This window comes from Macadamia integrifolia, chromosome 1, assembly GCF_013358625.1.
Source record: "Macadamia integrifolia cultivar HAES 741 chromosome 1, SCU_Mint_v3, whole genome shotgun sequence".
NCBI lineage: Eukaryota > Viridiplantae > Streptophyta > Magnoliopsida > Proteales > Proteaceae > Macadamia > Macadamia integrifolia.
Window position 1 is genome coordinate 33014848 of NC_056557.1, and position 55946 is coordinate 33070793.

The 55946-nt window shown below is 39.7% G+C and overlaps 1 protein-coding gene across 5 annotated transcripts; it reads left to right on the plus strand.

Moving 5' to 3' along the window:
• The first annotated feature begins 5188 nt into the window (after window positions 1-5188).
• LOC122084429 (B3 domain-containing transcription repressor VAL2-like) lies at window positions 5189-47163 on the plus strand. Of its 5 annotated transcripts, none has more exons than XM_042652680.1 (12): window positions 5189-5571; window positions 5698-5834; window positions 21226-21275; window positions 21422-21523; window positions 22483-22763; window positions 22894-22990; window positions 23427-23601; window positions 40659-40735; window positions 40991-41158; window positions 42364-42413; window positions 42884-42997; window positions 43101-47163. In XM_042652680.1, exons 2-12 carry the CDS (start codon window positions 5744-5746, stop codon window positions 43240-43242), a joined length of 1347 nt encoding a protein of 448 aa, XP_042508614.1. In that variant the 5' UTR covers window positions 5189-5571; window positions 5698-5743; the 3' UTR covers window positions 43243-47163. The 5 variants fall into 5 exon arrangements, with proteins under 5 accessions (XP_042508614.1, XP_042508609.1, XP_042508601.1 ...); XM_042652675.1 differs by having other exon boundaries at window positions 5190-5571; window positions 5689-5834; XM_042652667.1 differs by having other exon boundaries at window positions 5191-5571; window positions 21194-21275.
• The last annotated feature ends 8783 nt before the right edge of the window (window positions 47164-55946 follow it).

The following is a 55946-nucleotide window of genomic DNA, read 5'->3' on the forward strand; positions in this document are numbered from 1 at the left end:
AAAAAAAAAAAAAAAAAATTGAGTTTGATCATCATTGTCATCTTTATTTTGCAATTTCTTAGGTCCTTAGTTTTGTTGAATTTCCATATTGTTAGTTTTAATTTCATTGTATTTGAGTTGCCTTAGGGATAATTTTTGCAACCTCGAGTACACTTTGCCTAGATTAAGATTAAATTTTAATCACGGTCGACCTCCTCGTGTTCGACCTGCATCTACACATTACCCATGCGCTTGTGGTATTATTTTAACTCAAAGACCAATTTTTATGGAATGGTGACTGTTGATCCTCATTGTACAATTGGTGGTCTCCTGTTGTGGAAAGAACAAATTAACCTTACGACTTTATCTTCGAACTTCAGAATGATTGATGTAGAGATTGATACGACTGGATGTCCATCTTTCTACCTAACTTGTGTATATAGAGATCCTTTGAAACACAGGAAGCAGGCGTGGGATCGTATATTTAGTATTGGCCTCACTCGATAAGGTAAACAGGTTATGCTTTGAAGACTTCAACTCAATCTGTCATGGTATGAAAAGACTAGTGGATCTTGACAATGTTCAAAAGACGTTAATGACTAGAGATTTTTTTTTTAACTTTTTTGTAATTTTTGTAATTTGGGATTCCATGGTCTTTGTTACACCTGGAATAACAAACAAAGTAGCTCCTCAAATATTAGGATTCTGCTTGACCGTCCCTTAAGCAACCCAGATTGGCAGCATGCTTGTGAGAATGCTACAATTTTTGTCCCTGTCACTTCTGGTCATATACCAGTTGATCTGAATTGCTACAACACAAACTAGGCCACAACCATACTTCTATCAAGGCCCAAATTGATAGGTAACAATGATATGAAATATTATAGCAAAAGTGGCGAGTCCGGAGACAGCTGAGCAGTTTTCACCCCATCAGCTTATGTAATGTTGTTTTCTAAACATTACCAAAATGGTTACTGATTGATCACATAGAGCACTAGATGATATTATTGCATCCACACAACAATCAGCTTTTATTCCCAATCAGCTTATATCTGATAATGTTATGGTGGCACATGAATTGTTTCATTATATAAAGAAGCACTAGAAGGGTAAAGATAAATTCCTTGCCTTGAAATTGGATATGTGCTAGGCATATGATAGGTTAGAATAGAATTTCATAAAATGGATGTTATTGAAGTTGGGTTTTAGCCAATATTGGGTTGCAAGAGTTGTGGCTTTTTTTTTTTTTTTTTCTGACGGATATCCAGGCCTTCGGCCTGACTAGTCCTGTAGGCCCATACTGACCCCACAACCGCATGGATTGGATCATATTGGGGTTGAATGAGAACCATTCAACTTTCACTGAAAGTAGTGAAGAATACCAAATACCCCCGTGTGAGTGACCCAAGGTGTGCCTAGTGGAAGTCGAACTTAGGACGTCCGAGTTTACGGCTCGTATCAACCGTGCTAGAGTTGATGAGTTGTGGCTTGCATTTGGTCTGTCTCCTACAATCTTCTTGTAAATGAATGTGTGAAGGGAGATACTACATCCACTCATGGTATTGGACAAGGGGACCCCTGCAATATTTATTTTATGTTCTCAAACATTAATATCTATTATTAGAGGGAAGAGAACTCTGGTGCTCTACAGGGAATCAAGGTTCAGCATAGGGGTGTTCCTATTACTCACCTTATGTTCCCTGATGATTGTCTATTGTATTCAAAATTTAAATTGCAAGAAATCTTAACTTTGAAGAACTGTCTTGATATTTACTGTAAGGCTATAGGTCAGGTCATTAATCTACAGAAAGTCAAGTTTCACTTTCAGCCCAAATACTCATATGAAGTTCAAGAGGTGATTCTCAAGAGTGCTAAAAGTATCATATGGAGATGGTCCAATAAACTACCTAGGGCTGCCTACAGACTTTGTCATTTCAAAGAAAATTATGTTCCAGGCGGTAAAGGAGAAGGCTTTGCATAAGTTACAAGGATGGAAAATTCTGTTCCAGGAGAAGACTTTGCATAAGTTACAAGGTCAGGAGTCTTTTACTTTCACATGCAGGTCTATGAAGGCATTGGTTGCTCCTATGGCGAACTAGACAAGTTCATACTTCCAAGTTCCCAGCCTCTTTTCATGATGACATCAGAAATATTTCCACAATTTCTATTGGGGTGCATCAAAATCGGGATTCAAAATGCATTGGATCTCAAGGTTGTAGAATAAAGCTTTACAGGCTAAGGCTGCATGGAGGCTATGGTCTTCACTAGATTCCCACTGTTCACGTTTCATAAAATCTATTTATTTCCCAAATGAAGATTTTATAAATGTTAGGCTTGGAAACAAGCACTCGGGGGGTTGGAAAAATATATATTGGAAAGAAGAAATACCCTACAAGCTTGTCTACATTGGTAGGTGGGGGATGACACCCAAATTAATAAACATACGGGCTGATCGTTGGGTCCCCTCCTTACCCACTCCATGATTTAACAACCACGACCAAAGGGTTGTCACTTAGAGATGGTTTCAGACCTTATTGACCTTGTTAACCGAAAATGGAGAGGAGATCTTGTACAACATTTTTCCAGCCAATAGGAAGAAGAGCAATTACAAAGATTGTTCTCAGCCTCTATGTATGTGACGACAAGCAGGTTTGTTGTCCGAGAGAGGATCAGCTTCACGTATGAAAATGTTCTCATCCGTGGATTTGGAATCTATTAAATGAAAATGGAGAAAGTGGATTCTATATCCACGGACCAGGAGTGTTAGAGAACATTCCCGTACATGAACCTGATCTGTTCTCTTGAGGGACAACAAGGAATGGACTCTTTATTGTTAACTCAGCATACCAATTGCTATTGACCTTGATTGATGAGAATATTGCTACATCATGAATACATCAATGGGATAATAACCCAACTTCTCTTTGGAAGCGAATATGGTCTATAAATACTCTCCCAAAGATTAAAGCTTTTCTATGGAGGGTATGTAATGAAGGTATTGCTATCAGCGAGGCCCTTACCTCTCGTAATGTTCCTGTTAGTCCAACCTGTAATAGATGTGGAGCAGCGAAGGAAATTGCCAATCACTTACTTCTTGAATGCCCGTTTACATGGGCTATGTGGTTTGGCAGTACTTGGTTTCATATTCCACCCACAAACCAATGCCTGAAAATATCAGATTGGTTGGGAAGCTGGGACTTGTTATGGATCTGATTGCAATGAGATCATTGACTATACCTTTGACCCGAACAACACTCCATCACTCGATATAGCAGCAATCCAGAGATGAGGTAATGAAATTCCATACTTGGGAAGAACTCCAAGCTGTAATAGATCAGTCTACCGCTGGCACCCTTGACCCTGAAATATCCACCAAACTATATCTTACGACCCGATTAGCTGGTTTCTTACTTTCTCTAGTGATCATCTCAGATGTGAAGAGATTGGTTTCCTCTTTTGGATCAATTTCATTTTTATGTATTCCATGGGCACTGAATGCTATTGCAGATGCCTTGGCTAGGGTGTGTGTGTGATAAAATGGCCCCCTTACATTCCATGGCTTCATGATCTCTGTTTATCCGAAGCCATAGGATGTACACATACTTGAAGAAAAGCAAAAGGATAAAGACCAAAATAATAGGAGATACAAAAGAGAGTTGTTGAAATTGGTTGGAATCAGAATCGTGCTCGACCAATATCAATTCAAATCTGTTGTCCACTCAATTCAATTCAATTCAATTCCAGTTACTTAAACCATGCTGATTCTGATTCAAACTAGACTGTCCAGATCAAATTCCAATCCCTGAAAACAATGGTAGCATGTGAGTGTTGCCACACACTCGAAAGAAGGGGTGTAAGTTTGGCCTTGACGGCCAAAGTTCGCTCTGGCCTGCCCTGAGCCCGAACATGGACTGGGCTAAGGATTTTGACCCTGAGAGTGGGATAGGGTTGAAAAACACTGACCCTAGGTTAGGGTTGGCTTGGGTTGAGGCCTAGGCCTGGCCCGACCTTGATTTTAACCCTTATTTATATAATTTAATTTAAGAGTGTCATCCTTTCCTTTTATTCAGAATAATGAAATATGTGTATTTGATTTGTATGGTCAGGTGTCTTAAACATCCATTGTTGTATTGCACTTCATAATTTTAATAATATATTGATCATTTTTTTATTATTTATTTAATGCATATAACATAAATGGTAAAAACATGTTCATATTATTGTTAGCCCGACCTTGGCAAAAATTAGGGCCAACTCAGCGTAATTAGGGTCAATTAGGGTCGGATTGGGTTAGCATGAGTCCGATAGGGCTAGGTTGGGCCTGGGTTGAGTTTTGGGGACCTAAGGGTTGGGGCTTTAAGAAACCAGAATTTGTTTCACTCGACGCAATTAGGGTCAATTAGGGTCGGATGGGGTTGGCATGAGTCCGATAGGGCTAGGTTGGGCCTGGGTTGAGTTTTGGGGACGTAGGGTTGGGTTGGGGTTTTAAGAAACCTGACCCCGTTTCACTTCTACTCGAAAAGCGCCACTCATGATGTTGTCTTCAGTCTTCATATCGTATTTGTTTGTTTGTTTGGTTATTTATTATTTATCTATTTTTTCGTATATATTATATGGGAAAAAGAACTATTATCGGTCCTCTTTCGTATGCCCCTTATTAGCATAGGCATTAGCGCGGTAGCCACACGACTAATTACTGTTCTCTTGCCATATTATATTAGGAGAGGATTTTCTAAAAGGTTGTGTGAGCTAGTACCAACACTAGAGCCAATGTGAGTGCATGCGGGATCACCACCTTTTATGATGGTAGGCCGTCATTTCGCCCTCTATGTTTGGGCATGGCGATTAGAAGCAAATAGCATTCTTTCTCCCCCATATTATATTATCAGGAGAGGGTTCCCTAAAAGGTGGCATGACCCTTGCACCAACACGGGATCAATGGAAACATATAAAACCATCAATAGTGGTGGGATTTTTGTTTTTCATGAGTGGAGTAGTCATTTCCCCTCTTCATGTGTCCGATTGTAGAGGCCACGCTACTTTCTTGCCTACTTTTTCCCTATATTATATTGAGAGATAAATCAAAACGTGGGGTAGGAGGGGCCACCCTCATCTTGAAGTGTTCATGCATGCATTATGTGCATCTCCATATTAGAAAAAATTTCACTGCTGCCTGGGTTGCAACAAGTCTATGGTACCAGCCAAGGGAATGGAATCCCAGGGGCAATACCAACCTTGAGTGAATTTTTCCACCTCTACCCCTGAGATTCCATTCCCTGGCTGGAACCAGGGGTTAGCTACTTAGGCAGCAGCCAAGTTTCGTTCCTCTATATTCCTCTGAATTCTTTGCATGCATACGCTTCCTTCTCTAGATTCGATTGCTGGCGACGGTTTTTCGCCGCCGGCAACTGAAAGTCGCCTACTCAACTAACTTCGGTTGCCGGGTTCCGGTCAAAATTTAGTCCAAAACAACAGAAAAGCTCCAAGGGTGCGAAGAGTACGGAGGAGAAGACGACTTGGAAGTCCTTGTAGCCCTTGGAAGTGAAATAGGAGACCAATTTAGGGTTTTTCTTTGAGTTTAGAGGCGGAAAGGTTAGTTGCTTTACTTATCTTCTTCTTCTCTGTATTGGATTTTTTTTTTTTTCAATTTTGTTCTTTATTCTTCCTGTGTTATTGATCATAGGTTGTTGTTGTTTCTTATTTCTTTAGCTTTTTAAGGTTTGTGAGGGATTGATTATGTGAATGGCGTCAAAAATTTGCATGAATGGAGCATGTGGGGCGACATCTTCGTTCGAGTGGAGGAAAGGGTGGCGTCTACGATCTGGTGGATTTGCGAATCTCTGCGATAATTGCGGGTAATCTTTGCTCATGGCTCTGCATTATGGATTTTCGATTCATTTACGTTTTTCTTTCTTTATAATTCATTGTGTTTGGTTTAATTTGGTTGTTGTTTGGACAATTTGGGGTTGTGGTGCTCTGTTATGTGTCCATGTGTTTTTTTTTTTTTTTTCTGAGAGTGGGGTGGTTTGTGGGGATTCGTTTGAGATGATGTTTTTGTGATGGATTTATATTTTTGTTTCTGTCTTCTTTTCTTGTATAAGTAGGATTTTCTCGGCAAAACGGTTCCTTTTTTCCCTGACATTTTTGTGAATTTTCCTATTATGCTGTGTTTGGATACCAAAAATAAAAAGAAGAAAGTAGTACCAAATATATATATATATAAAGACAAAAATCATAATTTATATATATATATATATATATAAAGACAAAAATCATAATAGCACAAATTCAAAAAGTTTTGAATTTGAGTTTTTTATTTTCTTTCCTTGACATCCAGACTTAGCCTTAGTGGAGTCATCAGTGTTTTGGACCTTTTGGTTTTTTCCATCACCATCTGTTTCACTTTTTTTTTTTTCTTCAATGCCAGAAGATCAACAACAACAACAACTATTAAGCCTTATCCCAACTAAATAAGATCGGCTACATGGATTCAATAAAAGGTGGGAGAACAAAATAGTTATTATAAACAGAGAATAATACTATGTGAATAATTATTGTCTATTTATTTAGTTTGTTAAGTATAATAGTTACTACTATTATTTATTTATTACATTTTGGAATACTTTCTTTTAAATATATTATGGGAAAAAGTAGCTGCAAGGCAGAGTGGCCCCTGAGCCCAAAAAACAAAGGGGGTGAAATGACATCTCCGCCCTGTTAATGCTTCCACGTGTGCTCCCGTTGGGGCTACACTGTCATTCAGGGAACCTTCTTCTATATATATATATATATATTCTAAATTGATACAATGGCTAGGTTTATTGTACATTTTCGACTTTCAAACACTCGTCCAATTTCTGTTCCTTTTTTGGGACAGAAACGAAGGAGGGGGATCTCCTAGCAGCTGCTTGGGGTGTAATATCCTAAGTGAAATGAATTGTGGCCATGGTACATGTGGTTCATGCAACGGAAGAGCGAGAGGATGGGGGAGAATATGTGGGGAAAAATAAGAAAAAGATTGTGAGGGTGCTTCATAAACGATTAATCTTAATTTACTTTTTAATTTGGCTCCATTTTGTTGTACATAAAGTGTTGTAAATCAGAGTAAAATATTTTAAGGAAAAACAAATAGCAGAACCGAAATATAACTTAGTGGTTTAAAAATGAGGTTAAATATTTCCTTTACCATTGTTTTGTAATGAAAAGTTATATGCTATATTTTTAAGTTTTGAGTTCGTTATATAATGGTTGTTATTAACTTGGTATTTATTAGAAATTTCTCTTTGCTTTTATTTTAACTTTGTATAATACAACACTTCACATCCAACCAGATGGAACTCTGATGATGTCTATGAGAAAGGAAAAAATAAATAAGAAGGAGAAGAAACTTCATGCATTACTGACATCACCAGTCAAGCCTCACCTAAACATATGGGGAAGCCCTTCAGGAAATCAGGGTAAGTGTACAAAGTACCCTACATGACTAAAACATGAGCCAAATACTCAAAAGAGGTGAAAAAGTAGTACTATATCGTGCAAAAGGTAAGGTATATCATGTTCAGGCAATGTTTAAAACCTGGAAGTGGACATGCGATCATCCTCCATCGATTCTGATTCAAATGGGATCAAAATTGGTTGGAATCGGTTAGAACCTTAGAAAGTAGAATTGAGAAGAAGCAAATATTTCCACAGTTTGGAATTTTTGATTCAAAAGGCTTATAGATTTTGTTACAAGAAGTAAGTTTCATTGATTGTATGCAATTTTTCTGACCAAAAGAATGGAGCAAAATGACCAAAAATAAAGATCAGAGAGCATTCATGTCCCATTCCAAAACAGGTTGCGGGAATCGGTATTAAATGGAATTGGGATCAGAAGAATCCAATTCGAAATCAACCAATTCTGCTGATTACGATTCGATTCTTGAAACAATGCTGAAGAGGATGAAGAATATATATAGCTTTGTGGCTTCACTTTGGACTTGTTTGGGCTATGAACCTCTATCCATCGTTTCTTTGATGGTTGCTTGCTTGAAAGGGATCCCTCAAGCCGCAAGAGAGCATCCTTGATTCTTGCAAATTATAGCCATGGTTTAAAGTATCTCTGGGCTCTGATACCGATTCGATACCCTTTGATACATATCTTAAATTTAGCCAACCGATACGGTGACCTATACCGATACTTTAATCCTTGATCTTTAGCATATCTTGGTATATCTCCGATACGATTCGATACCCTCTGATATATATCTTAAATTTAGTCGACCGATACTTTAATCCTCGATTATAACTCCAATAATTGAGTTCCTATGATTTTGTTTGAAGGCGGCATTGATGTTGACTTTCCGGATGATTGAAGGAGGGTTGGACTCTTGGGTGGAATAGGCATATTTGGGGTCTATTAGAGTATATGCGAGCATGTGTTGGACCACTGTCGGTTGGAGGGCTATGGGTGACCATAGACCTCCATACAGTGGAATTATATTTGATATATCTTTGTTAGTGTCCTATTGGGTTTAGGATAGTTGTTAGCTAAGTTAGAGTTAGTTTCCTATTTTGATTATGCATTCCACTTTCCTATTTGGGTAATGACTATGTAATAGGTAGTCTATATATTGAATGAAAGGGGAAGAACCAACCACACGGTTGTGACTCCCAAGGTACACCGATCTTTTTGTCTCTCTCTTATTTCTTCTTCTTTGATTCTGGTTCTCAAATCTTTACATGGTGTCAGAGCAGGTTGCTAGTACCTGATTGTCTTATTGATCTGCCGTTTTGAGAGTTGATCTGGGTTTCCAGTTTGAGGAAGGAAACCCTGACCATTGAAGAAGAACTAGGGCTTCGTATGGGTTTTTGAAGAATATTTAATTTGCAAATCTTATCTGGTGTCGTTTACTGCTATGCTGTTCTTACGTGACCTTTTTCTTTCTCTCTTGAGTTCCTCAAGCTTGACTTACTCATCGATGGACAAGGTTATACTTATTTTCTGCTGGACTAGATCGTTGAAGACAGGTAGTCGAATGCTTTGATTGCTGCTTGGTTTCTTGCTGCTATGCTGATTTAGTTCCTGGTTTTATGATTTCCATCAAATAGGATGGGGTTGAATCAGATCTTTGTTGATTTATTTTCCTGTAAGGTTCCGATGCGGTTGCAAGCAGTGGGTTATCTCCGTGGTTGCTATTTCTGTTGTGGATGATTGAAGAAGACCGTCTTCTCTCTTCCTTCCTTCCTTCCCTCCTATTGTCATGTTACTGTAATATGTTCCCTGTTCTGGGAGATGGTTGCAGTCCATGGATACTTGGTTGATCTCCTTCATAACTGATCTATTTGACGTAATATTTTGGACAGAAGTTCCTCCTTCCTAAGCGACTGAAGTCCCAAGGTCCTACTCCCAGAAATCAACCTATCGTGAGGTTGAAATCTGATAAATATTTTTTCTGCATATTTGTGGGTCTGATTTCAAATCTGATTTCTGCTCTTCCACGGTCTTGTCTGCTATTTAGTGTCTTGTTCCGGTGAACTAGAGTTTCTGGTTCCTTGTTTATCACCCTTCTATCGATTGCTTGCTTCTGCTCTCGCTGCTTGGTGCTGATGATGGATATGTTGATTCTCCATCGTTGATTAGTTGCTGATATAATGATTCTTCGATGGTTGGTTCCACCTATTGGTCAAAGGTTGACGACAAGGCTTTGGTTCCTGGAGTTTTCCCCCCTTTGTTGTTGCTGGCTCCTTCTTCCATCGTGAGGAAGAAGATGGTGTTCCATTTATGTCATAAGAGAATATGTTTCTTTATATTTTTTTTCCCAAATATACCCATTCCTTTAATTTTCTATTCCTCACTATCCCTTGTCTTATGCTCCATTCCAAGATTATTCTTTGCTCAAACACATGACCCTCCATTCCTTCATCTCTTTCTTTTAAGTTGAAGTTGATATTTGGTTATCCCATATTTGGATGGGCCCATAATTGTGGTCAGTAATGAGTTTTAAACCCATGATTGATGGATTAATTATAAAATTTCCATCAACTTTGGATTAATTGGATTCTCTATTGTTTGAAGTGGGTCTATACCGAACCCAATTTGGTATTTTGACCCGGGGATCCGCATTAATTTGGGATTATATGAAGCAATTATAGAATTGTCATTGGGCATATATTTGCTACTGTCAGGGGGAGATTGGAGATTATTTTATTATGGTGCTCTTAGTTATGAGATTCTTTATGGTGGTGGTTGTTTGAAAATACTTGTCTTTACGTACTGTTACACACGTGAATGGGAGATTCAAATTATCTACTCGATTTGATTGATTGTCTATCCAAGATTATGTCTACTCAAGATTATTTCTTTTGAAGACGTTATGCTCGTGTGTGTCCTCAGCAACTATTTTATCTTTTGAAATTGGTATATTTAGCGGCCTCATGTTGTTTGGTATATTCAGTGACCTAATGCTGTTTGGTATATTCAACGACCTGATGCTGTTTGATGTATTCAACAATCTGATGCTGTTTGGTCCCTAGCGACCTGATGCTGCCATTCTATATGTGGAATTTTCTGGGAGATCTCTGTTTGAGGTTAGTGAATACTTTTATTGTAGCTATTGGGAGTTACCATTTCTGCTGGAGCGCCTTCTTTGAGAAGGGCTTTGGTGCTGCTGTTGTTCGTTGCTATTGGAGTGCCTTCTTTGGAAGGGCTTTCGTTGCTTTTGGAGTTGTTGATGGCTTTATGATGGTTGATTGGAGTTCTTTTTGTGCTTGTTGGAGTTCTTGTTGATCCAAGCTAGAGCTTTCTGTTGCTATGTGTATACTCCAGCTCGAGGGGAAGTGTTAGAGTATATGAGAGCATGTGTCGGTTGGAGGGCTATGGGTGACCATAGACTTCCATACCGTGGAATTATATTTGATATATCTTTGTTAGTGTCTTTTTGGGTTTAGGATAGTTGTTAGCTAAGTTAGAGTTAGTTTCCTATTTTGATTATGCATTCTACTTTCTTATTTGGGTAATGACTATGTAATAGGTACTCTATATATTGAATGAAAGGGGAAGAACCAACCACACGGTTGTGACTCCCAAGTTACGTCAATCTCTTTGTCTCTCTCTTATTTCTTCTTCTTTGATTCTGGTTCTCAAATCTTTACAGGGTCCATGCAATTGCATAGTCAATTGTGATAGTTGAATGTTGGTTGCAGACATTACACATTGGATAATGTTTTGCAGTTCATAATTAGTACGCAAAAAGTTTGGAAAGTTACCTCTCGCTCTAACACTCTAACAGACCTCTCGCTCTAACGGCTCTCTGAAACTCTCTGGCACGCCACTCCCTCCCCATCTCAAGCGGCGGCGACCTAGGGCTATTCTAACCAGGTAGGTATACCCCTGACCCCTTTCTCCTTCCTCTCTCGCTCTCTCCCTCTCTCTCTTTTTCTCTCGCCATCTTTCTCATGCCCCTCTCTCTCTCTCTCTCTCTCTCTCTCTCTCTCTCTCTCTCTTGCCCCGGCGCACTCCCTTACAATCTCCGATTTTTGCTAATCCTTTTTCCCCTCGTCTTACCTCGTTTCTGCCTTCTTTCAAGACCCATCAATGGGTTTACTGATGAACAGGTTGAGATGAGTGATAATTATGAAGATATGCAAGATGATTCGCTATCAGGCTCCTAGAGATTATTAGTATTATTTTGTAGTAGATATTCTAGTATTAAATAGTCCAATATGGTGTAACCAATCACCCGGTTTTTAAGATGGATTGGCCCAATTGGTATTTGCTTCTTTGAGTTGATATCCATTGGGGGGCTTATTTGCCTCAGCCACACCATTCGTATTTGTGGTGGTGGAGGTTGTTGGAATAGGGACTGTGTATGTGTTTGTGTTTGTGTCACTAACATGGTTGTCAATGGCGTGTAGTTTTGATGTGTAAGAAAGAAGGTCCCATCTAAAGTGATGAGATGACTTTAGTGCCTCATACAGTAGGGGATTCTTTTGTAATATGAGTGTTTAGATAAGTCCTATCTCACTTTTTTCTTTTTAACCTATTAAGAGAATGCATTGTATAATAATAATATACCAATCAATCTTGGTGTACCTATGCATGTAGGATTAAATGGAGTATTCATATCATTCAAAGAATAATCAGTTATAGAGGAAACCACCATAAGCAAAACAAAGTTAAAGTCAAAGGTCATTGTAAGGAAACTCAATAACAGAGGAAGAAGAGAATGTCGAGAGAAATTATAGTGTTATTAAATCATTTATTTTTGTTAGTTCTGCTTGGACATCCCTATCATTTGAGGTATTTCAACATATGTCCATCTCTACACTTATTGCAGTCTCTTGACTGAACGTGTAATGCCAATGTGATCAAAACGCCTTTCATGAATAAAGTCATCAAAGCTGGTTACATGCATTGATCAATCACATTGAAGAAGGAAATTAGGAAAAAAAGTATCCACAACCAAGGCCACAAATAAAGGCTACGTTTGGTTGTAAGGGGAATTAAAGGAGGGAGTAAAATTTTTTAAACCTAAAGGAAGGAACTTTTGTAATCGCTAACCCATGTGATTGTATAAACTACTTAGATTTCTACTATATATAATAATTATAAATTTCGCATGTAATTTTTATTTTACATTTTCAATCAAAGTTTTTTTTTTCTTCTTTTTATTTATTTTTTATTTTTTAATGAACTAAAGGGTTTTGGATACAAAGTAAAATAAAAATTTATGACCAAATATGGATTGATTTGGAGTTAGTGATATAGTTACATAAGATAATGATTACAAAAGTTATTTTTTAATTTTGAAAATTTCACTTCCAAATTCTTTCCATACACTTTATTTTTTCTCCTTGGTTCTTGCTACTGATTTCGGCCATTTTTTCCACCGGGACCCCGTCATTCCTCTACGATTTCCTCCCCTTGCAAAAAAAAAAAAAAAAAAAAAAAAAAAGAACCCAACTGATTCTCACGCCCCCTCCTCCCTATATTTCCTCTCCTGTTGCAGTGAAATACCAGGACTTATTTCCTTACAACACGCCCTATTTTTTTGCCCAATCCTTGCAACTGAATTTGCCCCTACCTTAAACCATCGAGACCCCTGCAACCTTCTCATACAATTTCCTCGATCCTTTAAAAAAAGAAAAAAAAAAAAAAAAGAAACAACCACCGCTTCCTTTTGATTTCTTTTATTTTCTTTGCCCCTTCAACCCACGTGACCCTTGGTGCACCTCAAACTTTGGGCTGCCCGCAGCCCCTTTCACATCTTAATTCATACACTACAGCTGATCCCTCCTCACAATTTAATTGACTCTACAATCGACCCCCCTCCATAGCCACTCAATCACCCCTGCTCTAGTGACACTAATCCTGCTCCCATTCCCATTAGCGACCTTACCTGCCTAATGTTGTGCTGAGCCCCAACGCCGCATCACCGCTTCTGAGACACTACCCCTGGTGCATCCCACTACTCTGGGCTTTCAATGGAGTCTTTATCTGGTCGACCGCGTCACAGGCTCTGAGTTACTCGAGTCGCAAGGGATACCCCTCACTCTTTTTACATTGACATTGTATGTTCATATATACTTTCAGTTCACTAGCAGTCGTCTTTTTTATGCTTAGTACATGAACATCTGTCTACTTATATATCTTTCATGTTGCATCATCTTGCTTTTTAATCGGCTGTGTTTGACTACAATATAGTGTTTGCCTTGTTTGCTAGCTCTTTAGGGTCCGTTTGATAACGTTTCTGCCGTTTCTTAAACAGAAACGGCAGAAACATAAATTTTTGTTTCTAAAAACAGAAACGGAATTGAAGGTGTTTGATAAGTCATGTTTTTAGAAGTCGATGGTAACCAGTGAAAGAATTGCCATAAGTCGTTTCCAGAAACGACGAAACAAGTTGAACTTGTTACGCCTGGGTCGTTTCTTGAACCATAAATAAGTAAAAATTTCTATTTCTATTTCTAAAAATAAGTGAAACGAAGGAGTTTTATCAAAAGCTTTTTTGCTCCGTTTCTGCTATTTCTGGAAACAGAAACGGCAGAAACGTGTTTCTTGAAAATGTGAACCTTGTGCTCCCTTTACGTATAATTGATAACGAGATTTATTTGCAAAAAAAAAAAAAAGATATCGAGACTTATTGTCTTTCATACAGTACTAGTGGATTTGGTATGTTAGAATCTTGCGGTTTCGTACACTGTATATTGGTCGGGTGCCATGTGCTTTTCTTTTATATTCGAAGAATCCTTGTTTATTGTGCTAGGTTCCATCCTTACCTGTATCCTTTTGTTTTCTTTTTTACTATATTTATATAGCTTTATTTTGGTGTGTCAGGTAGGTAGTCGACACCATATTATCTCTAGCCAATCCACCCTTTGCATGGATCCCTATATTTTTTTATCACATTTTACCCCTTTCTGTGTCCTGTCTTTTTTCCCTGTTGTCAGGGACGCAAACGACACATGGTATCAATCTACTTTGCAATATGTTCAAGAGTGTGTTCAGAATGTTGATAATAAAAGGAGGATTCAATGTATTTCCTGGAACATTGGTTCACTAACTGGCAAGAGTTTGGAATTAATAGATGTCATGAGGAGGAGAAGGATTAACATTGCATGTATCCAAGAGACAAGATGGAAAGGGATGAAAGATAAGATGTTGGACGACTTAAAACTTTGGTATTTGGGAGACCAAAGTGGTATTTGGGAGACCAAAGTGGAAGAGGTGGAGTTGGCATAGTGGTGGATAAAGACTTGAAGAACAATGTGGTAGATGTTAAAAGAGTTGGGGACAGGATCATATACTTAAAGCTCTGCAAGCAGGATTAGAAGAGAGTTGCAAGCTACAATTTTGGGAACACATAGATGAATTGATGCATAGTGTTAGATCGGATGAAAAAATTATTATGGGAGGAGATCTGAACGGACACATTTGGAAGGATAGGAGAGGTTATGTAGAGGTGCACGGAGGTTTTGGAGTTGGGGAGAGAAATGAGGAGGGAACCTCAGTTTTGGACTTTGCAACCGCCTATGATCTATCTATTGCTAACACTCTTTTCATTAAAAGGGAAGAACACTTAATTACTTACAAAAGTGGACCGCATTCTAGTCAAATAGACTAAATCCTCATTAGAAGGCATGACAGATGGATGTGTAAGGATTGTAAGGTCTTACCTGGGGAGAGTTTAACCTCTCAACATAGACTGTTGATCTTGGACATGTGCTTCTGTTTACTATAGAAGAAAACAAGGAACCAATTGTGCCCTAAGGTTAGGTGGTGGAGATTGAAAGGAGAGTCAGTTGGGTTCTTTACAGATAAGGTGGTGAAGCATGGAAAGTGGGATTGTGAAGGGGATGCCAACACGATGTGGAATGAAATGACAGATTGCATTAAGAAAGTTGCTAAGGAGGTTCTAGGGGTGGCTAGGGGTACTAAGTTGGCCCCTAGGCATGGTTTAAAGTATCTCCGATACCGATACCGATACGATACCCTCTGATTGGTATCTTAAATTTAGTCGACCGATACGATATACACCGATACGATACATGGAACTTTTAAAATCCTTTCGTATCGATATATATCCTACGATACATACCGATATGCATCAATACACCACCGAGACACATCGATACGGTACAATATGCATCGATATGACTTTATGGAAAATATAAAATCGAGGTGAAATGTACGTTTCGGTATGTGTCGGTACGTATCGACGAGTATTGATGTGTATCGATCTGTACGTATCGGTGAGTATCGGTATATATCAATACAATGTGCTTCGGTCATATAATGGCCAAGAGATTTTTTGTTCCAAAGTTGCTACCAATCATATTTCTCTCTAACTAAAGTGAAAATCAAGGTTGGGAACAAGGATTTTACATTTATGGGACAACTACAAACCTTGAATTCTTAGTGCGATATCCTCAATTTAGTGTTTATGCATAATACATGTTATTAATACTTTTTTTAACAAATTCTTTATGCAAAAGTGTTTGAAAAATTTTTTGATGCAGATTCTTCACCAAACTAGGCTTGTTTTATTAGGAATAAGCTTAGGGTTGGGTTGTATACGTGTTGGGCCTTCGGTCCATGTGGTTTGGAGTGTATTGGGATACTTTGATGGGTCTAAACTAGGGGTTTTAAGGTTGCATACGGGATTTAGTGATTTGTTTCCTTTTTCTTTAGTTTCCTTTTTAGATGGGGTTATTTAGTTTCTAATTTCAGTACCTAGTTAGTTTCTAATTTTCAGTCATAAGTTAGTTTCTATTTCCAGTTTTAGTAACTAAAGGACTTTCTATTTTGTAAGTTTCTAATTTTAGGTTTAGTAACTAGGTGAGTTTCTAATTTTTGTTTCCTATTTCAGTTTTTGGAAACTAAAGTTAGTTTCTAGTTTCTTGTAACCCCATCATCATTATAAATAAAGGATATGGCTCTTTTATGAGCCACGATTTGAATTTAAAAGAAAACTCTCTTGTTGCTACCGCTGGGTATCAATGGTGGTTCCTTGTGTTTGATCAAGGCCTAGGGATTGGTATTTGATCCAATCGACACTCTGCGGTGAGAAGTCCGAGTGGGTTGTTATTATTTCTGGTCTTATTTATTGTTTCTCTTCTTCACGGTACAGGTAAGTAATCTGAATTTTTCTGCAGAAATTTCTGGGTTAAGCTCTCTGTTTCCTATTCTGTCGACCTAGTCTATTTTGGAGTTCTAGCCACCCGATTGCTTTGAGATTTTGGTCGATTGTTAGGACCATTAAGAAGGGGACTCGATCCAGTTTTAAGACAGATCAGACCTCTGGTTCAGTTGCTGTGTAGTGATCTACAGTCCTGGCCTATAATGGATTCTGCCCAGAAATTCGTCTGATTTCTGATTCCTGTCGAGGTTGGTTGTTGCTTATGTTTTCTCAAGGGATTAGACCTTCTAATCAGTATTTAGACTTGCTACTTGTTCCTTGAACATCTACTGCTGAAGTTTCTGAAGTATTAGAATCGATGGTCAGGTTTCAGACCCTGCTGTCCAGAATTGAGTCTTGATTTGATTTGTCTATTCTAGTGATGTTTTGGCTTTGATCATATTTTATTTATACTCTATTTCTATTACTGGATATCCTATTTGTTAGTGCAACTCTACTCTCAAAATTCCAGATTCTGAGTTTGATAATTCTGGGTTTTAAGGACTGTTGGCTGACTAGTATTGGACTGTTGTGTTGACTACTGTTGGGTGAATTTTGGTTGTTCTTTGGTTTACAAGATCCTGTTGTTTGGGTCTAGTTTGGCTTGTCAAACCTATTCCTACATTATTTTTCTTATCCATTTATGTGTGTATCTTTAGCATATCTTAGCGTATCTCCGATATGATACGATACCCTCCGATACGTATCTTAATTTTGGCCGACCGATACGACGATCGATACCGATACTTTAATCCTTGCCCCTGGAGACTTGGTGGTGGGATGTAGAGGTCCAGGCTGCCATCAAAACTAAGAAAGATAATTTTAAAATTTGACAAAGGACTAGGGAAGTTGAAGACAAAGAGAGATATAGGGCCGCCAGGAACGAGGCAAGAAAGATTGTGAGGATAGCAAGGGCGAGAAAATACGATGATTTTTATGACAATTTAAATACTAAGGAAGGGGAAATGACTGTTTATAAGATAGCTAAAATTTGAGAAAGGAAGAGCAGGGATCTCGACCAAGTTCGATGTATTAAAAGTGAGGATGGTAGAGTGCTTGTGAAGGATTAAGACATAAAGAGGAGATGGGATGAGTATTCTTGTAACCTGCTTAATGGTGACAACCCTAATAGGAGTGGTTCGAGTAGCCTGCCCCACAACATGAATCATAGGTATATACGCAAGATAGGAGTGACAGGTTAAAGAAGCCTTAAGGAAGATGAAAGTAGGGAAGACACCAGGTCCGAATGAGGTCCCAATTGAACTGTGGAACAGTTTGGGACCACATGAAGTCGTTTGGTTAACCAAGTTATTTAACAAGATTATGAATACGAAAGAGATGCCTGATGAATGGAGGAGAAGTATTATTGTTCCAATTTACAAAAATAAAGGAGATATCCAGAGCTGCAACAACTATGGAAGCATAAAACTTATGAGTCGTACTATGAAACTATGGGAGAAGGTAATAGAAGTTCACTTAAGAAGAGAAACTAATATCTCAAGGAACCAATTCGGTTTCATACATGGGAGAGCCACTACAGAAGCGGTCTACCTACTTAAGAGGCTTATGGAAAAAGCCAGAACCTACAAGAGGGATCTTTGTATGGTCTTCATCAACCTGGAAAAGGCCTACGACAGGGTTCCCAAAGATTTAATCTGGCAGGTTTTAGAGAAAAAAGAAGTGTCAAGTAAATACTTGGATATTATTAAAGACATGTATGGAGATGTGGTGACGAGTGTGAGATCTGTGGGAGGCCAAGGTGTTGAGTTCCCAATTAATATCGGGTTACATCAAGGATCCGCATTGAGCCCCTACCTATTTACACTTGTCATGGATGATTTAACCTAGAATATTCAAGGAGAGGTCCCCTGGTTTATGCTTTTTGTAGATGATATTGTTCTAGTCGGTGAAATAGTGACAAAGCTTAATGATAAGTTGGAACTATGGAGATATACTTTGGAATCGAGAGGTCTCAAGATAAGTAGAACGAAGACGGAATATATGAGGGGTAACTTCAGTCGATCGAGGATTGATAGCTAGGAAGTGAAAATTGAGGGGAGAGAGATCCGACAAAGTGACTGTTTCAGATATCTGGGCTCTACGTTAAACAAAGAAGGTGAGATTGATGATGATGTTTCCACAGAATTAAAGTAGGACGGATGAAATGGAGAGGGGTGTCTGGTGTGTTATGTGATCGATGTATTCCTCTAAAGCTTAGAGGAAAATTCTACAGGACAACCATATGACCAGCTATGATGTATGGTGCAGAATATTGGGCAGTCAAGAAGTGTAACATAGATAAGTTGAGTGTGGCTGAGATGAGGATGTTGAGATGGATGTGCAACAAAACCCTGAGAGATAGAATAAGAAATGACCAGGTTAGATCAGATTTAGGAGTTGCCCCAATTCAGGATAAGCTCAGAGAATGTCGGTTACGATGGTTTGGACATGTCTAAAGGAGGCCCTTGGATGCCCTAGTATGGATGAGTGACCAGATGCAGATGAATGGAGCTAAAATGGCTAGGGGCAGGCCAAAATTGACCATTGATGAGTTAATTAGTAGAGACATGCAAAAGTTACGTCTTCACCCAAGTATGACATCTAACAGAGCTACTTGGAGGGCTAGGATTTGAGTTGTAGATGGTTTGTGAGTGGGATGTCCCAAACTTTTTTTTTTTTTTCAAATACTTGCGGATCCATGTAGCCAACCCCATTTAGTTGGGATAAAGCTAAGCTTTGTTGTTGTTGTTGTTGTTGTTGTTGTAATACGTGATTTATTTATTTATTTATTTATTTTTCTGGTTGAAACTAGAGATCCGTATGTCCCTCCTTTATGTGTGGGCTATAAGAGCCAATAATTGTGTTAAATTGATTGAACAACCCTAATCCAAGTGATTGTAGGTACTTGACCCAAAGTTTAAAGTATCAGTATCGGGTATTATATTGGCAGGGTAATTTAAGAGATGTATCGTATCAAGAAATCTTAGGATACATGAAAAATATAGTTTTGAAGCATAAAATACTATAGATAAGTAATATGTAAAATATATCATGTATAAAAAGGACAAAATGTATTATAGTAGTTAAAAACTTACAATTTTTTGTTTTTACCTGTATTCTTTGGTGCTCGTCAGTTGCATTTAAGAAGGGTTTGAGGTGAGAATCAAGTCCAATTTTTTTAACTTAATCTGAGTTCAGATGAAAGAGTTCCCTCCATCTTAACAGGTACTGTGCTTCCACCTCTCCATTCTGTTGAGAGGTTGAAGACAGCCTTCCTTTGGTAATTGCATCTAGAGCATTTCTTTCCTTGATTGGTCAAACTGTCCTATCTTATCCCCAGGCCACACTAAATTCCCTATCAATTCTTTTCTATTAAGGTTAATTTCTATTTAGCCCCTACTCTTATTTTCTTTCCAAATAGGGCCCTCAATTTGTTATGAATTTATGAAATTGCCATTATCTTCTTATACTTGGACATTGTTGATTGGTGGGCCCTTAAGAGATCTGAAACAAGGTTATTTCAAATCCAGGAATGGGTCAATATAGCATCAAAATAGCAGATTCTTATAATTTGATGCAAAATCTAATTCATGCTTTGTAGACTCTTATAATTTACATTAATATTGAATAATGTTGTTAAATTATTTTGATTCCTAGAGACTTAATTTTCAACGGTAGTTAATGAACCATAACTAACTTATGCTGTTCAACCTTCTAATGCTTTATGTTTCCAATTTCCATCTTCCTGCTTTTCCCAGAAGCATTCCCTTCTTGCTTATTGTGTGATGACCTCTTATAATTTCTTTAAAATGTGATGGACATAAAGTGACAGTTTTTCTATGACTCACATCAAATTAACCTTTTGATCAGCGTATTTTCAATCTTTATTCCCTTCACTGATCTAGAATACAACTCAAGCAACTCAGCCTTTTCCCAACTAAATGAGGTTGGCTACATGAATTTTTTTTCTCCATTCAATTCTATTCAAAGTCATACTTGTTACTAGTCCTGAGCTATGCATGTCTTTCGTAACCATTCTCCTGGGGTCATTATAGGCTTGCCCTTGCTCTTTTAGCCCCGTCAATCTGAATCAAATCACCCCTCCATACTGTAGCATTCAAAGGTCTCCATTTCACATGTCCATGCCACCTTAAACGACTTTTTTGCTACTTATCATGTATCGGGGCTACTCCTAAATTAGCTCTAATTTATTCATTCCTTATTAATCTTTTCCAGTTTTACCACTTGTCTATCTCACCGTCCTCATTTCAGCTACACTAAGTTTGTTTATATGTTGTTTCTTCAGTCCCAACACTTAGCTCCATACAGCACTGCTGGCTGTATAACTGTCCTATACAATTAACAAGTAAAACAATTCATTTGTTTTTCTTCTTTTTGTCATACACAGATCATTTTGATCACAAACTTTCAGTCCATTCCGTTAATGACCAGGATGCAATAAATTTTTTAATTTATTTATGTATTTACTTAAAGGATCTAAACTTAAACATCTTTCCTTTTAGTTAAATCCTTAATTTGGCATTCTTTGACTTCAGGTGTGCCTACGAGAAATTAGTTTTCTGTGAAGCTTTCCACTCAAAAGAATCTGGTTGGAGGGAGTGCAATTCATGTGGCAAGGTAAGCTGGTGTGCATGTGTCTGTGTGTTTATGTGTGTGGAAGGAAAGATATCGTTGTGGCATGTAAGCTGATAGACTGATAATGTTTAATTTTCTCTTTCTTCTTTCTATCTCTCCCATAAATCTAATGAGTTTAGTAATGGCAGCGTCTCCATTGTGGATGTGTTGCTTCAAAGGATGCGCTTGTGATACTAGATAATGGCGGTGTAGAGTGTCTTCACTGTGCGAGAACTTCAGGACTTTCCTTTGTGAGTCGGATATGCATTGAACTCTTGAATAATTGGTTGTATGTTTTGGTCTAAATATGTAGATGCTTTTTTCTATTATCATGGATGCAAAGAAACTGTATATCGTCTTTTGATTTATTGTTTCAAACTTTTGGTTGATGGTGTTGGGTTATCTATGCTATCCTTGAGTACGCTAGCTAACATGGTCAAGTTTTTGAATGCTGCTGCAGCAGACTTGGGTAAAAAAGGCGTACCCATTGCACGAGGCTCCCGCCACTGCGGGGTCTGGGGAAGGTCATAATGCTGCAGACTTGGGTCCAAACCCATATTTACCTTGCACAATTTTTAGGACCGGATCACTGATCGAACACAAATACCTTGGTTCCAAGGGTTTTTTTTTTTTTTTTAAGGAGAAAACTGGAAAAACTGTGAACGGAAAATGGGTGGCTCCCTCTTTTTTTTTTTTTTTTCTGGTTTGACTGCCAGTTTGGTCCAATTCGAAAACTATGATTGACAACCTTCTAACCTCTGACCTGCTTGCCTAACCTCCCACTCTGCCACCAAGAGGGGAAGAAAGGAAAGAGGTTTTGGATTCTTGTCACCAATCTATTTACACTTCTTAACAGAAGCATGTATAAGTAGAGGACTCAAATGGGCATTATGGTGCTTGTGGCTTCTTCATATACCCCAGTAATGGTGATGCATAAATGCATAGATTGGGGAAACGTGAAGTATACCTTATGGAACATGACCTTATTTGAAAAAAATGCAGCCTTGGTTTGTCAATTTGCTCATAATTTAGGGGATGACTTTTATTCTGGTACTTTTAACTGTCATTTGTATTCTTTTCCTGCATACATTCTTTTACATGGCCAGTTCGAATGCTTTTTGAATATACATTGGACTGTTGCTGATAGGATATTTGGTTTTTCGGTTCATAAATCCTATACATTCCTGATACTTCCTAAAACTTCATGCAGATCCCACGTGATGAAAGGCCGTATAAATTTGGTACATCCGCAGCAGATAATGTTGGTGAACTGCCATCCATTTCTGTGGACAATACAGTGGATGGTGATGGCTGCCATATTTTGCCCAAGCCACTGAAGATGGGTAGCAGCACAGGGTTGGAGGGAAACAAAGACATACTCCCTCACATACGTGTTGCAAGGCCACCTGCCGAGGGACGAGTGCGGAGCCAATTGCTTCCACGTTATTGGCCAAAAATAACGGACCAAGAACTGCAGCAAATATCTGGAGAGTATCCATGATTGTCTTTATTTTTCTTTTGAGATTTTAGAAATACTTGATATCTGAATTGCAACCGCTGTTATAACTTGCTGCATGCTGGTGTTACAACTGTGATTTCCTTGACTCTTTTGGTCTTCAAGTTCAAATTCTACAATTGTGCCATTGTTTGAGAAAGTCCTGAGTGCTAGTGATGCAGGTCGGATTGGTCGTTTAGTGCTCCCAAAAGCATGTGCTGAGGTAAGAAAGTTTCAAAAACTATGTGAACAGGTCTTGAAAACAAATGCTGATATCCAACATGGCAACCTTAGGAGCTTGACACACGGACATGTTCATATATGTGCAGAGTAATTATGATCGCATATAATTTATGTTCTTTTTTAATTATGTTTTCTCATCATTACATAACATATACTTTCTGTGTGCAAGCCTCCCTACCTCACTCATTATTTATTTAATTTATTTATTTTTTCCAACTGGAAAAGAAAAATGAAGTGTCGGTTGATATTGACATATGTGTTGATACCTGCCATGTTTGGATATGGCTAGAAAATGACAGTGTCATTTTTATATAGTCCGAAAGTGTACTCTTTTCTAGCTTTGTACAAGGCAATAGGAAATTCTTTTGTTGGCTTTCTCAGACTATTTATAGTTTGACATGAAACCATATATGCAGGCTTATTTTCCTCCTATCTCTCAACCAGAAGGCCTTCAATTGAAGATTCAAGATGTGAAGGGCAAAGATTGGGTATTTCAGTTCAGATTTTGGCCTAATAACAACAGCAGGATGTATGTGTTAGAGGGTGTAACCCCATGCATACAGTCTATGCAATTACAAGCTGGTGATACTGGTATTTTTCATGTCTTTATATCTGACTACTGACAAAAGCACCTGAAGTTGATCTTGTCAATGGACCTCTCATTTCATAGCATTCCAGTGCAGATATGTGTCAGATTATGTCATCATTCTTCTGTGGAAAATTTTATTGGAGCTTGGAGTGTTTCACAACTCATGTTTAGGCTTTTCTTTTAAAATTTGATTTGAAGATGTTAGAAAAAGGGTATTTTGGGAATATGTTTTCTCACCCAAGGGGGAATACTTTTGTAAGTAGAGTTATAACATGTTTTTCAATCTTAAATCCGTAATATACAGGCTGAAGTGAAAATGATAACTCACTGCTCCTCTGTTCTTCTTTTCTTCTTTCTTTCTGCCTATACTTTCTTTACTATTTTTATAACTTGATATCAAGCCTGATTCACAATGCTGGTTTGAGAGTCAATTGGAGCACCCTGTTCCTTCTTTAAGCTTTGTAACCCAAGAAGAGCAGAGGGGATCCAAAAGCAGCAATAAATGAGCAAGGTATGTATGGATTTCACTTGCTTGCGGATGCTCTGTGTCTACCTTTTCTGAAACATGCAACTTGTAATAATTCTATTGTTGCTACTCAGTTAGCCTTGAAACTGCAACCACCAACCCTGTTCATCCATCCCTTATAGATCTATCCATAAACCGTCATTCTAACCACAATCACATACCCATGTTGCTACTGTGACCTGTTTTCTGCAATCCAGCTTTAGCTCCCATCACTAATGTGGATACAGGTTCCAAAAGTCGGAATTGGATCGCTTAGGGGCCCACCCAATCACCAAATAACTCAACCCAAGAATAGAATGGCAGAATTGTAAATAAATGGAACTTTATAAGGGAGTGGCAGACTTGTAATTAAAAAAGGGATCTTAAAGTGTAAATGGAGGTTCAAGTAAATGATGGGATATGGAGGGAAATAGGAATTATTGTGAAGGGGTAAATTAAGAAGCAAAACTAAGGCAAAGGTTGGAGGTAAAAAAGTGGAAAAGTAGGGGTATTTTGGAAACACAAAGGACAAAAGAGAATAATAGCCAAAAGAAAAAAGTACCTTTTAGAAATAGGCAAGCCACGATTCTGGTTTAGGTTGTCTTCAACCTTCAGCCAAGAAGAACAGGGCAGAAGCTAGCAGAAGAATGACAAGAATCTCATCTTTGGCCTGCTGGACTTGACCTTTCAGGCATTGGTTCGTAGCACCAAGGGCTCCTAGAAGCATGCATTGGCAGCTCTGAGATTTGGGTATTATGCTGCCAGTCAGTATCTGCAACCAATCTGAGTGATATCTTAAACCAACCTGATTTGCAGGTTTGATTCCTCATAGCAAGGATGGTTTACGGCACATGAAGCTCTAAGGGTCTGGTCACCCAGGGAGGGGATATCTTCGTTTAAAGTCTCAGGTCAAAAGACCAGTCACAAAAAAGAACAACCCATCTATTTTGTGATCTGCAGCTTTCAGCCAGAACAGAGTATAACAAGAAAAGCCAGAAAATAAAAAAAAGGATGAAGAAGAAATAAAGTGAAAGATCAGAAAAGAGAAAAGAAGATGAGGGAAAACCAGAAGAGAGAGATGGAGAGAAATAGAGATTGCACAGGGGGTGAGAAAAGGTCACACGACCATAGCAATTGCTATAGTACCTACCAGTCACAATAACCATTCATTCAATTCATTCTTCAAAAAACATTCCCTTTCACAAGTTGGGTTACATGCCTTTTTATACCAAACTGAAATTAAAACTAAACTGAAATAGAAGTAAAATCTCTTAATGTCTCCTGAAAGTTAGACTAATAAAATTAGAAACTGAACAAAATTGGAATCGGTAACTCCCTACTTGTATAACAACTACCAAAATAAAAGATTGCAAAAATATCCTCCAAAATAAAATAACTAAATCTTTCCCAAATAAAATAAATCCTTAACTCCCTACTTGTATAACAACTATCAAAATAAAAGATTGCAAAAATATCCTCCAAAATAAAATAACTAAATCTTTCCCAAATAAAATAAATCCTAAAAGATTCTACTAAACTCAAAAATCTAACCGGACCCGGTTCATCTCGGTCAAGATTTCCAAAAGGGTCAACTCGGTTTAGCCTCGATTCTAGATCAATCACACCCTGTAACTGACTTTGGTTTGGCTAGAGACTTTGACCACTAATAGCACCTTCCTAGTTTAATACTCTAATGGAGTTTCAAGCCCCAATAAAGCCCTAGTTTGTGAAATCAGTTCATAGTTGTCAAGGCACCTAGGCGACCCAAGGCATTGGAGGGCCACCTAAGCACTTAGGCAATGAGGCGTCGTCTAGGTGCCGTTGTTTTTTTTTTTTTTTTTAATGCAGTAATTATATCTGTATAATTATGCTTACAACATTACAACAATGATATAGATTGACTATGCACTAATTTGCCACTTTATCTAGCAACATCATTACTACAACATTATGTTAGAAACAACATTATTTAGAGGGGGGGGGGAATGTAAGTAAACAAGAGAAGTGAACTAGTGAAGTTTGATTTCTTTTTTAATTACATATTTATATTTATTTTTTGGTACTAAATGATCCCATGCCGACCCCATTAAGTTGGGAGAAGGTTTTGGATGTTGTTGTTTGCTAGGCGATGCCTTAACAATTGTGGATCAGTTATCTCCAACCGAGCCCTAGCCCTGTCCTGTTCCTGTGGTGTTTTACTACTGTGTGTGGACTGTTAGGACCCTATTACTGCTTCTGGTTAGTCCTATCATCTAGTATATTATCTGACATCACAATCCCTAATTTCTGGGTTTGGAAATTCTGATTTACGAGGCACTGTTTATTCCTTTATTCTGGTGTGTTGTTTGTTGCCTATCTGTGGGTGATTATTGGTTGTTCTTTGACTAAAAGTTCCTGCAGTTTGAGACTTAGTTAGACCCCTATCCTAGTCTAATTACAGATACTTCTGTTAGAAGCTTAGGAGTTGGATAGCTGTTCTTGGTTGATGCATAGTGCTGTTTGAAAGTGTATGATTGCTCTGGTTGGGAACTTGGGATTACTCCATGTCTGTGATTTTATCTTGATATTTGAGATTAAGTGTTTCCACCATCGGGAAGAAGTGTGGGTAGATTGTGGAGTCTCCATTTGGTTAGGGTATCCAACCAATTTCCCTAGTATATTTCAGAATGATGTCTGAGGTCAGTGGACTAGTGGACTCCCTAGCTGGTGGCACAAGTAGCGGTTCCAGCCTTTTTACTCTGGAGTCTGGAAAGTACCAATGTCTAGATTTCTATTGTTGAGATGGATAATTCCAACTATTTGGACTAGGCATATTCCCTGTGATTCTTGAGGAGTCGTGGGAAACTAAGCATAACTGAATATATCAAGGTCCCAAGTCCTACTGATTCCACATTCCAGAAATGGGAGACAGAAAACTCCATTGGAATGACATGGCTGCTTTCTATATGAAACCTAAAATTGGCATAATACTAGGTTTCAGTTTCGAGGCTAAAATGTTTCGACCGAAACCGAAATTTTGGCTGGTTTCGAGGCCAAATTAGGTCATGAAACTTCTATGACACCCTATTTAATACCCTTCTAAACATAGTGGAACATTTAGATTTTAAAAAATCACACCCAAAATGGTAGTTTGATTTATTTTGTATACATTCTCTAGTATGGCCATTACCCATAATGTTTAACACTAGGACCTAGATAATTCATCAATTTTAAAGAAATTTCAAACCCGAACAGAGATTTTTCCCTATGTTTCGATTTTTCTGTAATTTTTAAAATAATTTAAAAAAAAAATCAGAAATTAAAATAATTAATTTTCAGACAAAATAACCTGGTTCTGTGTGGCTGTAAATCAGCCAATGGTGTCCAACATATATAAAATTGATCTTCAAATAGTAATGTTGAATAATGTAATTAGGACTCTCTAGGACCATTCAGACTCATGTAAGGATCAGGACTACTGTTTTTATTATAAATAAAGGAAGGACTGTGCCCATTAAGGGATAAGTCCAAATTTCCCCAATTCTACATGGTATCAGAGGGGGTCTGATCATCAGTGCCAAACCCAAAAATCCCAACTTATTACCTGTTTCCTTCCCTTACGTTTTAACCTCACAGCCGCTACCTAGTCCCATGACTCTTGCGACCAATCTCCAGCACAGTGGCACTGCAACCAACCTCTCGCCAAAACTCATCGCTTGAAACCTGCAATCGATCCCAATCATCTCCTACAACTCTCGCCTGAAACCCAGACCTGAAACTTGTGACCCATCTCCAGCACCCTACTACACCTTGCGACACATCTCCAGTATACTGCGACACCTTGCGATCCATCTCCAGTCGCCATCGATCCCAACCATCGCCTGCAACTCTTGACCAGCCTCTGCAACTTCAGCCTCTGCGACTAAACCTCCCATAAATAAACCCCTACCTCAATCCCTGCCGATCTCCATCCTTGCCTCTCGCCGTGGCCTCCTGCAACCAGATCTCGACATTCTCTAAAATCCCAAACTAACCAGACCAATTATAACCAGAACCCAAACCAGAACTAACCCAAACCTAACTCCTTACTAAACCAGAACTTTCCTAAGCCAACTCCTAAACCAACTCGACCCAAACTAAGCCCAAACCAACTAAACTCAAACCAACCAAACCTAACCAGATAGACATAACTTGAACCAACCGTATTACTCCTAAACCAACTAGACCTCACCCAACCCAACTTTAACATATATGCTAATTTCCAAAAAAAAAGGGGGGCAATTTTGCCTTTTTTCGGTTCTCTCCCTCAGTGGTGAGTGTTCTCACACTGGGGGCCTTTGTCTTGAAGTTTCTTATGCTTACTTAGCTCTAGCTTGGTCCTCCTCTCCTGTGCTTGTTGAACCTGCACCTATAGCGTCTGAAGATTCTGGGATATCAGTTACTCAGTAAGCAGGGGGTCGTTCCTTTGGACATGATTACCCCATTTTCCCTACTAGCATCATCAATTTGGATGGAAGCAACTATCTGATTTGGTCTCGGTCTTACTACCTGTCGATTGTTGGACGTGTTTATGCCAGATTTCTCACAGGTAATTCCGTACGCCCTTCTACTGCAGGTCCTGCTCAAGTCAGATGGGATGCTGCCAATTGGATGGTAATGTCCTACCTTATTAATTCTATGTCTTCTTCTATTGCTCGGACATAGCTATTACTTGATTCTGCTGCTAAGATTTGGAAAGTTGCTAAGGCCACTTATTCTCACTTGGGCAAGCGTGCCCAGTGTTTTGAACTGAGGAAGAAGGTTCATTAGGCTACTCAGAAAGAGCTTTCTGTGGCTCAATATTCTCTGATCTGCAGGGTATGTTGAATGAGATTGATTGTTATGAGACTTATCAACCTGTTTGTGAGACTGATGTTGTTGGGTTTAAGAAGCGTGAGGAGCTCCGTGTTTATTTTTTCTTAGTAGGTCTCAATATGGAATATGATTAGATTAAGGCTAATGTGCTTAATCGTGATCCATCACCCACCCTTGAGGAAGCCTACTCGATCATTCAGGCTGAGGAACAACGTCAATCTGAGATGTTGCAACCTGTTTCTCAGGATCGCTCCACTCTTGTTTCTTCTACTGGTACAGGTTCCCGACCTCTTACTTCATCCTCTTCCAACAAACCAGTTTTTAAATGTGACTTTTGTGGAAAGGAGCGTGACACAAGGGAGACTTGTTGGAAGCTTCATGGACGTCCTACTAATTCTCTTGGGCATAATCAAGGTCATGGGAAGAACACTCAGGAAAATCAGTCTGAGACTACAGTTGATTCTAATAACTCCACTAATGCAGGTGCGTCCTTCTCTACTGACGAAATGGCTCTGCTTCATCGTATGTTGACTCAGATGAGATCCTCTACTACTACTGCTGCCTCCTCTCTACCAACAATCACTGCCTCTCACTCCGCTCACTCAAGTGCTATAGTTTGTGGTCATAGTGCATCTGTAGTCTCCCAGTCCTAGATAATTGACTTCGGGGCTACTGATCACATAACCGGTTTATATACCTTCTTTTCTACCTATTGTCCCTCTTCAAGTAATACCAAAGTTCGCATTGCTGGGTTGGGTTTTGTTCAGTGTTATCCTCTGTGTTACATGTTCCTAAGTTTTCTACTAATTTGTTGTCCATTGGTAGTATCACTAAGGATTTGAAACTGTAAAGTCACTTTCTTTCCTACTCACTGTGTGTTTCAGGACTTGGTGACGGGGGCAACGTTGGCAATGGTAGAATGAGTGGTGGTCTCTATTACCTAGACACTGGTCCCTCTCGAGCTCTACACACTTCATCTGGTTTAGCACTCTGAACTTTTGGGATGGCATTGACGTTTGGGTCACCCCCCATGGGGCACTTCATCTAGAATATTTCCAGCATTAGTTTAACACTGTACTATGGACCAGTTTATTTGTGATGCATGTGTTTTGGAAAAACAAACTCAGAATGTTTATCCTCTTTCTGATAATAGAAGTACTGTTTCTTTTACTTTAATTCATTATGATGTTTGGGGACCTGGCCGTTGTGTCTCTATTTTTGGCTATCGATGGTTTGTTACTTTTATTGATTGCAATACTCGTTCTACTTGGATTTATTTATTGTATCATAAGAGAGGTTTTTCAGTGCTTTCGGGAATTTCATTGCATGGTTAAGACTCAGTTTGATGCTAAAATCAAGATACTACGAACTAACAATCGGAAGGAATATATGGATGGTTCCTTTCAGTCTTACTTGGTTGATTATGGGATAATTCATCAGACTAATTGTGTGGATACTTCGGCATAGAATGGTGTGGCTGAACGCAAGAATCGCCACCTCCTTCAGGTTGCTCGATCCCTGATGTTTGAGATGCAAGTCCCTGCTCCCTATTGGAGTGAGGCTATTCTCATTGCTGCCTGTCTCATCAATAGGATGCCTTCCCGAGTACTTGGCTTTAAGAGTCCCATTGAGTTGTTATCTGGGTCTCGAACTTTTGTTATTCCTCCCAAGGTCTTTAGTTGTGTGTTTTGTTCGTAATCGTTAGGTTCCTGGCAAGCTTGATCATTGTGGACTCCGGTGTGTTTTTATGGGCTATTCTCCCACTCAGAAGGGATACCGGTGCAATCATCCACCTTCTCGATGGCTCTTTGTTTCCATGGATGTGTTATTTCGTGAGACTGAGGCTTACTTTCCATCTCTTCAGGGGGAGTCCTCTAGTGGTGAAGAGGTGATTTAGATTCCTACTTTTGATTGTCCTTTACACCTTACCATAGATGGTGGTGCTACTCAGAGGGATACTGGAATAAAGGCTACTAGTTCAGAGGTTCCCATTGGTCTAAAGGATACTGTCCAGGGAGAACCATTAATTCAGGAGCAGGAGGCTCCCATTCAGGGGGAGCTACAAATTAAGCAAAAAACACAGGATGGTCCAGTGATATAGGTATTCTCTCGGAAAAAAAGGAGAGCTGAAACTATCACTCATACTACTACTGCTACTCCATTGCTTCCTGATCCTGAGTCTTCCCTTCCAGGTATAACCTTTCCCCTCACTTTTGATCAGTCTCTTTGATGTTCCTATTGCTCATAGAAAAGGTAATAAGACTTGTACTCAACATCTTATTTCTAACGTGGTGTCATATTATGTTTTCTCCCCATCATATCGTGCATTTGTGTCTTCCTTGTCCTCTGTTTCTATTCCTCAAACCTGGCAGGAGGCAAATATAGAACCTAAGTGGAAGGAGGCAATGAATGAGGAGATGAGAGCTTTTCACAAGAATAACACATGGGATTTGGTTTTTCTTCCCCTGGAAAAGCGACTAGTTGGCTGCAAATGGGTGTTCATGGTTAAGCATAATGCTGATGGGATTGTGGATTGATACAAGGCATGACTGGTAACAAAGGGCTTTACTCAGACTTATGGGATTGATTACCAGGAGACCTTTGCATCTGTAGCAAAAATGAATACAGTTTGAGTTATCATCTCCTGTGCAGTGAACCGAGGATGAGAGCTACAACAGCTGGATGTCAGAAATGTCTTTCTTTATGGAGAATTGACTGAAGAGGTATATATGGATATTCTTCCTGGGTACTCTAGTTTAGAAACACAAGGCAAGGTGTGTAAACTGAAGAGAGCTCCTATGGATTGAAGCAATCTCCCAGGGCATGGTTTGGTTGTTTTCACAAGGCTATGATAGATGTTGGCTTTACACAAAGTAATGCTGATAATAGACTATTTATTAAAAAAGGTGGTGATCAGATTACTGTACTGATAGTATATGTGGATGATATTGTTGTTACTGGCAATGATACATATGAAATCTCTGAGCTCAAGGCCTATGTTGGTAAGGAGTTTGAGATCAAGGACCTAGGAGGTTAGGAAGTCTGAAATATTTTCTTGGCATTAAGGTGGCACATTCGACCAAGGGTATTATTCTCTCACAAAGAAAATATACCTTGGACCTCCTCTCAGAGATTGGTATGTTAACTCATCTCAGAAGCAAGGAAGATGAACCTGTTAACAAAGGTCGGTATCAAAGACTAGTTGGAAGACTCATATATCTATCTCTATCCCATTCAACACTAGACATAGCTCATGCCGTAAGTTTGGTGAGTCAGTACATGCACGCATCCCTATTCATCCCATATGGATGTTGTGAACCGGATTCTTAGGTACTTTAAGACAACACCAGGAAACGGCATTTTATTCTCTCCTACATATCACATGAAGATTGAAGCATACACTGATGCTGATTGGGTGGGCTCTCCAAATGATCGTCGCTCTACTATTGGCTACTGTACATTTGTTGGTGGTAACTTGGTTACGTGGCGCAGTAAGAAGCAGTCAGTTGTGGAGATCAAGTGCTGAGGCTGAGTTCCGAGCTATGGCACATGGGATTTGCGAGCTACTTTGGTTGTAAGGTCTCCTTCATGACCTGGGTGTGTCCACTTAGGTGCTGATGTTATTATATTATGATAATAAGTCAGCCATCAATATGGCACACAACCCTGTTCAGCATGATCGGACCAAGCATATCAAGATCGATAGGCATTTCATCAAAGAGAAGTTAGAGCAAGGACTGATCTGTATTCCCTTTGTGCGAAGTGAAGATCAGTTAGCCGATGTTCTCACAAAGGGACTTAGTAGTAAATCTTTTTATTTTATTCTGTCCAAGTTGGTATGCATGATATCCATACATCAACTTGAGGGGGAGTATTGAATAATGTAATTAGGACTCTCTAGGACCATTCAAACTCATGGTAGGATTAGGACTACTACTCATGTAAGGATTAGGACTATTGTTTTTATTATAAATAAAGGAAGGACTATGCCCATTAAGGGATAAGTCCAAATTTCCCCAATTCTACAAGTATTAACCTTATTTTTTTTTCCTCCACAATTTTGTTACAAGAAATTTTTTTTTTTTCTGACAGAAAATGAAAACCAGCTCTATAAAGGTATAGATCATCTTACGATGTGTAAAATCCGGCCACTTTGTTTGATAGGTACCATAAGCACTGTTTTTCGCTCTCGTTTTGTTCTTGAAATGTTGAGTGTGATGCTTCCAATTGCATTATGTTCGAGGGCTATGTTGTTTGAATCTCTTGAGTTGTTATCATGGTTTAAGGGATCAGATTGGTATGTGGTGAATCTCCTAGATTGGATTGGTATCGGTCATAAGCGATCCCAATTCTAGGGCGATCCTACTTTGGTGGATTGGAACGGACCAAGGGTAAAAAGGTAAAAAACCATTTTAAAATTAAAACTAGAGGTAATGTGTCTGATCCAGTCCCGATACACTCTGATGCTGGTCTTTATTCCAATTTCTAAAATCGTGGTTGTTATGAGATGATGCTACACTTTAAAGAGTGTATTGAATTGGATTTTTTCATTTTGTGTGTTTGTTCTTCTTTCGGTTTTTTTTTTCCTTCTAATACTAAGGAGTATTTGGGTAGAGTGTGTACCCCTCATTTGGTTTGGATATTAAATCAACTCTTGTGCCATGTCATTGGAAGTTACTGAACCTATGGAAGCTTCGACTTGTGGTTCCCGTCTTACTTGATGTAGATTTGAAGACCTACATCTGTAGGAAGAAGGCCACAGGAGTAGCTAGAATTCTTATTTCATGCTTTCAAGTCTTGGTTTAGTCCAATTGAACCATGGACCATGTTGGTCTAATGTCAGTTCAATTTAAGTATTTAGAAGTTACTTTTACTTTTACCTTTTTTTAATTTTTAGAAAGGGGAAACCAACTCATTTGTAAGTGATGGTAGGTGAAGACTTTTCCAACTTTGGTAGTTGGAAGGAGATGACTTTCCTACCCCAACTTTAATAGGTGGGGGCTTTTTCAACTTTAGTAGTTGGTAGTTGAGGACTTTCTATTATTTTTAGGTGAAAGTTAGATATTTTTGGTAAATGTCTTTGTAATGTTTTGTTGGGTTGGTTCTATAAATAGGGATCAATTGGATGCACTCATGGAATAACTCACAATTTCAAAACAAAGTTTGTTAATGCAACTCTCTTCTCCATTAAAGATTTCTTGTGTGTGATCAGGGAAGGTTGGTGTTTGATCTACTCGAACCACCTTGTGGTATGAAGTCCGGGTGTTACTTTTATTGTTTGTGTATCAATTCTCTTCTCCATTGAAGAACCCCTTGTGTTTGATCAAGGAATCCCTTGTGTATGATCAAAGAAGGTTGGTGTTTGATCCAATCAAACCACCTTGCAGTGTGAAGCCTGGGTGTTACTTTTGTTATTTGTGTATCCCATCATTTGCATCCATCAACAACTTTTCAATAAGTAGACTATCCTATGCTCACTAAACCAGATTTGATCATTACCCTCATTTATCCACCTAATCCAAATATGAATTTATTTATTTTTTTTAGAAAAGATCCTATTCTGGTATTGTTTTGATCTTTTCAATTGATGTACTAACCTCACTACTCATATTGCCTTTGAAAATCCAACACCCAAATTTCCATTGTCAAGTTGGACAACACCAACTACTTGGATTGGGCTTATTCTGTGGAGCTTTCCCTACCAAAGTTGTTATGGTGTCACATAGGCGCCACCTAGGCAGCTAGGTGGTTTCGTTGGGTCTTAGTGTAAGCTGCAACACTTATTTATGTCAAATATGTTATTTCATTTACTTAATATATTATTTATAAATAAGAAAGTACACCCTATTTGGATCTAGTAATAATATTTTAAAAATTAAATACCAAAAGGGTAAAAAAGTCAACCCCCAGTCCAAGAACAAAAAATGGATTTTTTATTATAGGGGAGATTTTCAACTTTCAAATGTTGGGGTTTTTCTCAATTTTGAAATTTTCATAAATCTTATCATGGTAAAAGATTGTTAAAAACCAAAAGTATGATAAAAATAATATTATCAAATTATTTTCATTCAGTTGATTTTTAATGACTTAATGTGACTTAATGTTGATTTTTGATGATTTAATTTGGCTTCATGTTGATTTTTGATGATTTGATGTTTTGATGTGCCTTAATATTGATTTTTGATGACTTGATATTGATTTTTTATGATAAAAAGCATATGTAGCATACTAAAAGAGAAGAAAAAAAACAACACTTGAGTGCCTTGGTGACCTAGGCACGCCTCAGTGCTTAGGCATCCCTCTACTGTATTGTCGCCTTGAGAACTATATTCCCTACAAAGTAGGGGGAAGTTAGGTACATTATAGGCACACTATTTAAGCTCCTAACACAAGTGATCCAACATTTCAGAAATGGGAGACCGAGAAATCCACTGTTATGACTTGGTTGATCTTCTCTATGAAACTTGAGATCAGTAGGAGGTTTATGAAAAAGGAAACTGTCAACGAATTTGGGATAATGCCTCCAAGACTTTTGATTGAGTGGGTGACTCGGCTAAGGTCTACCAAATCCTCCAGAAGATCGTCACAATGAAGCAAGACAGGACAAATTTTGAACATTATAACATTGTTATTGCTCTCTAGGAGGAGTATAACCATTATAGGCACCTCCAACTATCAAATCCAAAGGATGAAGGAAAGGTATACCGAATACTTGAGAAAGAGTGTGTCCTAATTCTCTTTGGTGGGCTGAATCTGGAATATGAACCAATCCAGGTACAAATTTTGGGTTGGTCTCGTCTTCCCTCCTTAATGAGGTCAATAGCTACTTGTAAAGTGAGGAGGAGACTTGGAGAGTGGCCATGGCAACTATACCATCAATTTAATGTTTTGAGTGGCCATGGAAACTATATCATCACTTTAATGTTTTGATCTTACTTCTAGCTCCCATAGAAATTGGCGTGGTGGAGGAAGAGGCTAAGGGCCAACCCGTGGGGATGATTGAGATAGGCTTAATTGGGGATGTTGGGTGCTTCATGGTCATCCCCTTGTATACGTGGAAGATCCACTGGTATGCGTTGTGATAGGAGAGGGGGAGCCAAAGCACACACTATGATAACTTAAGTTGAACCTATGAGATATCCATCTAGATTATAGACATACCACAATTCTCTCATAGGGAGGATATCACAGTTGGGTAGCTCTTCTTCTACACCTATAATGCCATATATTTTAGCTTTAGCTTTGCAGGTCTCTACATTTGCTCCTTTCACTACCTCTTTATGGGTCATTGACTCTGGAACCATTGACCATATGACTGGTTGGTCTTAGTGTTTATGATTCCTATTTTGTCTGTTCTAGTAGGGATAAGTTTAAAGTTGTTGATGGTTTTCTTTCCACTAATTTCTGGTAAGGGCAGTGTCCATGTTACTTTTTCTATTTCCCTTAATTTTATTCTCATGTTCTTAACTTCGCCACTAATCTTTTATTTGTGACCCACTTAGCCAAAATCCTTGAATTGTTATGTCACATTTTTCCCCTTTATTGTATTTTTTAGCATTTGGTAACGAATATGATTATTGGTAGTGGACGTGAGGAGAAAGGGCTCTACCTTTTTAATCGAGGAACAATTTTTTTCCCCTATTGCTCAGTCTTACACTTGTGGGTGTAGTGACATCAATATTGTTTATTCTGTGATGCTTCGGCATCAACGTTTGAGCCATCTTTCTTTAGCTGTTATGAAAAAACAGTTGCCACACTTGTTTTCTTCAATTTCTTCTTCCCATGTATTTCAGTGTGAACCATATTTGTTTGCTAGGAATTATTGTTCCTTTTATCCTTATCACGGTAATAGGGCCACTGTTCCTTTTCATATTGTGCATACTAATGTTTAGGGAACTTCTCTCTTTTCCTCTTTATTTGGCTATCACTATTTTGTCTCATTTGTTGATGATTGTTCCTGCACTACATGGACTTTTATTTTATTAAACGTAAGAGTGAGGTCAGGTCTATATTGTATATTGCTATCAAGAATTTCTATCAAATGGTTTGCACTCAATTTGATATGTACATGTATGGTGGACTCTCAGCTTGCTTATGTTGATACACTCCAATAGAATGGGATAGTTGAAATGAAAAATCTCCACTTATTGGAAGTCACTAGGAGTCTGATGTATGTTCTTAAGACTTTTTGGTCTGATTCCCTTCTTATTGCAGTCTTTTTAATCAACTGTATGCCACTAATCTCTCTTTGGTTCCAAAACCCCTTTGGAAATTCTGTCGCCTCAAACTTTTAGTTTCTCTATTCCTCCCAAGGTTCTTGAGTATGTTTGCTATATACATATTAATAAATCTACTTGGACTAAGCTTGACCCAATGACCCTCAAATGCCTTTTCCTTAAGTATGGCCCCCTCTGTCAAAGGCTACAAATGCTAATATCCCCCTTCCTGAAGGCACCTTCTCTCCAAAGGTTTCACCTTCTTTCTTTACTCCTTATCAGCACCCTCTTTAGGAGGAGAATAGTGGGAGTGAAAAGGCCGTTGATGTCGCCCTCTTTCTTCCACCTTTACATATCCCTCCTTCACATGATGTGGGGAAATAAAAGGAGGTGGATGTTCTTGATGTCCTTGATCATTCAAGGGGAGCTGGTAATGAGAAGCGGTTACTTGTTTACAAAAGAAAGGGAAAGAAGAGCTGCCAGGAGTCCTCTTTAGATCCACATCTTGAGATCCACCTTCCTCAATCAGGTAACACTCATCCCCTCCTTCTGAGATAGATCTTCCCATTGCTATTTGAAAGGGAAAGAGAGCTTGTACTTGTCCTATAGCCAAGTTTGTTTCCTACGATACTCTCTCTCCTACAAATATTACCTTCTCTATTGCTTTTTCCTCTACTCCCATTCCCAAAAATGTTGTTGAGGCCATTTCTTACCCAAAGTGGAAAGAAGCCATGTGTGGGGAAATGATGGCTTCGGAGAAGAACTGCACTTGGAAATTGGTTGATCTTCCTAGGGGGAGAGTACCAGTTGGATGTGGATGAGTCTACTCAATCAAGTACCGAATAGATGCTATTGTTGAGAAGTATAAGGCTGGGCTAATAGCGAAAGGATATAGTCAGGTATATGGGATTGACTATCAGGAGACATTTTCCTCTGTGGTTAAACACGATTCAATATGAAGTCCTCTTATTATTGGCGGCCAATAAAGATTGGCCATTGTATCAGCTGGATGTGAAGAATGTTTTCCTCCATAATAACTTAGAAGGGGAAATATATATGCACACTCCACCAGGATTCAAGTTTTCCTGGTTGAAGGGAAAGTGTCTCCTCAAGAAAGGTTTAGGCCTCAAATAGTCCCCGAAGGCTTGGTTTGACAGGTTGAGGCAGGCTATTCTGAAGAATGGATATACCTATAATCAACTGGACTATATTTACCCGGAAAGTTAACAGTACTATGACAACCCTAATTGTCTATGTGGATGATATTGTGGTGACAAGAGATGATAGGGTTGAAATAAATAAACTGAAGTCCTACCTTGCTTAACAGTTTGAAATCAAAGACTTTGAACCCTTGAAATATTTCTTAGGGAAAGTGTCTTATTCAGAGAAGGGAATATATTTGTCAAAGTAAGTTTGTGTTGGACTTGTTCAAAGAAATATGAATGTTGAGTTGTTAACCAGCAAACTCTATGAATGTTGGGTTGTTAACTAGCAAACTCTCCTATTGAGCAAAATCATAAGCTATGATAAGATTGTGGTCCATCCCTTATTGATGCAAGGAAATACTAGAGACTAGTGGGGAGGTTTATCTAACTCTCTGACTCGTCCAAATATCACCCACGTAGTTGAGGTAGTGCGTCAATTTATGCATGCCCCCAAGAGTGGGCACTTGGATGTTATATATCACATCCTGAGGTACTTGAAGTCCTCCCCAGGCAAAGGGCTATTATATGCTAGGCTCAACCAATTAAGGATAGAAGGTTACATTGATGCCGATTGGGTTGGTTCTGTTTCCGAGAGATGGTCTACATCAGGCTATTGTATATTTGTGGGTAGTAACCTAGTCACATGAAAGAAAAAAAAAAAAAAAAACATGTTGTGGCTCGATCAAATGCTGAGGTAGAATTCAGGGTTATGGTTTATAGAGTATGTGAACTCCTATGGTTGAGAAGGCTGTTCCAAGAGTTGAGGTTTGATACTGAAGCACCTATGCAACTCTATTATGATAGCAAGGCTGTTATAGCCTATAAGTATAGCCTACAATCCTATGCAATATGACTGGGCAAAGCATACTAAGTTGGACCAATATTTCATTAAATAGAAGATTGACTTTATTTACATATGCACTCCTTTGTGAGGACAAGTGGTCAGTTGATTGATATCTTCATCAAAGGGCTCATCCCTCATTATTTCAGTACTCTGTTGTGCAAACTGAGAATGTAAGACATTTATTCTTTAGCTTGAAGTGGAGTGTTAGAGTTAATGTAATAAGAGTGCTTTAGGTATTGGGCTATTAAGTTATCTGTTTTTCCCTGTTTTACTTTTTACCTCCATTGGCTAGCTTATATTAGCATGGGAGGTAAGGATGTAATTTCTCTTAATAGTTAAGTGATTCAATATAGGAGAGAGAAGTGTATTCTCTCACAACTTCTACCGCCAGCTCTTTCTCTTCTTCTTCTTCTTCTTTAACCTTTTACTCTCATCTCCTTTCTTGCTCATTTGTTCTCTTGCAACCTTTAGATTTCTACTGGGTGGTGGTGGTAAGACCATTAGGAGAAGATGGGCAGTATTTTATTTTTATCATGAAATTACTGCTTTGCCCATCAAATTAACCAAATGCTTATTAAAGACCAAGACTAAAATCAATTTCGATTTCACAATCGAAACAGCTCCTCAGCTTTTTCACAATTTCAAATGAAATTGATTTCAGTTTCTCATATATATGGTAAAAAAATCGTACCAAACATCCAATTTCAATTTATGACCCCATGAAATTGGAATAGAAATCATATCAAATCAGCCCTTAAATCCTTAATATACTGGATGAAGTGAGATCGATTATTACTGCGGCTTATTCTCCGTAAACTCTTCTATCTTACTCTCTTCTTTCCTTCTTCTTCTTTCCGGTTGCCTCTACTTTCTTTTTTGTTTTTATTACTGAAGAGAAGGGAAAACTACTGTTGGAATCATCTGTTTTTCACTTGCTTTAACTGTTCCTTTATGGCAGGTTCTCCTTTTTTCCATTTGATGGAACCTTTACAGTGCATCTTATATCCCGGTAGCTGATACTGGAGCCCTGTGATGTTAATTTGATGACAACCCTATTCAAATGGAGTATAGGGGGTATTCATTTTCTTTGCTTGGGTATGATTGTTAAGTGTTTTAACTCATTTCTGAAAAGATGGTTTACACTCGAATAGATTCGTGTACCAAGTAAGTAAGAGCTGTAAGATTACTGTGGCACCATAGACATAGGCTGTGGTGGTCCGATCACCTTGCTTTGTCCAAACTTGGAAGACATTGCTGCTGGGACGGATCTTTCATATCTGTAGGTCCAAAATATTGTAGAGATTTAAGCATCTTATTGTATTTTTGAAGCCTCATTTTCTTGATTAAGTGCTAGCTTTTTCATTTTCACCATATTATGCAATCCCTTCAGCAGAAGTTGAGATATTCTGTATGAGTGATTCTCCTTTTCTTCTGATTTCAAACTTCTTTGTTGCAGTGACATTCAGCCGGATCTATCCAGAAGGAAAACTTGTTATGGGGTTCCGAAAGGCATCAAACTCTATTCCTATGCAGGTAGAAAGACATCCAGCTTCATAGGCCTCTTTTCTACAGCCAATATCTGCATCCACCCGAATTAGGAGTTAGGAACCAAAGTCATAATTTGTGTTAGCACTGTAACTTTTAATTAATATTTAGTTATTTATTAGATAGGATACCCAAATTTCTGTTCTTGCTAATGCTCCACATGCCAACAAAACTTTCTTTTCGAGCATTATTTAGAAACTGCCTATAATAAGTGGTTACTCTGGCCTTCTCCGCTCACTGAAGGGAAGCACGGATCCCCACCTAAGTGCTCTATCTGAACACTTGAGTTCAGCTGACGTGGATATTGGCTCGCACAAAAATGAGAGCTTGCAGCTGCAGCCAACGCTTGACCCTCCTCCAATTGTCAAGCCTAGCATCATGGTTGAGGACCAAGAATTTGAAGAGTACAAAGTTAGTCATTTTTTTATTTCTTTATTTTGGTGTAGATTTTTTTTTTCTTCCTCACATTTATCTATGCTGGAAGAACCTTTTCCATTTGCTTAAAAAACCTACATTTTGGCATGATTCTGTTTTTCCTCTGTGAGATAGATGAATTTGTAGGCTTCATTGAAGTTATTTCCACTGTCAGAATATGCATAAGGATCAATCACAATCTAACCATATGTTTGGTAAATTACCTTCAATTTTCTATCCTTGTTTATAACTCACAATCTAACCATATGTTTGGTGTAGGGTTTTAAGTATCAGTAGGTATAGTATCATATGGACCAATACGTATCGGTGGGTAGCGATGCAAATCTTATTTTCAAAAAAAAAAAAAAAAAGTATCAACCAATACAGGACTGATATGGTCCAATAACTGGTAGGATACAGTTAATACGCCTTCTTTAAATCTGCAAAACAAAAACCGTGAGTGAGATATGAAAGTGAGCAGCCGAAGGCCTTGGAAACTTGTTTTTCTCTTCGATATGAGTTGGATGAAATCATCTAACATAAAAAGACAACCATAGTTTTTCATTTCAACAAGTTTTGGGGACTTGCAGTGTTCAAATCACAGATTGGAACAGATTTGGGCTGAAAATTTGTAAAGTTGCATCTCTCTCTCTTTTTTTTTTTTTTTTTTTTTTTGGTAAATATCTTTTTTATTTTTATTTTTTGTTGTATCACTAGATTAGGTAAAAATGATTCAAATCCTTGCATGAAGCTGATATATAAATACATATTGCGTAATAAGTTTTTTATATATCAAAACTGTATTTTATATCATAAGCACATCCATGCATTTCTTGAACATTTCCATACATATCGTGGGCCTCTCCAATACAATTCGATATGATTTGTCTTTAAAATCACACCCTCTGATACGATACCCGATACTGATACTAAAATCCTTGGTTGGGTGTGATATTTGGAGGGTTATCTCCATTACTTGGGCCCTATGACTGATCCAAAGCTGAAGGTGATCTACCCAGCAGGTTGTTAGAGTTTAATAGTCAACATATCTGGTTTTTAATTAATCTTTTAGTGTGCTTCTTTTTTGAAGCTCCTGTCCATGCTTCTAAATCTTTTTTTTCTTCCTTAGATTGCTTCATTCTCATTATTTCAGGTATGGGTGAGTAATCCTTCTTATATTTTGATGTTTTTCCTGGGAACAGGAACCACCAGTTGTTGGGAAGAGAACTATATTTACAGCCCGATCATCTGGGTAAGTTAATGGTTTTTTCTCTTTATTATAGCACACAATTCAGAGAAGCTGTGCAATTCTAATTTCACAATTTTGATTTGGTCCTCTTTTCTGTCTTCTGTCTTCTGTCTTCTGTCTCTTTTCTAGGTAGACTTTGTATACTGTACTTCTTCTACCATCATCTTTGTCAGCATTTCTATTTCTTAGATGTTTATGTGATAAGCTATGTATGCTTGTGAATTTCTACTTTTATGTCTCCAATGAAAAAAAAAAAAAACACTTTCAAGTTTCAACATCTTATTTTCTTAAAGTACTATTGCTACTACTGAGGACATGAAAATGTTGCTTTGATGTGCATGCACCACAGCCTGACCACACCATCTGATTAGTATGTATATATATATATATGTTAAATTTAAGATGAGCCCTACTGTTCATTGCTATGTAATGCAATCCATTAATTTAATGCTGTCCTGAAATTGGTCTTCCAGGGAACAGGATCAGTGGGCTCGGTGTGATGGTTGCTCTAAATGGCGAAGGCTTCCTGTGGATGCTCTTCTTCCTCCAAAATGGACATGTGCAGAGAATTCTTGGGATCCAAGATGGTCAGTTAGAGGGTTGTTTTCCTTATTGGGATTTTACATTGAGAGAGGAACTGACTGAAGCAAATCTGTACATTTTCTTATGTGGTTAATGGCATGCCTTCAGGAGTTCATGTTCTGCACCAAGTGAGATGAGCCCAAAGGAATTGGAAAATCTTCTGAGATTGAATATGGGTATAAGGCAACCTCTACTTTCCTTTATGTGTTTCCATACTAAGATCAAAAGAATTGGGTTTCATTCCACGTAGTGCAAGTTTGTTTCCTAAGTTGCATGGTAAAAGCTTTATAGGTTTCCTTAAATTTCTTTCGTTTCTCTGGTGGTACTTTTCACGTGCTGGAAGTGCCAATAAAATACTTTAGGATTTAATCAGAAAAAAGAAAAAGAAAAATTGGTATCAAAAGGACTTTGTTTGTGTAGTAGCTCTTTAGTATTAACTTACACCTCTGATGGCTAACCTTAAGGTGCTGAGCACATTTTGATTATGCAAAAATCTGAAATGATAGAAATATAATAGTTTGGGGTTATTAAAAAAAAAAAAAAAAAAAAAAAAAAAAAAAAAAAAAAACACTGCTAACTGATGCAGAATTCCAGCAAGAAGAGAAGATGGTCCTATTGTTTTGGGCTTGTTTTAGTTTTTTGGGTTCTAGTGAACCTATGGTTTAAGTTTGGTTAATTTAGGCTTAATTCAAGGGTCCAATGGATTGTATGGGCCATGGGTTTAATATTTTTGGCTTTACCATTGTAAGGGTCAATTCTATAAGCCCAAATATTAGGGACTATAGTCCTATACAGGATTAATTATTTATTTATTTAATTTTTTTTTTGTATGTTCTAGAATAGCTTCTCTTTTAAAGAGAAAATTTAGTTTTAAGGGATCCTCCTACCATATTTAGGGGTTTCTTACTTTAGTGATTGCGATGGAGTTATAAATAAAGGAGAAGGGCCTAGAACCTCGAATGATTTTTGGCAAAAAATATTGCTCTTTGCTGTGATTTGTTGTGAGATGTAGTTTGCTCTTGTGAGATGTAATGGCAACCTTGGTGGGTGTTAACGCAGTTTTGGATTTGAATAATATGTGTATATTGATCTTCAGGATTACATAAACAGAATATATATACAAGAGGTGTGCCCTAGCTGGCTGGCCATAATAGGCAACTACTAATATGGATACACAATATGAATCACATAAAATATAGAATCCTACCACAAGAGAGGTCAGCATATATTGAGTTACCCGATATGGGTAGACTCAATATTGCGTCAATACACCCCCTCAAGTGGAAGAGTTGCATTCGCGGATCTTCAACTTGTCACGTAGGAACTGAAAGCGTGCAGTCGGAAGAGCCTTAGTGAATATATTTGCAAGCTGGTCCTTTGTAGAAACAAATTGCACAGAGAGCTGATGAAGTGCCACCTGTTCCTGGACAAAGTGAAAATCGATCTCAATATGATTTGTGCGAGTGTGAAAAAGGGGATTGGCAGAGAGATAGGTGGCCCCAATGTTGTCACACCACAGCATAGGGGGGCCAGGGAGAGAAAATTGATTTCCTGGAATAAAGATTCCAGCCAAATGAGCTCCGCGGAGGCATCTACAACAGCCTTATATTCAGCCTCTGTGGATGAGCGTGCTACTGTACGTTGCTTACGAGCAGTCCAGGATATGAGGTTAGGGCCAAGGAAGATCGCATAGCCTCCAGTAGAGCGTCGGTCAGCGGAGCAACCGGCCCAATCCGCATCACTAAATGCCTGAAGAGTGGGATGGGAAGAGCGCTCAAGAAGCAAGCCATGAGTGCGAGTGCCCTTGAGATAGTGAAGTATATGCTTCACCATGGACCAGTGATCCTCTGTAGGAGCATGAATGAATTGGCATACTTTGTTAACAACAAAAGTCACATTAGGACGAGTTAAGGTAATGTACTGAAGAGCCCTGACAATGGAACAATAGGTGGATGGATCAGACAATGGGGCACCCCCTTTGTCCGATGGCTTGAGCGAAGTAGCCATTGGTGTCTGAATAATTTTGCAATCAGTTATACCAGACCTTTTAAGTAAATCATCCACATACTGTGTCTGAGAGAGAAGAAGGCCAGTCGATTGCTTGGTAGCCTCAATTCCAAGAAAAAAATGCAGAGGACCAAGGTCCTTGATTAGAGAACTCATTGGCCAGCTGTTGAAGTAGACGAGTTACCTGAGAGGGGGAGTTGTTGGTCACAAGGATGTCATCAACATAAATTAAAATATATATTTGAATGCCGACGCGAAGGAAAATAAATAAGGAGGGGTCGGTCTTGGAGTTGATAAAACCCAAATGAATAAGGAACTGTGTCAAGCGTTGAAACCAGGCACGAGGTGCCTGTTTGAGTCCATACAACGACCGATGGAGTTTGCATACATGAGAGGGATTAGCACGGTCTTCAAAACCAGGAGGTTGGACCATAGAAACATCCTCAGAGAGTACCCTATGGAGAAAAGCATTGTGAACGTCGAGTTGCCGAACCGGCCAGCCCTGGGAAGTAGCAATGGCGAGGATGGACCGAATAGTTGTGGGTTTCACCATTGGACTAAATGTCTCATTATAATCAACCTCCTCTTGTTGATGGAAGTTGCCCACAAGGCGCGCTTTATAGCGTTCAAGGGTACCATCAGCCTTGCAGAATACCCATTTGCAACCAACTAGGTTCATACTCATGGCACGAGACTCGAAGTCCTATTGCAAAGAAGGGCGTTGAACTCATTTAACATCGTAGCATGCCACTTAGGGATTTTGTTGGCTTAGGAGAAGTAGGTCGGTTCGGTGGGAGCTGAGGGTGCTGGGTCGGGGCCGTAGGGTCATTTTATAAACACGTTAGGGGGGTGCAGGGGGCGTTGGGATGGAGGTGAGGCCGAGTTCAGGATTTGGCTAGGCAGGGGAAGGTTTGATGGAGGAGGACGGTTGGGTATATAGCTCGGTTAGGGGCCTGGTTTGGCGAGTAGGAGGAGATGAGAGAGGAGAGGCTAGTGCTAGAGGCATTGGGGTGCTAGGGGGAGATCGAGCAGCCATGTGGGGCGGTGGGGGCATAGGGCCTGTAGGATCTGCGGGATGAGTAGGATAATGAGGAAGCAAAGGAGGAAGTAACCCAATGGGGGCAGCAGCCCAAGGAGTGGAGAGAGGAACTACGGTAGAGGGAGAGGATATAGGGATGGAGAATGGAAAGATGGTCTCGTCAAAGCGAACGTGCCTTGCAATATAGAGACGATTAGAGGCAACATCAAGGCAGCAATACCTGGCATGGGAGTCGTTGTACCCAAGGAAAACGCAGGGAGTGGATCGAAAATCCATCTTATGAGCATTATAATGACAAAGATAGGGAAAACAATAGCACCTGAGCACGAAGAAATTTGTAATCAAGGGCCTTGTGAAAGACATGCTGAAAGGGGGAAATATGATTTGTGGTGCGACAGGGCATCCGATTGATTAGGTACACAGCTGTGTCAAAGGCATACCGCCAGTACTGCTTGGGAACGGACCCATGAGCGAGCAGGGTGAGGCCAATCTCAACTATATGATGATGGCAACATTTAACTGCACCCTATTGCTTATGTGTATGGGGGCAAGCCTTGCAATGGGCAATACCAAGAGGGGCAAAGAAAGTAGGGAGGGTGCGGTACTCATTGCCCCAATCAGTTTGTATTGATTTTAACTTACGAGAAAAGTGGCGTTCAACCAAGGCCTGAAAGCGCTTAAATTTTCAAAAACATCAGATTTACGAACCATGGGATAAAACCAAATGTATTTAGAAAAGTCATCAACAAAAATTACAAAATACTTATGACCTTCAGGGGAGGGGGTAGGGGAGGGTCCCCATACATCACTGTAAACTAGATCATCAGGAAATAAACTAAGGAGGAGGATAGACCTAATGATAATTGACTGGCCTTGCCAAGTTGGCAGGCGCTACACAGATGACTCAGCCGTGTAGACTGACACGGCAAATTATTGGTGCTTAGTATGAAATGGAGGAGACGCTCGTGAGGATGTCCAAGGCGATGATGCCACCCATCAATGGACATTCTTTCGGCAATACTGGCGGAAGGTATTTGGGAAGAGGGAGCCTTGAGTGTTTAGAGACCATTACTGCTCGGCCCGGAAAGAAGAGTCTGCCTGTTGACCTGATCCTTGACAAGGAAATGAGAGGAATGAAATTCGAAGAAAACATTATTGTCTTGACATAACTTTTGAACAGAGAGAAGAGGTTTAGAGATTGTAGGAACATACAGAATATTGTTAAGTCTGAAATGAAGAGAAGAGGAGAGAGAAGAGGAGGGAGAAGAGATAGGGGACTGACCAATGTGAGTTATGGGAATACCCTTACCATTGCCAACATGGAGCTGATCATGACTAGTGTAGGGATCATAGTGAGAGAGGGATTGAAGGTCAGGGGTAACATGGTGTGAGGCACCTGTATCAGGGTACCAGGAGATGGCGTTGGTGGGGGGGTAGGTCGGGGTTGGGAGGAGAGGTGGGTTGAGGTGGGTATAGTGGGTGGTTGGGGGCATCATGGGTGGGCACTAATAGTTTTGATAATAGGTATTGGGGTAAGGTTGGCGTTTGTAGAAGCAGGTGGTGGTGTTGTGGTTGGTGCGCTGACAAATGGTGCAGAAGAGGCGCCATTGGGAAGAACTGCCATAACCATGGCCTGATCTGCCACGCCCCCCACCTCCCCTAGTAGAACCCCGACCAAAAGAGGTAGTTGAGTCACCAGTGGAAGGGGGTCACCGTTGAGCAGTATTGGTAGTTGGAGCAGCGGGAGTTTCACCGGAGTCAGAGATAGAGAGTTTGCGAAAACCTTCATGCTTTCGTGGCTGAGCAGCAACCCGTGTAGTTCATTGTAAGAGGGAGTGACCACGCGAGTAAGCAGAGAACGGACAATCTCCTGTAGATTTTCGATAAGACCACGAAGAACATGAATGTTGAAATCCTCAAGGAGGAGAGGCTTACCAGCAGCGGCCAGTTCATCAGCAATAGATTTAGCCCGCTGAAGATAGAGGGTGATGGTCTCATCCTTTTTCTGACGAAGGTTGTGCATGCTAAGATTGAGAGACATAAGCCTAGTGGAGGATGTAGATCCATAGGTTTCATGAAGGGTCTCCTAGATGTCTTGGCTCGTCTCTTTGTCCAAAATAATGGGAACAACAGCCTTAGAGAGTGAAGCGACAAGCAGATTAACAAGCTGGGAGTCCTGCTGTTGCCAGGTCAGTGTTGCCGCAGGGTCGGTGGGACAGGGGTTAGAGCCATCAATAAAGCCAAATAGGCATTGGCCGCGGAGAAAGGGTATCAGTTGTTTCTTCTAGAGGAGGAAGTTGGTGGCTGTGAGTTTGATGGAGAGAAGGTGATGAGGAGAAGGGAAGGAGGGGGAGGGCGATGTGATGGAGGGCGTGGGAGTTATGGCGGCTTGAGCAGCAGCAAGGAGAGATGGGTTGAGGTCGGCGGCCATGGATGCCAGCTGGGGTAGATGGGGTGCAGTAGCATGGAGACCAGCAAGGGAGAGGATCGTTCTACTCATTGGAGTAGAGAAGAGAAGAAAAAGAAAAGAAAAGAAAACCTATGCTCTTGATACCATGTTAACACAGTTTTGGATTTGAATAATCTGTGTATAATGATCTTCAGAATTACATAAAGAGAATATATATACAAGAGGTGTGCCCTAGCTGGCTGGCCATAATAAACAACTACTAATATGGATACACAATATGAATCACATAAAATATAGAATCCTACCACAAGAGAGGTCAGCATATATTTAGTTACTCGATATGGGTAGACTCAATATTGTGTCAATAATGGGATGCTAAGATCTCTTGCGAGATGCTAGTTAAGTTCAAGTTGGGAGGCCTAGTCCATATCCCTTTCTTTTTGTCTTCTTTTTCTTCCTTCACCTCGGCGCAACAGTAAGGTTGCTCTATTGTGACCTAGTGGTCGCGGGTTTTGTACGGAAAATAGCCAATCCGCAAAGTGGGGGTAAGGCTGTGTACATTATGACCCTCCCCAAACCCTTCCTTCACCTAGTCCATATCCTTTTCTTTTCAATCTTCTTTTTCTTCCTTCACCTCAGGTGATATTTTGGTTACTTCTCCATCTTGCACATTTTGAACTGCTATTCTGATTCCTAATTGTTTTCATAGTTCCTTTTAGTTTCAGACCTCTATTTCTCAGCAGATACAGCCTTCTATTAGTCTAACATGTCTTTGGTATTTTGGCCTAGAAGAGATCAAATAAGGAATAAACAAAAAAAAGCTAATTTAGGACTATAGATGCGATGCATGATAAGTTGCAAGAAAGTCATTTGTGGTGTCATAGCATGTGCAACGGAGGCCTTTGAATGCTCCAGTATGAGGGGTTGATTTGATTCAGATGGAAGGAGCTAAAAGAGCCAGGGGTAGGTCTAAAATGATTATGGGAGAAGTGATGAGGAAGACATGCATAGCTTAGGACTAGTAATGAGTATGGATTTGAATAGAGCTGAATGGAGAAAAAAGGATCCATGTAGCCGACCCCTTTTAGTTGGGAGAAGGCTGATTTGAGTTGTCCTTATTTATTGGCAGTCTATTATGCTATTGTGTCAGCCAGCCCAGCCATGAAAGGTCAACTGAGGGAGCACAGTGAGGTCTGCACCAGTCTAGAGTCAGAGAACTTAGCCATGAGAGAGGAACTGAATGTACAATCTCGAATGGTCAAAAGATGTGATGAATTTGAAGACTACAAGAATCGGAATGAAGAGCTTGAAGATCATCGCAATTATGGAGAAGTGTAGTGGACTAGAAGGAGAGACTGCATCACTCAGAGCATAGTTGGCAGAATCTCAGAGGGAAAAGTAGAGAGGCAAAAGCACAGTTGAGAGCTCTGGGAGTACGAATGAAAAGGCCAACAGACAGAAGAGGAATATGTAGAGGAGAAGAGAATAGAGGCAGTAGGCTAGAGAGGTTGAGAACATAAATCAGTTGATGCAGAGGCACAAAGATGCACAAAGATAGAAAGACTCAGACACCATAGCTTGGGCAGGCATAGATGAGTGCAACTTGACCAAGGATGTGAGTTGGTCAGGATTAAGTTGGATTTAGGAAAATGGGAAGTTAATCCAACACAGTAAGACTAATCATGCAAGGCAAAGTCAGTAGGCATGGCCAGGCAAAGAAGTGGATAGATATGGCTTGATCTAGATCACTCACCGGAGACAGAGAAAAGAGGGACAACTGGCAGATCAAGCAGATAGTAGTGGAGAGCTTGACAGGTTTAGCAATCCTATCCAGTAGAGGTCCAAACAGTTGGGCTTCACCACCCATTGAGCACAAGCACCCCCAAGTGAATTACCGTCAGTTTCTTGGGTATTGCTATAGGTGCAATGGGCTTGGCCACAGGAGCTTGTAGTGCGACCTCTGTATAAGCCACAAAAGCTCCAAAAAGAGAAGTCCAGTATCACCCTAAATGGGACACTGTGGAATGCTTTAGATGTCACAGGCATTGATACATTGCCAGAGAGTGCACGAGTCTAGCTCCATGCAAGCAGAGACAAAGGAAGAAGATTTAGACCAAGAGATTGTAGTCTCAGTCCACTGAGAAGTCTCAATTTGCCATGTGTTGTGTTTGGAAATAGGAAATTGAATAAAGGCATGAACAGACTTCAGTTCATTGGTGGCACTGGAAGACTTCAGAAGAGGTAGAACTTCAGTTGACGGAGCAACAAAGAGTTCTACAGTAAGCAAGGTTGGTCTTGGACAGAGGCAGAGGAAGAAGGTTGACGCTAGAATGGGAAGGATGTAAACTGCAAGACTGCCACCTCAGAGGCATAGACAGGTGGACATCACAATTGGTGGAGAAGTTGAAGAGGAGTGCACTCCCATAGTGAAGAAAGTAGCTGTGAAACCCTTTTGGAAGGTAAGAGGAGATTGGAAGTGGACACACTTCCCAAGCACTGCTGTGCGGGTGGGGGGGAGCACATTATATTTCTCATTAGTGCACCCAAGAGGACTCTAGAAATGGTAGTGAGGGTCCTAGGTGTGCAATGTTTGTTGCCATCATGTGACAGTTTATTGGCCCATTGTAGCTCTTGCAACATGTTGAGGCATCATGATATGATGGTTTGCAGATGACAAAACGATGTTGATATGCTGCACAATAATGAGAGAGCGGAGTCTAAGAAGCAGTATGCACTGGATGACATGTGTGCAGGGGGAGCAGATGTGTAAGAATTAAATTTCGCTGACTATAGGATTGGAAAGATGCGGTGGGCACTCCCATGGTTGAAAATATTTCTCCAGTAGCACATGTGTAAGGGAAGCTTTGGAATATCACATTCCACTCCCATATGGACCAATGGGAAGTCTTTAATAGGCCCTTTGATTTGTTGTCAAAGGGGGAGAGTATGACGAGAAAGTAGAGCTGCCATATGCAGATGATGGAGAGGAGGTCATATGTGCTAGTTATTCTGTGTTCATGTGTTGAAGGAGACAAGTACATGTAGGGGTAGCATATGTGTGTGTTACCAAAAATTCTGAAGGACATTGAGGATATGGCAATTTTTGTGTTATCATTGTTGTCAACACACTCACATTGTTAGTGACATGGTAGTGTGATATGGCAGTATAGTCGGCATCAGCAGTTGAGCAGATGGCAGTAACGGTGTAATGATGGAGATGGTACAATACAGATTATAGTGGCAATGCAAGTGTGTACAGATGCATCAGTGTAGGGGCAGATATGTATGATAATGGCAGTGATGTGGGCATAATTGGCAGTGCTACACAGGAAGTTTGTCAGTGTTGGAAAGGTCTAACAGTAATTTAGCAGTGCAGGCAGTGTTAGACAATTACTAGGCAGAGCAGGCAGTGACATGGAAGTCAGAGACAACTTAGAAGTGATTGTGAGGTTTCTGGGCCTAGTTGGCAGTGTCTGGGCTGGTCAGGAAGTTACTAAAATGTACTGGGCAATGTTGGAAATGTCAGTCTGAGAAAGGACAAATGGGTCAAATTTGGGCAGGCCAAATGGCAAAGTTGGAAAGTAGCATGAACTAAAAAGGTGGAGATCGTTAATTCATGTTTCCAACGCAACTGGAATCGCATTTATCCAATTCCGGGTAAGGGAGTTATGGTCAATTCAGTAGTCACTCAGGATGTGCCAAGTGTTCGATGAAATGCCTCAAAGAGGTGACACACATTCAGAGGTGTTTTGGTACATGGGAGATAGTACTAATATGGGCAGTGTCTGGCTGATGTGGTATGCATGATAGTGCCTAGTGATATAATGACATGCATATGAGATGATGTCATGCATATGGGATGCCATGGGGATGCATGCGATACTATGGTGATGGTGTATGATATGATGGATGCATGGGGATGCATGCGATACTATGGTGATGGTGTATGATATGATGGATGCATTTACATTCGTTGTAGATGATGCCCATGACATGAGGATAGCATGCACATGAGTGGATGCATAGTATGTATGATATACAATGCACATGCATAGTCATATGGATACATGTACATGGGTATGATGATATGGAATGGTATGCCTTATGGAAGCTAACATGTACAAATGATAGGATGAATGGCATGTGATGTGGCACGGCAAGAGGATGTGGGATGTAAGGTGGCAAGTTGAGGGGGCCCAGCAGCCCAACTGGGTATCACAGCCTGCAGCCTAAGTCATATGGCACCGCATGGTGGCACTATGCTTGGGCACAAAACAAGCCACGACCACAAGGGCTTGACAGGATGGTATGGCGTGCAACAAAGCATGCACACAGCAACGGTCCACAAGGCCATGGTTAAAGCTATGGCATGGCAGGGTGCCTAGAACAGGGTTGTAGGCCAAGGGCCACTCGCAGTAGTCTCTTGTGTGCATGGGGTTGCCATGGCACTGGCCATGACAATCGGGCTTGAAGTTTTGACTTCAACAGCATAGTCTTGAGGTGCCCCGCACCTGTTCAACCAAAGGTTGCAATGAAGCCTCAAAACCCATTGCTCTCGGGTTACATCACATCTGAGACAATTTTTGAAGAACTCTTTAACTCCAGAATCACTGGAGTCATCAGATGGGCCTGATCCAAATCCAACAGTGGAGCTCGAGGCACGATGTGGTTTGGATTGCAAGCGAAGAAGATGCCCTCATGACTGATGTGGTTGGGCAAGTGCTCAGTTGATATGTGCGCTGCGATATACTATATTGAAATAATATGTTTCGGTGTGTTGGACACAGAATGTAACCTTGGGAAAATTCCAAATCCTCGTTCCACGCTGCCCTTGATCTACTAAACGGAATCTCATTGATTGCAAGGCCCAAATCTACCTGCCTTCTTGATGTCAATCCAACGGCTAAAATCAGCTCCACCATCTAAGAACTAAAGGGTGTTGGTGAGTTCCATTGAAGACTTATAGGGTGTGTGCAAGTGTGTTTGGGAAGACAACAATCTTGATGACTCACTTCAAGGAGTCAGTCGGGTTGTGGAATTACTTGGGGTGAGGTAATCCACATGTCAAGTCCCCATTTATTTTATATTTGACTGTAGGCTAGATGTTCGGTGAAATGCCTAAGTCAAACATATGTTGTAATTGGGGGGATTTGTACATAGAGGGTGGACCTTGGTGCAATGGTAAGGTTGCTCCATTGTGACCAAGTGGTCACAGGTTTGAGTAAGAAACAGCCTCTCCACGAAGCGAGGGTAAGGCTGCGTAGACCCTCCCCAGACCCTGCAGTGGTGGAAGCCGTGCGCTCTAGGTATGCCCTCTTTTGGGAGTTGTACTTGTATTTGGGTATTTGTATAAGCCCACACTATTTGTATTTAGGCGTGTTCCAGTTGGGACTGGACACCAATAAGGGATGTATCTCCTTGACAATATTTGACTGTCCAAATTGGGTGTTGTGATATCCTCACAGTTGTAGCTGTGAAACTGAGGTTGAAACCCTTGCTCTTGTACTTCAAGAGTTGAAGCAGGTGTTTGTAACTCCTGGACTGTTGCATCAGTCAAAATAGTGTTGAGTATCGGGAAATATACATGACCTTGGTTTGGGTATTTCTTTGTGGAGTAGGCACATTGCTGAACCATGTATGTTATGTGTTGTGGGTGTGCTATTGTGAATATAGAAGTGCTTTGGATGTTTGCAAAGTGAGTATGCATCATCCGGTAGACCTGGCCACTTGGTGGATGTGCATTAGATGTGTAAGAGTGGTCTTGCAGCCAGTGCCAGTAGTGAGGACAGTGCCGGGAGTATGGACACAGTCAGTGTTTGAGATTGTGTCAGTGGCATCAAAGTTGTGAGCAACAAGGTTATTATTGGAGAGTGCTGGTGATTCTAAAGGGAGTGTTGAATAGTGCCACTTGTGTTTGGAATACCAAGAGGAGTGCTGGCCTGCTGGGGACCATGTCTGGAAAATTTAGAAGAATTTTTACAGACCTTGATTCACCCCGCTGTCGGTGTCAACCTAGGAACTTCAAGGCTTATAAGGGAGAAATTACATACCTTCCCTTCACTAACAGCATAACATGGTAACCATAAATAATAAGAAAAGAAAAGAAGAGAGACTCTATTCTACCCTTACTCCTATGGTAGACAAATAACAACAAATAACTTAACAACCCCCCCAAGCTGGGGCATATATATCATAGGCTCCAGCTTGGAACAACCAAAATTGACATATCTAGTAGAACCAAACATGATAGATATATTAGTTAGAGAAGCCCGTGACCAGCCAGTCAACCACAACATCTAGAAGTGCAGCAAATAACAGAATTGCAAGAAAAATATCTTCGAGTCGTAGCACCAACCAAAAATATATCAGCCACCACCAGCAGCAATATAGAAAATTCTTTGTGAAGAAGAAATCCAAATAACAACGACCAATATATAAGTGGCAGAAAAACATCAGCCGCAGGCAAAAGAAGAGCAGCAGTGGAAGATGAACATATCATCACTGCAGGTCAAAAGTCTTCAACAGCAACAGCAATAGCAATAGGAAAAAATAGTAATAAATGCCCAGAGAAGAGCAGCAGAAGGAGATGAATAAATCATCGCTGTCGCTGCGGGCTAACAATCTTCAATAAGAAGGAAGAAGGCAGATAAATAACTCAATACATAGACATAGGCAATAACCTTCACAACAATAAATATCTCATTACGTAGACATAGGCAATAACCTTCACAACAATGACAACAACAAGAATAACAGCAACAACAACTCCTCAGCCTTACGTAACTAAATGGGATTGGCTCCATTTATCCTTGCCCTCTAATCAGCTCTATTCGAATTCATACTTGATACAAGGCCTAAGCTATGCATGTCTTTCCTCACCACATCTCCTAGGGTCATTTTAGGTCCACCCCTGGCTCTATTAGTTCCTTAAATCTGAATCAAATCACTCCTACTGTCCTACATACTAGGGCATCCAAAGGCCTCTATTGAACATGGCCTTGCCACCTCAAATGACTTTCTTGTAGCCTATTGTGTATCAGAGCTAGTCCTAGCATGGTTATTAACTGTTGAGGCGACACCTAGGTGCTGAGGTGGTCCAAAAGCCATAAGGTAGTAGTACGCCTTAAGTGTATCAGATAAGGTAGACGCCTTATAACCATTTTATAATTTACTAATTTTTTAAAATTACTTTAAGTAGATTCCATATATAGATTTTTTATTAGTTGGTGTATGGTCTTGTTAACACTTGCGATGCATGGGATCAGCTTCTAACAACTAAAGTTACTCCACAAAAAAAACCAAAACAGTGAAACACGATTCACAAAGGGTTTAGAATTGGATATTGAGTAAGGGTTTTGAGAAGAAGAACCAAGCAACCATTTTGCTCCAGCTTCTTCTTTCAGTCTTTCTTCTCTGGCAGTGGTGAGCTTACTCCGGCGAACAATCGTACCCACTCTACAGGTAAGTTTTTGTCTTTTTTTTTTTTTTCTTTTTTCAT

Bases quoted from the DNA above. Each gene is read 5' to 3' on its own strand.
- LOC122084429 (XM_042652667.1), top strand. From the start codon at position 5,722: ATGGCGTCAAAAATTTGCATGAATGGAGCATGTGGGGCGACATCTTCG. The intron at 5,835-21,193 runs GTAATCTTTGCT...CTTTGACTTCAG, and splicing joins AATCTCTGCGATAATTGCGG to GTGTGCCTACGAGAAATTAG. The intron at 22,991-23,426 runs GTAAGAAAGTTT...CCATATATGCAG, and splicing joins TCCCAAAAGCATGTGCTGAG to GCTTATTTTCCTCCTATCTC.